Source organism: Oncorhynchus kisutch, linkage group LG14, assembly GCF_002021735.2.
Source record: "Oncorhynchus kisutch isolate 150728-3 linkage group LG14, Okis_V2, whole genome shotgun sequence".
NCBI lineage: Eukaryota > Metazoa > Chordata > Actinopteri > Salmoniformes > Salmonidae > Oncorhynchus > Oncorhynchus kisutch.
The window spans coordinates 50,406,987-50,478,731 of record NC_034187.2 but is presented as its reverse complement, the minus strand read 5'-3'; the positions used below and the strand labels follow the sequence as shown (position 1 = coordinate 50,478,731).

At 41.9% G+C, this 71,745-nt stretch overlaps 4 protein-coding genes across 12 annotated transcripts in view; 2 read left to right on the top strand and 2 right to left on the bottom strand.

Annotated features, from left to right (window-relative positions):
* The window catches only part of LOC109903750 (heterogeneous nuclear ribonucleoprotein R), a 15,473-nt gene extending 6,862 nt beyond the window's left edge, over nt 1–8,611 (top strand). For 3 of the 6 annotated variants that reach the window (XM_020500653.2, XM_031788518.1, XM_031788517.1), the window contains exons 5-15: nt 1,137–1,250; nt 1,450–1,626; nt 2,501–2,636; nt 2,745–2,950; nt 3,064–3,213; nt 3,314–3,435; nt 3,532–4,073; nt 5,592–5,666; nt 6,686–6,777; nt 7,047–7,278; nt 7,405–8,611. In XM_020500653.2, coding sequence (XP_020356242.2) covers nt 1,137–1,250; nt 1,450–1,626; nt 2,501–2,636; nt 2,745–2,950; nt 3,064–3,213; nt 3,314–3,435; nt 3,532–4,073; nt 5,592–5,623 — 1,479 coding nt within the window. In that variant the 3' untranslated portion in view covers nt 5,624–5,666; nt 6,686–6,777; nt 7,047–7,278; nt 7,405–8,611. Of the gene's footprint in view, nt 1–1,136; nt 1,251–1,449; nt 1,627–2,500; nt 2,637–2,744; nt 2,951–3,063; nt 3,214–3,313; nt 3,436–3,531; nt 4,928–5,591; nt 5,667–6,685; nt 6,778–7,046; nt 7,279–7,404 lie in introns of those variants that run through there. The other 3 variants (XM_020500654.2, XM_020500652.2, XM_031788516.1) reach the window with 1 other exon arrangement.
* A 1,299-nt stretch (nt 8,612–9,910) lies between these two features.
* LOC109903751 (dnaJ homolog subfamily C member 8-like) lies at nt 9,911–25,207 on the top strand. The gene is made up of 9 exons (XM_020500656.2): nt 9,911–10,039; nt 11,000–11,101; nt 12,083–12,139; nt 19,222–19,288; nt 19,383–19,477; nt 19,754–19,825; nt 19,929–20,020; nt 23,007–23,082; nt 23,362–25,207. The coding sequence occupies exons 1-9, from the start codon at nt 9,947–9,949 to the stop codon at nt 23,485–23,487; spliced, it is 780 nt and encodes a 259-aa protein (XP_020356245.1). The 5' UTR covers nt 9,911–9,946; the 3' UTR covers nt 23,488–25,207.
* A 9,548-nt stretch (nt 25,208–34,755) lies between these two features.
* On the bottom strand, nt 34,756–55,241 carry LOC109903752 (dual specificity protein kinase CLK2-like). Of its 4 annotated transcripts, XM_031788514.1 has the most exons (16): nt 55,056–55,229; nt 53,794–53,981; nt 53,274–53,553; nt 52,356–52,446; nt 51,190–51,256; nt 49,824–49,940; nt 48,740–48,906; nt 45,503–45,597; nt 44,931–45,060; nt 42,012–42,094; nt 41,386–41,465; nt 40,985–41,075; nt 37,444–40,759; nt 36,778–37,174; nt 36,426–36,507; nt 34,756–36,173 (listed from the first exon to the last, which is right to left on the bottom strand). In XM_031788514.1, the coding sequence occupies exons 1-13, from the start codon at nt 55,071–55,073 to the stop codon at nt 40,571–40,573; spliced, it is 1,596 nt and encodes a 531-aa protein (XP_031644374.1). In that variant the 5' UTR covers nt 55,074–55,229; the 3' UTR covers nt 34,756–36,173; nt 36,426–36,507; nt 36,778–37,174; nt 37,444–40,570. The 4 variants fall into 4 exon arrangements, with proteins under 4 accessions (XP_031644374.1, XP_020356247.1, XP_020356246.1 ...); XM_020500658.2 differs by having other exon boundaries at nt 36,778–40,759; nt 55,109–55,241; XM_020500657.2 differs by having other exon boundaries at nt 36,778–40,759.
* A 6,573-nt stretch (nt 55,242–61,814) lies between these two features.
* Nucleotides 61,815–71,151, bottom strand: LOC109904476 (histone-lysine N-methyltransferase SETDB1-like). Its single transcript, XM_031789219.1, is given in 16 exon segments — nt 61,815–62,555; nt 62,886–63,169; nt 63,384–63,512; nt 63,751–63,876; nt 63,879–63,919; nt 64,169–64,285; nt 64,488–64,840; nt 65,251–65,461; nt 66,071–66,080; nt 66,151–66,159; nt 66,380–66,485; nt 66,657–66,698; nt 66,700–66,777; nt 66,779–66,850; nt 70,694–70,904; nt 70,997–71,151. Coding segments are annotated over 15 exon segments (1,767 nt in total). The 3' UTR covers nt 61,815–62,555; nt 62,886–63,062.
* Between the last annotated feature and the right edge of the window lie 594 nt (nt 71,152–71,745).

The window sequence follows — 71,745 nt, the reverse complement described above, 5'->3', positions numbered from 1 at the left end:
TGTGTATATCATTTTAAATTCAGAATGGACAGGTAAAAAATCACTGTTCAAACTATTACCCCGAACAGAATTGGATCAGGCAGGGCAATGCATGGTTGACATTCTGAGTAAATTACGTATAGGTTATAGCAAGTAGGAATATCTCATATGTATTTACACAAAGCAAGAGAACAATGTAGGTAGAGCTAAGAGTATTACCAAAGCAGTGCAAACTAGTTTTTTTCTCTCTTGAATGTTGGATATTCTGGGCCAATAGGTAAATTACATTTTATAGTGGCCACTCCATTGTCTTGTTGTAAAAGCTCAAATTGTGTATATTTCTTATCTCCATTTTGTATTGGGACGTGGCCTATTAACCCAGTTCCAGTTTAGCGCGGTAGGATAAATTTAGCATGCATTATCTTAAAGTTTTAAGTTGTTTTTGAGTGCGAGAAAACACAATAGCGAGATATACAATTCTAATGAGAAATTTGAACAAACCTTAGTTGACCATCCATTATAAGACAGAAATGATGCATGCTTGGCTGGGGGGAAGAATCCCTCCTTGCTGTTGTGAATCAAACGACCAAAAGCCTGATCCTAATATCTGAAATATCCATAAAAACATTAAGACAAATTTAAAGTTTTGAAGAGTATTTTCGAAAATGTTCTAATAGTGTCTAAAGTTGTAGCACAATAGCTATTGATGACTTCCCAAATGCTATACAGGCCTAAATAGTGTAATTTATGATATGTGACTTATATAAAGTATGCTTACATTTCCCCTGTTAAACCTACCCTTTTTTGAAATGGCTTCGATGGCAACAATTAATATATTTTGGTAAGAAATCTTTCTCACCCTAGCACATTGGTAGTAGTCGGTGACAAATATCAAAGCTAAGCATGGCTGTGCTCGGTTAACCCTGGATGGGAGACCAGATGGGATAGCTGTAGATGGACTAATTATCCCATAGGAGGTGCTGTCAACCCAATTTTTTTTCCTGATTTAGGATATAACGGTGAAGATTTGATAAGGTTTGTCTTATGTTGAAAATTGGAAACCATGATGACAATCCTGTGGTTGAAAGTTCGCCCTCAAACTTTGTTTTCCCGCTCATGTTGTGTATTGGTTATGCTGACGTCTACATGTTCCCCAGGCTCTGTTGGAGCGGACAGGATACACCTTGGACGTCACCACGGGACAGAGGAAATATGGAGGGCCCCCACCAGAGGAAGTGTTCCAGGGAGCACAGCCTGGGATTGGAACGGAGGTAAAGATGTACCATTTATAACATTGTGGCAAAGCCTTTCTTTGACTGATAAGAGATGCGTTTGTAAGACTTTGGCCTCAAGAATGGCAACAGACTTTTATAGCAGCATTACAGCAGACTTCCCCTGCTGAAGTATCATGAGCTGATCTGATTACATTGTGGAACCCTCACTGATCTAGGCTCTGTTTTCTGCCTTCAGGTGTTTGTGGGAAAGATCCCCAGAGATCTGTATGAAGACGAGCTGGTGCCACTGTTTGAGAAGGCGGGAACAATCTGGGACCTGAGGTTAATGATGGACCCTCTTTCAGGTCAGAACCGGGGATACGCCTTCATCACCTTCTGCGGCAAAGATGCAGCAGCTGAGGCGGTGAAACTTGTAAGTCCCTGCAGTCAGTCAAGTCTTACTTCACCTTCTAAGAACCAAGCGGCTTGTTTCCCAAACACAGATGAAGCCTAGTCCTTGACTAAAAATCACTTTCAATAGAGAATCTCCATTGAGTGTGCTTTTTTTTAGTCTAGGGCAGTGGTACCAACCTTTTCTGAGTCCAGATCACTTTCTGAGTCAAAATGCAATCTGAGATCTACCGTTCAGATTATTATTTTATTTTTCATTAAACAGTTCTTCCGCGATGATATTTATGCAGTAGGCTATAGGCCCAATACATTATCACTGCATATTGACTAAGCTTGAATTGCGCTGCCAATGTTCTTCTCAGACCATTTTATAATTATATTAGAAAAAATGACATATGATCACACTGCTAATAGATCATTTGTTGTGTAACTTTTTTTTTTTACTATACTGATGGCCTGCCCTAGTCTGGGGGGGGCGAGCAGCGGTGAGGTTGCCTCTCACCTGACTGCTCTCCCTCCCTCTGCTGAGAAAAGGGGACAGTCTTTCAAGTCACACTGCACTATTTCTGTCTAATGCACCAATTCATGTTATTATTCTGATGACCAGAGTGTAATATTCCTCTAAAAACGACATGCTGCTAATTAATAACAACGGAACACTTTGCTATACTCATTAATTGCAGCTGCAGAGCTGGTTGCAGCTTAAGTGGAAGTAGGGAGAATGCACATTTTATGGCTTATAAATGTTGACGGCTTTAAAAGCTGTCATTTCTATTGTGAGGAACTGCAGTTCCTCAAGGACAAAACGAGAAAAAAGAAGAAGAAAAAAGAGAACTGCAGTTCCTCGCAATAAAATGACAGCTCTTAAGCCATCTTTCCTCGATTCTTGTTTTCAGTGTGATAACTATGAAATCCGGTCTGGGAAATACCTTGGAGTGTGCATATCTGTCGCAAACAACCGCCTGTTTGTTGGATCAATCCCAAAGAACAAGACCAGAGAGAGCATATTGGAGGACTTTGGCAAAGTCACAGGTCAGTGAAAGTGCAGACACGCCAATTTGGTTTACATTTGTTTTATGTTCTGTGGGTTGTCATTGGTCAGATATCAGTCATGTGACGCCAGTCTCCCTCTTCCTCCAGAGGGGCTTCAGGAAGTGATCCTCTACCACCAGCCGGACGACAAGAAGAAGAACCGTGGCTTCTGTTTCCTGGAGTACGAGGACCACAAGTCTGCAGCCCAGGCCCGCCGCCGCCTGATGAGTGGAAAGGTGAAGGTGTGGGGGAACCCGGTCACTGTGGAGTGGGCTGACCCGGTCGCTGAGCCCGACCCAGATGTAATGGCGAAGGTAAGTCATGTCTTGTTCACTCGCTCTCCCACACTCACTCTCTCATTTTACAATGACCTCTCTGCATAAACTGAGATTAATATGGAGTTGAACTGTAATGTTTGTGTCATCAGGTGAAAGTCCTGTTTGTCAGGAAGTTAGCCACCCCGGTCACAGAGGAGCTACTGGAGAAGACCTTCTCTGCGTTTGGAAAGCTGGAGCGGGTGAAGAAGCTCAAAGACTATGCCTTTGTTCACTTTGAGGACAGGGACGCAGCTGTGAAGGTGGGTTACCCTTAGTAAAAACAGTCCTTATTTTGTCATTTAAAAAAATAAAACTGTTTTAACCTTCGTATGTGTGATACAAATGTTCTGCTTTCCTCAGGCAATGGCAGAAATGAATGGGAAGGAGCTGGGGGGAGAGGAGATTGAGATAGTCCTGGCCAAGCCCCCTGACAAGAAAAGGAAAGAGAGGCAGGCTCAGCGCCAGACCACCAGAAACCCAGGGTGAGGTCACAGAGAGACTGTGCCTGACTAATATCTGAGTAGATCTCCTGTCATGGGATTACGTTGAACCTTATGTGTTATTCTTGTATTCTGCAGGTATGATGACTATTACTACTACCCACCGCCACGCATGCCTCCACCAGGTAGGGGCAGGGGCCGTGGTGGCAGAGGGGGCGGTGGCTACGCCGCCTACCCCCCAGACTACTACAGCTACGAGGACTACTACGATGACTACTACAGCTATGACTATCATGACTACCGCGGCGGTTACGAGGACCCGTACTACGGTTACGACGATGTGTACAGCATGAGGGGCCGTGGCAGCCGCCCCAGCAGGGGAGGCCCACCCAGGACCCGCGGAGCACAACCCACACGGGGCCGAGGGGGCTATACCCAGAGGGGGCCACCCATCGGCGGGCCCAGGGGTGGCAGAGGAGGGGGCCGTGGGGGACCATTCCAACCACAGAGGGGCCGAGGTACCCGAGGAGCCAGGGGGAACCGCGGGGGCAATGTGGGCGGGAAGAGGAAGGCGGATGTCTTCAACCAGCCTGACTCCAAGCGCCGGCAGATCAACCAGCAGAACTGGGGGTCCCAGCCCATCGCCCAGCAGCCCCTGCAGCAAGGGGCCGACTATTCCGGTAACTATGGTTACAGTAATGACACCCTGGAGTTTTCACAGGATTCTTATGGGCAGCAGTGGAAGTAGACGCATCAAAAAAGGTATTTGGCAAAATAAAAACAAAAGTACAGGGGGAGAAAACAAGGAGATTGGCGCAATTTTTTTGATTGACTTTTTATTCTTCATCCCTCGCGGAAAAAAAATTCACTGAGAGAAAAAAATGGACAGACACCCCCAGAATTGGCACATGATTGGCTGGAATTGCATTTTGGCCTGAAGATGTGAATGTAACCGTTTTGCTGAATCATTTCTTACTCTTACGGTTACATGGGACAAATGTCTTAAAACACACATCACTTTTACCTTCCAACATTTTGTTTGTTTATTTTAAAGCCAACAATGAGCATTTTAAATGTGGACAATTCATTTTCAAAAGTCTGAGGACATTAAAATCATGATCTTGCCTTGCAGGAAAGTTTGTGTCCAAGCCCCTCCCTCCCCTACCTGTATTCCCCTTATTTCTGGATTCTAATAGTGGCATAGTGACTTGCTTGTAAATAATTGCTTATGGCTAGAGCTTCATATTCATTTTTTGCCGTGATGGAGAAAAGAATCCACAGGAAGTAGAAAAATTGAACATTTTGTAATGTTAAGTGTATGTCAAGCATTTCTAGAGGTAGATCAATTGTGTTTTTTAAAACTGATATTATTATTATAACTTCCTATGTTTTCTTTGAACTTGCCCGTTAGTTTGGTTTGGCTTACCTTAAAAGCCATTGCAGTTTGTTCTGATGTTTGTATTTATAACTTTTACGTTTGTTCCGTTTCAATAAAACTCAGTTGAGCATTATTCAATTGTCAGATACCTTCAAATTCAATGGTGTCATTCAGTATTTGAGTCTACTCCTAAACCTACCTCAAATTTCACATTTGGAACGAGATTTTGTCAGCTTTTTGCTCAAAGAATAAATAAAGATTCCAAATGAAATGGTCAAATAGCGAAAGACTGGATGACGGAGCACAAATGATGTTTGAATGACTGAATAAAAAAGGATTATAAACCCTTTATTTTCCAGGATATGCCACCCTCTTATGATCTGGTAAAGGTTCCAAAGGTATACAAATAAATTAAAATAACACAATAGTTGTACATTTTGTACAACGATGCAGAAATTTTTACCTCGCAATCATTTACATTGGACTCTACAGGAAGACCAGAACAACTGAGAATTCAAATACATTCCCCTTCCCTGAAGGCACTGGATCAGTTGCAACTCACCTCCACTCAAACACCATGAGGCCCAATTATTCAGTAATTTCTTATTACAGACTGGGAACCGCCAAAGGATAAAAATGATTCACAAATTATGAAAGTAATGTCTGTGCTGCTGCTGTACGTTTTGTCTTTTGCTGCTGTAGCAATGACCCTTCAAGCCCTGCTGTTGTTCCATAGAGAAATGCTAAGAGCAAATGCCTTTGGTTTCATTTATATTATTATTTGTGTTTATCTTTTGTCCTTTTATTCCAACTTACCCAGGTGGTGAAGCGAGAGCGGCATCGCTTGAGTGAGGAAAGAACTCACCCTGAACGGTGTTCCTTACAAAAGGCCCGGGTGAGCTAGTTGAGTACTGTCTCTCCTCACCTACAACTGCTGCTAAAATCAAAGGGGGGGGGCTTCCAGCCACAGTCATGCCATGCTCCTTGTTATTGTTGTTACTAATATACTACCGTGAGTGATGTAGGCCTACATTTCAATTGATTATTTTTGTCAGTGTCAACCACATCAATCCTTGCATCCTCAAACTAGGGTAATGAAGCTTCTAAATAATTGCATTGTTGTAAAGTCTAGATAGAAGACAAATGATTTGAAGTTATTAGCCCCCTTACTTAGGATGTAGCCTAGTCATCCTGATTGACCAAGAAGTGGTAAGTCACAGTATTAAAGCCAATTGGCCACATTAACAAACTAATCTACTTTGAGTAAATGTACGGAATGAAATGGACAAAAGTAGGCTTTTCTATAAAGGAGATCGGCCTAAGCCCCCAACACCTGTCACTTGGACAATTCCCTATATGGTGCGTTACTTTCAAACCGCCGCTAGGGCCCAAACGCAGTGCGCTACATGAGGAATAGGGTGTCATTTGGGACACACTTAGCTACACCCTGTTGTGATAATCGCTTCAGCTGTCACTGTCACATTCTTTAATCTCTAGAGGCAGCTTTCTTAACGAAAGCAAGGGGGACTAGAATTCCTTTTATTTTCTCTTAACAAAGCATATTTTTATTGGGCAATTCTAAACTGACATTGGCTTTCTGTATGATGAATACCTTTTACTACTGTGGTAATTGATAACTACACTGATCCCAATGCCTTTGAAGATTACAATTTAGTCAACTGCTGGGCAAGCGACAACAAAAGACAGTGCCTGGAAATTGGTCTTTACACATTAAATCCACAGGAGGGCAGTGTCTATTTGTTTTACTGATGTGCCTTATATTGCACCAGTGATATTTTATTCCTGTTGTACACAATAAATTGTGTACAACAGGAATAAAATATCACTGGTGCAATTTTAAAGGATTATATTTAATAAGAGTAGTTGTGTTTTATATGTTGCTTCTGTCACCAGACTGTAGGGGAGCTTCCCTCAAGCTAGCCCTCACCCTGCCCTTCCTGTGGACCAGTTAGGTTGGGCTCATTTGAGATGGAGTGGACTTATGGGTAAGGTCTTGTACTTTTTCTATCATTGGAAATTGGAGCCCTTCATTTATATTACAGTGTAAGAGGTACATCCATTGAAGATGTTCTGAGATGTGATGTCATAATTGTTATTCACTGACATTTGCATAGAATATTCCAATAGGATTCCATTGATAACCTAGTATTCTGATTTGTTTTCAAGACTCTATTGAGTTGTTGCCAAACCTATGCTATGTTTCACAGGAATGTCTGATATTTGATATGGCTTTCTCTATGTGGCCCTTTTCCAGCCCTCCTAAGGAGACCTCGGTTATTTTCTCCAAACTCCCAGCCTGGGCAACAGTGGGCATTGACATCTCCCCTGACGAACTCCTGGCATATTTCCGAGCCCAGGCTGATGAAAAAACTCCAAGGCTACTCTACTACATCGATCTCCTGTCCCCATACCTCTCACCTCTGCTGCTAGTCTTTGTCATAGCTGCTGCTGGCTACCATGCTTACAGAAAAATGCGTAAATGGAAGGTAAAAATTACATTTTCTAAAATATAGAATCTTACATTTGTATAAATATTTATTTGTATTGACACTAATTAATCTGTGGATTTCTTCTGGTCATTAATGTTTTGATGTGTCGACATCCCTATCCAGGAGTGGTCGGAGGCAGATGCCCTGTCTAAGCAGCTATATCAAGGCTTGGAACTTAAGGAGAGCCTGGCAGCAAGGGTGAGGGAGGCCAGTCAGCGCCTGGAGGCCCTGGAGGAGGCCAAGCGAGCTGTCCGTGGCAGAAGGGGCAGGCAGTGTCACCGCTGTGGCTCCTCCACCAGATAACATGAAGACAGTCTGCTGGACACCAGCCAGAGACAATAAAATATGAGGGGAAAGTTGGGCTGTGTGTCCGTCCCCCCCCCCCCCCCCCCATTTTTCATTAAATGAAATAAAAGATCCCATTTTCCATATGCTCAAAAAGCCTATTTCTCACACGTTGTGCACAAATGTGTTTACATCCCTGTTAGTGATTTCTCCTTTGCCAAGATAATCCATCTGACCGGTGTGGCATATCAAGAAGTTGATTCAATTGGATGATTATTAAACAGCAGCACCTTGTGCTGGGTTGTATAATTGGTATGCTGACTGCAGGAATGTCCACCAGAGCTGTTGCCAGAGAATGTAATGTTCATTTCGCTACCATAGGTCACCTTCAATGTTGTCTCAAGAGAATTTGTCAGTACGTCCATCTGGCCTCACAACCGCAGACCATGTGTAACCATGCTAGCCCAGGACCTCCACATCTGGCTTCTTCGCCTGCGTAATTGTCTGAGATCAGCCACCCGGACAAGTGATGAAACTTGAATTCTGCAGTGATACGCCATCCCATCTGGTTTGCGCTTAGTGGGACTATCATTTGTTTTTCAACAGAACAATGACCCAAAAACACACCTCCAGGCTGTGTAAGGGCTATTTGACCAAGAAGGTGAGTGATGGAGTAATGCATCAGATGACCTGGCCTCCACAATCACCCGAACTCAACCCAATTGAGATTGTTTGTGATGAGTTTGACCTCAGAATGAAGGAAAAGCAACCAACAAGCTCAGCATATGTGGGAACTCCTTCAAGACTTTTGGAAAAGCATTCCAGGTGACTACCTCATGAAGCTGGTTGAGAGAATGCCCAGAGTGCAAAGCTCATCGAGGCAAAGGGTGGCTACTTTGAAGAATCTAAATATAAAATATATTTTGATTTGTTTAACACTGTTTTTGGTTACTACATGATTCCATGTGTGTTATTTCATAGTTTTGATGTCTTCACTATCATTCTACAATGTAGATGATAGTAAAAATAAAGAAAAACCCTTGAATTAGTAGATGTTCTTAAACTTTTGATATACATTTTTTTTATTGTTTATATACAGTTTCGTTCAAGTAAATTGACTTGTTATTCTTTGGGATTTCAAGACTGGTGTGATGTATGTGTAAGGTGATGATTTAGCTTGGCAAAAAGCAACAGTGCCTATTTCTATTGAACATGTAGTCTTTTATGACATATTTCACAGTTGTCTAGCACTATTACATCACAATAGGGGTTGAGGTTGTGGAATTTCAAATTCTCAAGTCTGCATAACCAATTTTGGTTTCTCATGAGCATGCGCCTCGTCAATTGACCGGAGAAGAAAAAGAGCTAGAACTATCAGAGATGGCGTGCATGAATCTCTGTGGGATCCCCTCGTGGTCACAAGTTGGAATGGAGTTCCCTCAAGTGGGCATTCGGGACACATCTGTCCATGGCGCTTGCAGTGATGCCATGTTCTGGGCACTTCATGAGTGGCCCAATGTCACCTTTGCTCTGGTTGTGGTCTTGCTGATCATCCTCTTCATCAGCCTTAGAATCATCAAGAGGAATCAAAACCAGGTGACTGAACAATACGTTTCATCATAGATGTGTCTGGGGTTTATAAGATATTTATCCATACAGTATCATTAGTAGACAGTACACGTGATCTTAATTCCTATTTTGGAGACAAATGTATATAACTTGCAACAATGATTGAGATTGGTTATTGGTATTGGTAATTTTAATTTCAACCGCTGCCGCCTCAGCTGCAGTACACTGCGGACATGCAGTCGATGTTTCATCAAGGATTCAGGCTACAGGAGGTAATCGAGCAGAAGTTGACAGCTCTGGACACACGCCTGACCACCCTAGAAGACTTTCTCTATGGACTCTGGAGACCGTCGCGTGGAGGACGCTTCACCGACTCGGAATCTGATGGAGAGATCCCTTCCCAGGAACACGCACAGATACTCTGAATTGTCCGACTGAAAACAGCTTTTTCTGTTCATCGGCCGTGAAGGATCATTGGTGGAATTGTTGTGGTATATTTTTGAACACCCGAATAATTTTTTGAGCAAAATAATAAATATTTTAACCTGTTTTCAAATTTTTTATCAACATTTTATTAACATTTTTATAGTGTAAGCTTTTGCATCAGCTAGCTATGTTGAACGCAATTTATTGAATTGTTTGGAAAATGTTTCAAAGGACAATCTGAAACAATACATCTTTGCAATATGTTTTATATCTTTCATTGACATTTATTGAAGGTCCCTATTTTTTTATTTGTATAAATGTATTTGAGCGCAAAAACTCCAAAACTGCATTGACAGTCATGTGATAGTGGATATTATGACGTCAGATGAATGAAGTCTTAGCCAAGATGGCGGCTGCTGGAGGAGAGCCCTCTACCCAGAGTGGTCCGGATGATTTGTTCAATCATTTCTACACAGAGGTAAGATACATTTAGGAAATACATCTTACTCAGTGTGTTGATATGTAACCTAACATTATGAATTTGACAAATACCGATAATTCGTCCCCTGGACATGCATTTATGAGGCCTACAAACATCTGCTAGCTAAAAAGCTAGAGGGGCTAAAGTTAGCTAACGTTAACTGGGCTAGCTAGCTCGCATAACACTGTGTGTGTACGTGCTAGCTAGCTAAGCTAAGCTAAGCTACCAAGTGCTAACGCTAACCGAGTAGTGTTGTTGATTCGCCAGTACACTTCTCTGTGATCATGACACGCATATAGTTTGTTACGCGGCTATTCTATCAGTGTAGAGGAATTTTGTTTCCCATTTAAACGGTGGTGAAATGGTTGAGTATTTGATCTGTTTTGTGCTCTTGCTAGCCAGCACAGCAGATTTGACCCTCTTTTACAGCTAGCTGCACTAGGCTGGACAGGCTTCCTGTGTAGATTAAGATATATGACTAGGAAAATATACCCCAATCCAGGGATAAGAAATACGTTGTATAGTACTCCGAATTGTCCCATTATGCCAACTGTTACACCAAGAAGATTGAAAGACTACTCGTTTTTAGAAATCATTCAATCTTCACGGTGTAACGGTTAGGGTAATGGGACAATTTTAGGAGTAAAACACATTTCTCATCCCTCATTTTCTGAGCCATATCTCGCACCAGCTCTGGGGTGTTTTAATCTAGACAGGAAGCCTGTCTGACCCTAGTGCAGCTGTAAGCAAGCGGGTTGGATCTCTGGCATGAATGTAAACATACTCAGTTCCATCTATCCAACCTTCCCCAAGTGGACTCATGAGTCATGACAGATAATGCTATGCCAGCTGGCCAGTGAAAGGGACCAAGATGATGTAAATATCCATTTGCTTGCTAATATGACCATGACTGAACTTCTGTGACCCTAACTAATATGGCATATCTCTGTTCAACAGGTAAAGCAGATAGAGAAAAGAGACTCTGTGCTAACCTCGAAGCAGCAAATAGACAGGCTGCTCAGACCTGGGTCATCCTACTTCAATTTAAACCCGTTTGAGGTAAGTGGCTAGTTCCTGTCACATGCAGCTGTAGTTGATCTATTATTATTGTGACAAGGTTGTTGTGTATAACTGCATTAAAGTGTCCTTAGTACAACACCAGCAACCTCATTGAGGTTCAAGCCTCTTGCCATAATGGCTTAGGTGTTGTGCTGACAGGTGCATCGTAGCAGGTTTCAACCCATTTGAGATACTTGTTGAAGGTGCTGCATTAGTGTCAGAAGTTAAATTATAAGTTTGTGTGACTTGTATTTGGGCGAGATGGTAAAGTGCAAGAGTGTGTTTCTCAAAGGAAAAGGGGTAGTGTACCATTTTTATTTAACTAGGCAAGTCAATTAAAAACGTCTTAATTTACAATGATGGCCTACCAAAAGGTCTCCTGTGGGGACAGGAGCTGGGATAAAATATATATATATATATATATATATATATATGACAATAGACACACAACACTACATGAAGAGAGACTTAAAACAACAACAGAGCATGGCAGCAACACATGACAACACAGCATAGTAGCAACACCACACCTTATTTATAATTTTTTTGCCTAACACTTCTTTTTCTTAACTGCGTTGTTGGTCCAGGTCATAACACAGTTGAACAGCTAACCCTAGCTTTCCACCTAAGTAAGCATTTCACTGTAAGGTCTACACCTGTTGTATTCGGCGCATGTGACAAATAAAATTTGAATTGATGTGTGTGCTTTGGGGACCTTTTAACAGAATGTGACTGGCAGAATGGGTGTTAAATGTGGAGGATGAGGGCTGCGGTAGGTAATCACAGATAGGGGGGAGTGAGGCCTAGGGGATTTATTTTATTTTTTTTTAAGGATCAATCAGTGGGTCTTGCAACATCCTTTGTACAACACCGGCAACTTTGTCTAGCTGTTTGAATCGCTTGAGGTAAATACAGATCTGTGTTGCTTAAGCTATGCAGTGTGAACTTTGCTTCCAGTGAAATGCCTAATTTGATTTTTAGGTGTTACAAATTGATCCAGAGGCAACAGATGAGGAGTTGAAGAAGAGGTTCAGAGCGGTAGGTATACTACATATCTGACAGTAGGTACCGGAGGGTCCGGTCTTAGACCTACCGGTTCCAACACAGCTTCCAGGTCATAACACAGTTGAACAGCTAACCCTAGCTTTCCACCTGCACATACTGTACCTGCTAGTCACCCACACCCTATTAAAATACTATTTGCACTGACTCTTGACACACCCATTCACACTTTCATACATACACACTTTCACTCACTACCATCATTGCTGTTATTTAATTGTACTGCTCACTTTATCTACAGTAAATAACTGTCACCTTGAAAGTACATTCCATAGTAAATTACTGTACATTCTATAGTTTTATATTTCCCACCATATCTTTATAGCTGATATTCTTAATGGTGAAACAGCCACATCCATTTGCAATATTACAACAACAAAGTTACTGCAAACAATGAACTCTGTTTTTTTTTACCCTCTGACATCATTGCATGCATGAAGAAAGTAGAGCTCGACTGATATAGGTTTTTGAAATCCGATACCAATTTTAGGGAGGCAAAGGTCACCGATTATTTATATGTATAGTTGAAGTCGTACGTTTACATACACTTGGAGTCATTCAAACTCGTTTTTCAACCACTCCACACATTTCTTGTTAACAAAAACTATAGTCGGTTAGGACGTCTAATTTTTTTAATCAATTGTTTACAGGCAGATTATTTCACTTATAATTCACTGTATCACAATTCCAGTTGGTCATAAGTTTACAAACACTAAGTTGACTGTGCCTTTAAACAGCTTGGGAAATTCCAGAAAATTATGGCATGGCTTTAGAAGCTTCTGATAGGCTAATTGACATCATTTGAGTCAATTGGAGGTGTACCTGTGGATGTATTTCAAGGCCTACCTTCAAACTCAGCGCCTCTTTGCTTGACATCATGGGAAAATCAAAAGAAATCAGCCAAGACCAGTCTGGTTAATCCTTGGGAGCAATTTCCAAATGCCTGAAGGTACCACGTTCATCTGTACAAACAATAGTATGCAAGTATAAACACCACGCAGCCGTCATACCGCTCAGGAAGGAGACGCGTTCTGTCTCCAAGAGATGAACGTACTGTGGTGCGAACAGTGCAAATCAATCCCAGAACAACAGCAAAGGACCTTGTGAAGATGCTGGAGGAAACGGGTACAAAAGTATCTATATCCACAGTAAAATTAGTCCTATATCGACGTAACCTGAATGGCTGCTCAGCAAGGAAGAAGCCACTGCTTCAAAACCGCCATAAAAAAGCCAGACTACGGTTTGCAACTGCACATGGGGGCAAAGATTCTACTTTTTGGAGAAATTTCCTCTGGTCTGATGAAACAAAAATAGAACTGTTTGGCCACAATGACCATTGTTTGGAGGAAAAGGGATGCTTGCAAGGCGAAGAACACCATCCCAACCGTGAAGCACGGAGGTGGCAGCATCATGTTGTGAGGGTGCTTTGCTGCAGGAGGGACTGGTGCACTTCACAAAATAGATGTTCATTTTTGATCCTCATGATGCCATCTCAAGACATCATTCAGGAAGTTAAAGCTTGGTCGCAAATGGGTCTTCCAAATGGACAATGACCCCAAGCAAAGTTGTGGCAAAATGGCTTACGGACAATAAAGTCGAGGTATTGGAGTGGCCATCACAAAGCCCTGATTTCAAACCTATAGAAAATCTGTGGACAGAACTGAAAATGCGTGTGCGAGCAAGGAGGCCTTTACAACCCTGATTCAGTTACACCAGCTCTGTCAGGAGGAATTGGCCAAAATTCACCCAACTTATTGTGGGAAGCTTGTGGAAGGCTACCTGAAACTTTGACCCAAGTTAAACAATTTCAAGGCAATGCTACCAAATACTAATTGAGTGTGTGTAAACTTCTGACCCACTGGGAATGCTTAAATAAATCATTCTCCCTACTATTATTCTGACATTTCACATTCTTAAAATAAAGCGGTGACCCTAACTGACCTAAGACAGGGAATTTTTACTAAGATTAAATGTCAGGAATTGTGAGTAACTGAGTAAGTGTATTTGGCTACCGTGTGTGTATTTGGTGTATGTAAACTTGAAAAACATACCTTTTTATAACACAATTGACGCTCCAGAAGATTAACAGATACTCTAAATGTTGATTTCTTAACTAAGTATTTAAATTAACATTATTTAAGAACATTCTATTTGTGGTTTACATGATAACCATCAAAAAGCAACTATCTTCTATAAGTATGAAAGTAAATACAAAAGTTGTTCTGTTTCCCTTCTTAGACATATCTTTAAGTTGTACCTATCTACTGCAGTGGGTAAGAATCTGTAAGTGTTTGTGCTGAAGCACCACAAGCACATGAATAAACAATAAGGGCTGAATGAATGGGGCGGCAGGGTAGCCTAGTGGTTAGAGCGTTGGACTAGTAACCGGAAGGTTGCAAGTTCAAATCCCCGAGCTGACAAGGTACAAATCTGTCGTTCTGCCCCTGAACAGACAGTTAACCCACTAGGCCGTCATTGAAAATAAGAATTTGTTCTTAACTGACTTGCCTTGTTAAATAAAGGTAAACAAATATATAATAAAAAATTTAACTCTGTCTCAAAGTAAATCTGAAACTGCAACGTTCATAACCTATACAGAAACTTGCAGTTCGTAATGTCACCACTAGATTTAATCTGTATTGAGTAGATTCACTACAGTGCTTTACAAAGGTCATGTAAAGAAACACTTAAATAAAAAAAATTAACTACGGTAGGTAATCAGTTAAGAACAAATTAATATTTACAATGACGGCCAAACCCTAACCCGGACGACGCTGGGCTAATTGTGCGCCACCCTATGTTACTCCCAATCATGGCTGGTTGTGATACAGCCTGGAATCGAACCAGGGTCTGTAGTGACACCTCTAGCACTGAGATGCATGCCTTTATGGCAACCTTGCAATGAGAGGGCTGTCACAAATAGGCAGGGGGTTATGACTTTGGCTGTGGTTACCACAGCCACAAAGTCATAACCCCTGCCTATCTCTACAATTTCTCTTAACCTCACTGCTAAACTTATGGCTAACCCTAACCTTAAATTAAGACCAAAAAGCAACATTTTGTTTTCCTAATTTTTTTTTGACATTGTGGAAGTGGAAACCCATTAAGAGCTTGTTATGAAAAGCACAAGCTAGCTCTTTATTAGGACAATGTTTTCTTACTGAAACCATAATGTAAATTACTGTTATTCAATACAAAATTCATTGGCTGTATATTTCAACTGCAAATGGCATCCGCTGATGACTGAACATTCATGCAGTAAAATAGTTACTGCATTGGTTTTAGTAACACGTTCTAATTTAGCTAACAACAATCTTCTCATCATGCATGCAAGCACATCGCCTGAATGATTGATCTGCGCCAATTGTCTTGCTTTTTGCAGAAAACGAACTAAATAAGCCCACTGACATAGAGCCCAGATAGTAATGTATCAAGGAGGAGTGTCTGTACAGATTGCTAGCTAGCTAAGCTAACTACCTTCCTGCAGGGCTGCCAACATTTGAAGAAAGCTTGGAGTGATATTTACTATGTGAATTTCATTGCGCCCTGGCACAACCCCTAGATGGAAAATTGTACTGTTTTAAATGCAATTCTATGTATTTTGGCATGGCTTAGGTGTATGACCATGGTGGAAAATGTAAAAAATAAGGTGTATTCAGGATGCTTTGAACGTTAACACTCGTCATTCGCTGAGTTTGTTACTTAGACATTTTTGGGGGATTAAATTTAAAGTATATTTAAAAATATATATATTAATTGGCAGTGGGTAACCAAATCATAGATTGCAGTCTCCTTGTCCATAGACTGCTTTCAAGGTAAGGACACAAAGATTTTGTAATTTGGGTGAACGCTCTCTTTAAAATAGGGCTAGAAGAAATTCCTGCTTGCTGGGTTGGCTTCATCTGAAGTGCTGGGTGTTTGAGAAATGAATTGTTATAACAAGAACATTTTCAATCACCCAACCTTCAAGTGAATATCAATATTCAGTTGGTTTATTCCAACGAGTTGAAGCTCCTTGACATCATCTTGCTCTACATGGACAACAGGATCGGTTGTGAGTCCCCATACCATCTCTGCCTAGCATATGCACAATACTAAAGTGTCCAATTGTATTAGATACCTGGAGCATTTAATAGCTAATGTCTATTTATGACTTATTTGAAACTGTCCACAAAGTACAGCAAAAATACATAGCCTGATATAATTCATTTTCAAAGACACAAGTAGGCATATGTGATTACACTGGCAAAATTGTGAAGAAGAGGAATAATACAATAGGTGTGGGGAATAACAGTACTGTTCTTACTGACAAGCACAGGTTAATACCCTATATTTTAGCCTATTGTTAAGAATAAGAATTGTTCCACTGATCAGACTAAAAGTAAATCAATAATAAGATATCCTGAAGACAGGATGGCATAAATCTTGCTCTACACCCTAACCCAATTATTTTTCTATTTATTGACGCCCCTCTAGAATAAGACGTACACTTTTTGTTTCTCGATCTGTTTGACAAAATTATTTTCATAGTTACAAATCAGGTCACCCTACCAAACTTCCCTGCTAAAACATACCGTATGTCTGCCTGCTGGCTTTCCGTTGTCACGGCCCGAAAACACCAATCACTGAAGAGGGGACTAGTGTGAATTTTTAAATCGACTTTAGTACAAGTGGGCCAAAAAAAGTATTTAGTCAGCCACCAATTGTGCAAGTTCTCCCACTTCAAAAGATGAGAGGCCTGTAATTTTCAGACAAAATGAGGGGGAAAAATCCAGAGAATCACATTGTAGGATTTTTTATGAATTTATTTGCAAATTATGGTGGGAAATAAACTTTTGTTATTGACCAAATACTTATTTTCCACCATAATTTGCAAATAAATTCATAAAAAATCCTACAATGTGATTTTCTGTTTAAAAATAATAATAATTGTCTGTCATAGTTGAAGTGTACCTATGATAAATTACAGGCCTCATCTTTTTACGTGGGAGAACTTGCACAATTGGTGGCTGACTAAATACTTTTTTGCCCCACCGTGTATGCTGTCAAAAAGGCTGAATTCTGCAATAGACTGGAGTAACAGCAACCTAATTTGGTTGACAACGAACAGCGCCACCGTGCTACTCTTTTTTTAAATCTTTTTTATAAGCAGATAACTTTCTCAGGAGGGATTTTGTCCCACTCCTCTGCAGATCGTCTCCAAGTCATTAAGGTTTTGAGGCTGACGTTTGGCAACTCGAACCTTCAGCTCCCTCCACAGATTTTCAATGGGATTAAAGTCTGGAGACTGGCTAGGCCTCACATCTCCCTCCTGAGATGTGTGCAAACCTTGTGGCCAACTACAAGAAACGTCTGACCTCTGTGATTTCCAACAAGGGTTTTGCCACCAAGTACTAAGTCAGGTTTTGCAGAGGGGGTCAAATACTTATTTCCCTTATTAAAATGCAAATCAATTTATAACATTTCTGACATGTGTTTTTCTGGATTTTTGTTGTTGTTATTCTGTCTCTCTCACTTCAAATAAACCTACCATTAAAATTGATAGACTGATCATTTCTTTGTCAGTGGGCAAACATACAAAATCAGCAGGGGATCAAATACTTTTTTCCCTCACTGGAAGTGATGAGGACAGGGCTGCTTGCTTGGTATAGAGCACTTTTGATGATTTACTTATTCAAAAAAGGCTAATAACCCACTGTTCCTAGGCCGTCACTGTAAATAATAATTTGTTCTTAACTGCCCAGTTAAATAAAAATCAATAAGGCCTATTCTTCTCACCTCGTGTTTTAGTGCAGAATTATGTTCAACGAGCAATACACAGAGCACCCCCTAGGGAAAAAACCGACTGCAAATTAGCAGACGTATTTGTTATTTCAATGTATATAATACCGCCGCTTTATCTGTGGAATAAAGACCAATGCAACTATTTTTGTGAAGGGCTATCGGCCAATAAAATTGATTTATCGGTCAGACTCTACATAGAAGAGCACTACGTATTGCAATTTTCTTTACTATTCTGCTCACACTCCTCAGCTCTGCAACATAACAACAATAACAAAAACATAACAAAAACATCTTTAATGTTCTACTGCCTTATTTGTATTGCACCACTTATTGCCTTATGTTATTATTTTGAGTTCATGTTTCACTGCACTGTTGAGAGAGAGCTTGCAAATAAAGCATTTCATTGCACCGTTTACCAGTAGTGTAAAGTACTTTAGTTAAAATACTTTAAAGTACTACTTCACTATTTATATTTTTGACAACTTTTACTTGGGGCGAGCATTGGGCCAGTAACCGAAAGGTTGCTGGATCGAATCCACGAGTTGACAATGTAAAAATCTGTCCTTCTGCTCCTGAACAAGGTAGTTAACCCACTGTTCCCTGGTAGGCTGTCATTGTAAATAAGAATTTGTTCTTAACTGACTTGGTTAGTTAAATAAAGGTTCAATTAAATGTATTTTAAAAATATATATACTTTTACTTCACTACATTCCTAAAGAAAATATTGTGCCTTTTACTCTATACATTTTCCCTGTCACCAAAAAGTACTCGTTACATTTTGAATGCATAGCAGATCAGGAAAATTGTGAAATTCACTCGCGTATCAAGAGAACACCTGGTCATCCCTACTGCCTATGTTCTGGCGGACTCACTAAACACAAGTGCATCTTTTGTAACTAATCTCTGAGTGTTGGAATGTGACCCTGGCTATACATACATTTTAAAAACAAGAGAATTCTGCTTTCGGGTTTGCATAATATAAGAATTTGAAATGATTTATACTTAGTATATTTGATCAAATAAATGTACTTTTGGTACTTAAGGTATATTTCAAAGCCAATGCTTTTAGACTTTTACTCAAGTAGTATTTTACTGGGTGACTTTTACTCAAGTAACTTTCTATCTATACTTTTACTCAAGTATGACAATTGGGTACTTTTCCCACCACTGCCATTTACACCCCAATGTTTCCTGTGTATTTAACAAATACACTGATTTGATATGGTTGATTCTCACACTAATGAAAGGCCAACTAATTTCTCCTTCCATTTCAGTTGTCCATCTTGGTCCATCCAGACAAGAACCAGGATGATCCAGACAGAGCACAACTAGCCTTTGAAGGTAGAAATATAATTGCCGTCAACCGTATGTCTACATCAGTTAGATGAATACATTCAAAGAGTTCTTAACAACCCCAATCCCACTGTATTTCTAGCTGTGGACAAGGCATACAAAAACCTGCTGGACCCAGAACAGAAGAAGAGGGCAGTTGATGTGATCCAAGCAGGAAGGGAATATGTTGAGCATAATGTGAGTAACTAACCACCTGTCCCTCTGTTCACACGTCTCATAGGTACAGTAGCTTCCCAAATGGAACCCTATTCCCTATATTGTCCACTACTTTTGACCATGACCTATAGGGTTCTGGTCAAAAGTAATGCACTATAAAGGGAATAGGGTGCCATTTGGGACATAGATTCACTGTACAATTGTATTAATACTAGTGATGCCACGATTACAGTTGAGTTCATGTATTGCCACAGCATATGACACTTCAACTGCATCTTTTTTTTAAAATTGCAACAGATGAAAGAGAAGAAGAAACAGCTGAAGAAGGATGGGAAGCCTCAATTCTTGGAGGAGGATGACCCAGAAATGGTATCGACAAGTGGTTAAATATAACTTGTAACAGATGTAAGGCTGTTTTTGAGACTGGGCTTATTGTTATTTTACTAAGGAAACCACTTTTCTTGATCGTCAGTTCAGACAGGCGGTGTACAAGCAGACTATGAAGCTGTTTGCAGAGCTTGAAATCAAGAGGAAGGAGCGGGAAGCCAAGGACATGCATGAAAGGTAATGGTGCCATTTCAGTCAACTTGCCATAGATTTTCAGGCCGGTTTTAAATCCAAACTTTAGCTAGGCCACTTGGTAACATTCAGCGTCGACTTGATAAGCGGCTCCAGTGTATATCTGGCCTTGTGTTTTATGTTATTGTCCTGCTGAAAGGTGAATTTGTCTCCTAGTGTCTGTTGGAAAGGATTTTGCTTTTCTCTATTCTGGTTATTTTTATCCTAAAAAAACTCCCTAGTCCTTGCCAATGACAAGCATACATGCAGCCGCCACCATGCTTCAAAATGTGAAGTGGTACTCAGTGGTTTTGGAGTTGCAATTATCCCTATTTGGTGTAGTCATTTACATTTTATGTTAAACACTTATTGCACACAGTGAGTCCATGCAATTTATGTGACTTGTTAAGCACATGTTTACTCCTGAACTTATTTTGGCTTGCCATAACAAAGGGGTTGAATACTTATTGACTCAACACATTTCAGCTTTACCATTTTTTATTAATTAAAAAATCGATTGTGTGTGTAGGCCAGTGACACAAAAACGTAATCTAATTCATTTTAAATTCAAGTTGTATAACAATAAAATGTGGAGAAATTCAAGGAGTGTGAATACTTTCTGAAGGCTGTATATTGTCCATGAAATACAGAACACAGCACAGAAGACTCACAGCGTGTGCAGTTACCTGCACACAATAATGTGATTGTTGTGGATAGTCAGATTTAATATAATAGCTCATTTAAAAAATGTTACATGCTTTACAAGAATAACGATTTCCTTTTATAATCCTATTTACGTGGACCCATCTGAAACCAGGCTACCTGGTGGCACTCTAACTGCAGAAAATCGTTGGTGAAAATGAACAATCTATCGCAGTGAACACATTTTTGGGACGCATATTTGATTCTGAGTTTGGACATGCTGTATGAAGTTTGAACTACTTCTAAGACACATCCATTGTTGTTCCAAACACACTTCACTGGCACTGAAGAGGGAGGCTCGCTCAGCTGGCGCTAGCACATGCGCAGATCAAGTACACCGCTGGAAGACCGTTTTAAGGTGTTTAAATGTCCTAATTGCATAATCTGCCCACTGCCATAATCAATTCAATATTGAATTATTAGTGTGCATGTAAACCTATTCAATGTTGGGCCTCCCGAGTGGCTAAGGCATCTAAGGCATCACTGCAGATCCGGGTTCGATCCCGAGTGGGGCAGCGGTTTAAGGCGTCACTATAGACCTAGGTTCCATCCCAGGTTCTATCACAACCGGCCGTGCGTCGTCCAGGTTAAGGGAGGGTTTGGCCGGGGGGGCAGGGCTTTTCTTGGCTCATCGTGCTCTAGCGACTCCTTGTGACGGGCCGGGCTTCTGCAGGCTGACCATGATCGTCAGTTGAACAATGTTTCCTCCAACACATTGGTGTGGCTGGATTCTGGGTTAAGCAGCCGGGTGTTTTATAAGTGAGGTTTGGCAGGTCATGTTTAGGGGGCTTGACCTTCGCCTCCCGATCCCATTGGGGAGTTGCAGCGATGACATGATTTAAATTGGGGAGGAAAACAATAATGCATAATGACAAAGATAAAATAGTTGGTTTTAGAAATGTTTGCAGATGTATTTAAAAAAATAAACAAATGCCATGAAATTGAGCTCAGGTGCATCCTGTTTCCTTGATGTTTCTACAACTTGATTTGGAGTCCACCTGTGGTAAGTTCAATTGATTGAACATGATTTGGAAAGGCGCACACCTGTCTATATAAGGTCCCACAGTTGACATTGAGAGCAAAAACCAAGCCATGAGGTCGAAGGAATTGTCCGTAGAGCTCCGAGACAGGATTGTGTTGAGGCACAGATCTGGGGGGGGGGGGGGGAAACGTTCTGCAGCATTGAAGGTCCCCAAGAAAACAGGCCTCCATCATTCTTAAATGGAATAATTTTGGAACCACCAAGACTCTTCCTGAAGCTGGCCACCGGCCAAACTGAGCAATCGGGGGGAGAAAGGCCTTGGTCAGGGAGGTCACCAGGAGCCCACAATGGTCACTCTGACAGCACTCCAGAGTTCCTCTGTAGAGATGGGAGACTCTTCCAGAAGGACAACCATCTCTGCAGCACTCCACCAATCAGGCCTTTATACAACCCGCTTGGAGTTTGCCAAAAGGCACCTAAGGACTCTCGGACCAGGAGAAACGGGATTCTCTGGTCTGATGAAACCAAGATTGAACTCTGGCCTGAATGGCATCTGAAGGAAACCTGGTACCATCCCTACGGTGAAGCGTGGTGGCAGAATCATGCTGTGGGGATGTTTTTCAGCAGCAGGGACTGGGAGACTAGTCAAGATTGAGGGAAAGATGAACAGAGCAAAGTAAAGAGGTCCTTGATGAAAACCTGCTCCAGAGCTCTTAGGAATCGACTGGGATGAAGGTTCACCAACAGCCAAGACAACACAGGAGTGGCTTTGGGACAAGTCTCTGAAAGTTCATCCTTGAGTTGGCCGGCCAGAGCCCAGACTTCAACCTGATCGAACATCTCTGGAGAGACCTGAAAATAGCTGTGCAGCGACGCTCCCCATCCAACCTGACAGAGCTTGAGAGGATCTGCAGAGAAAAATGTGTGAAACTCCCCAAATACAGGTGTGCCCAGATTGTAGCGTCATACCCAAGAAGACTTGAGGCTGTATTCCCTGCCAAATGTGCTTCAACAAAGTACTGAGTAAAGGGTCTGAATACTTATGTAAATGTAATATTTCTGTTTTTTTATGTTAAATATATTTGCAAACATTTCTAAAAACCTGTTTTTGCTTTGTTATGGGGTATTGTGTGTGAATATAGATAAAAAATAAATGAATAAGGCTGTAACGTAACAAAGTGGAAAGTCAAGGGGTCTGAATACTTTCCGAATGCACTGTACATGGCCCTTAATGTCTTTGTGCTTGTCTTTTTGTGTCCTTAAGGAGGGAATATAATGGAATTCAATGTTTCATGTTTTCCTTTTCAGGAAAAGGGCAAGAGAGGAAGAGATTGAGACGGCAGAGAAAGCTAAGCGAGAGAGGGAATGGCAGAAAAACTTTGAGGTATGTTGAAAAAAGGTTGTAAATACATTTCAGTCATTTTTTTGGGGGGTGGTAATGTTTTGGCAGAACTTTGATCATCACCCAAAATAACCTGGGATGAGGAGAGACAGAGTACCTACTGTTGAATAACTAGCTCTTCAGTTGTTTTAACTGATTCAGGGGTATGGCGTTGCCACGAGCAGCAAGGTGAACTGCAGATAGTTGTAGTTGTTTCAGAAGTCATCCCCGATATTGCTGTTTACTTAGTGCATCGCTGACTCTACCTTATATTTTCACAAGGAAACAAGGGATGGGCGAGTGGACAGTTGGAGGAGTTTCCAGGCAGGCAAGAGCAAGGCTAAAAAAGAGAAGAAACCCCGGTCCTTCCTGAAGCCTCCTAAAGTCAAGATGGAGCAGAGAGAGTGACGTCTGTTGAGATGTGAAGGTTAAGGATACTACCCAAAGGCTACATCCCGATTCTTCACCCTTTTCCAGAAGTGTATACTGACACACTCCACGTGATGTTTTAAAAGCATATGAGTGGTGTGTAAGAGTTGGCTGGAGGGAGTTTCCACCATTGTAAAAATTCCACCATAGCAAGCGTACACTTCGGGAGAAGGTTGGTGAAATTGAGACTCAGCCCAACATTCTTACTTACACTTGACAGTGCATCCAGCCTCCTGAGAAATGTAGTTTTGTGCTCGTTTATTTTTTATGTACATAATTGTGATCTGCAACCTCCATGGGACCATCACACTTACTGGCCTCAAAGTAGACAAGATGACAGGAAATCTTCCATTTCTGTATCCACCTTAGTTTGACTGGACTTTTTGTGCTGTGTGTTTTCTTTTTTTCTTTTTTACCTTTAAATAAAAGCTTGTTTGTAACAAGCCAATTTTGTGGTCTACCAAGTATTGACTCCGAAACGAGGCAATCTAGTTGAGGGTAGAATAATGAAATCCTTAGCTAACGACTATCTGCCTTGTATTTGTCAATAGGTACAAGATGCTATAACATGTTAATAAGGAATTTTCCCCTTACTGTGAAACACAAGGAGAACATCCAGCCACTCGTGGGGGACAATGGGAGTAGTTTACTCCTCTATTCAGGCGCAGTGGTTGTAAAGTGAGGAAGAGAGTATCCCCATATCTCGAAGTATCCTGCCATCCAGATGATTTTTTTCCCTTTATTTAACTAGGCAAATCAGTTAAGAACAAATTCTTATTTTTATTGACGGCTTAGGAACAGTGGGTTAACTGCCTTGTTCAGGGGCAGAACAACAGATTTTTACCTTGTCGGGGATTTGATCTTGCAACCTTTCGGTTACTAGTCCAACACTAACCACTGGGCTACCTGCTGCCCCGATGATTTGCTCATCACAATTTCAAACCCACAGTGAGTTGGGATTCCACTACACAGGAGCGTCCCAATTGGCACCCAATCCATATATAATGCACTACTTTTGACTAGAGCCATATGGGTCCCAGGGAAAATAAGTGCACTAAATAGCGAATGGGGTGTCATTTGGGACAGAGACAAAAAATCCACTCCTATTCCCATGATGATACCCCCTCTGACTTTGTTTTCTCCAATACATTAAAATATGTTACCCCAATTGAGCATTGGTCGTGATCATATACCTATCATCTAACCACTAGTAGTGTTCTTTAATTAGCAGTAGCATTGTGCATCCATATCAAATGTTTAATTGCAGCAGTGTTTCACTCAATCTACAGTACCATGGAAATTCGAAGCCTAGTCTGTGAGAGCTGTTTTTCTGTCCGTTTGAACTGTAATCGTTATACTATAACAATAAAAATGTCCAAGATATTCTTAGGATATAGTCAGGTTGTCTGTGAGTGTGATCAAAGCAAAGGCATTTGTCAGTTTGTTCTTGCCTATAAGTGAAGCATGATGAGCCCAAGGTTTTTAGTCTTGTTCAACATTTTGTCTTTTAATAATCATTAATTGAAAATACATTGAATTACTCATTTGTCAAAGACAACTAGACTAAATTGTGACAGAGCAAAACATTATACAAATGTATATTTACTAAAAGTGTGTAAGTTGTAAATCAATTCAATGACAACTTTCAAGTGTGCACATGTAGGATACAACATGTGGATATTAAACTCATGGCAATACATATAGAAATGACTACCAAAGTGTTCTCTTCGGCTACAGAGGCATGAAGATAAAGCATTGAAATGCATCTTCACATTCGAGATTCTCTGGACACCCGCAATGTCGGAGTCCCCACACCCCTAAAATATAATGTATACTGTGTTAGCCAGCCAGCCAGCCACTCACAAAGTATAGACTACCGGTTGTTGTCCGTGGTGCTTAAATTGCTACATGTCTATGCTTCTGCATGCCTATCGAGTCGATGTTAGGCTTTCTGTGGTCTAGAAGAAAAAGAAACGCACACCGATTAAGTCGAGGTGCTGGGTGCCAGGGCATGTAATAGCTTTGCTTTAGCTTATGGATAAATGTTTATTGGTAGGCCTATTTGGTCATAATGTTCTCATTTTAAACATTTCTCAGAAGCTATAGCTTTGTAGCAAAGCTGCCATTTTGTGACTGCTGGCTGGTTGTTCAGTAATTGAAAGATGGAAATTCAAACATTGCAGATTGTGAAACAAATGTTCGATGCAACAGCATACTCGTCAGCTACCAATGTTTTAGAATTTACAACTTTCCTGTATAGGCTAGGTGAACCTGCATCACGAGCCGTACTTGACCTGTAGTGCTGAGCGATTAACCAAAATTCCAGTTATTTTGATTTTTTAAACAACTAATTGACCAATGTCGGTTAAATAATTAGAATTCCATTTCGTTCAGTTTTTTTTCTTCTGTGAGCTCAATGCGCACATAGCTCAGTTTCTCTACAGACAAATCAGATCCAGCCTGAACTGTGTGATGTTTCCAACAGGCCAATATTCTACATAGTTTAGGGCTTAAAAACGTAGTAATTAACAACAATGATCATAATTCATTGCGCATCTACTTGTCGGATCTGTTTCTTTTACGCCTGCTACTGAAGAGAGAATGCCGATGGTGAGATCATATAGAGAGCAGCTGTTGCTTCACAAGGTATCTCTACCTGAAAATACATGATCTAAGTGGTTAATAGTTGGTATATTCAGCAGTCATAAAAGTATGCCTTATGTATTTGAAGAACTACAAAATTGTGATTTTGTCAGACAGCATAGGCAGCAGCTCTTTAGCGATGAGATGACTTGGAAGGAAATTAAGTCATCAAATGTAATCTACACAGTTGAAATATTGTTAATAAATTATCATGTGATAAGCAGTAATGGGCACTATCATCATTGGACTTTTAATAATTGTTTTATTCTGTGTTGTTACAACATTAAACCCACATAATGCATGGTGCATTTAATGTTTTTAAACACTTATCGAAAATGAAATTGAAAACCATGATTTAAATAAATAACTTTCCAGCTTTGCTCAAACCCCACAATCAAACCCCAAACCCAAGCACTCCTCAGCACTCCTCAGGTCTCTTGGCCAGCTCCCACTCAGCCCAATCCAAGCTTTTCTCTGGCACCCCAATATTAGAACCAGCTGGCCCATCTTCCGAAAACAGCTGAATCCCCCCCCCCAAAAAAATAAATAAAACAACCAGCACGTGCACTTTTTGTGGCCTGTAGGTCCAGGTTGCGGGCCTGACTGTTTTCTATAACGAGTATTTTCTATCCAGACAGTATTTCCTGAGACATTGTGCATTAGGCCCAATGCCAATATTTCAATTGCGCTGCACACAATTTAAAAGTAGTCCTGATGAATGCATGCCAATACAAACCATAGATAAGGGTCTGTTGATATTGCAACTCCACAACTCTAACACCGGTTTTACCAGTAGGAACGAAATATCGAACCCTTTTTTTTGTTCAAACCCTCAAGAAATGTTGTCCGTTAAAGATGATTGAATCGGCCAGAATCCAGGCGACGTGCTCTATCCATTGTTCTATCTGTGGTAGTATTAGTGCCCCAGCTGCCGTTGGTGGCTCATCATCACCAGTAGCCTAAAACTGGCGAGCACTAGCAGCAGCACAGCTGGATTCAGAGTCTGATTCATCCCAGCCCTTGCTCTCCCAGAGTCACAAAGATATCAGCATGTGGACCTGCTGCGTGAGTGTGTAAGTGATGATGCTGCATTGTGGCATGAGGGGCTGTCTAACTGAGGTGTGATCTTGTCAAAAAGGGCCCAAAACAGATCAGAGATATTGTATTCCCTCAAAGTGGGGACACAGTCCCTCAAATTTAGTAGCGACAACTACGAAAAATGACACGGACAATACTTGTGTATTCAAGTAGAGCTGGTGCTGCTTTTTGTTTTTGTTGTTGTAATTGTGTAGATTTTTTTTGAGCAGTGAGGGTTTTCGTTACTGGAATAAAATAAAAAAATCGGCACCAATTTAAAACTACATGAGCGTTGTAGGGCCAACAGAGCATTTGCAAAATATGGAGAGTTGGCGCCACCTTGCGGAAAGATTCAAAACAGGCACAACCATTGACGTAAATCAACCACACTGGTGGCGAGGTGGATCGCATTCTGACAAAGCCCCTGCAAAGAAGTTCTGGCCTGGTTCAAAGGCATTTGGGCTGGGGTTCAAGGCCTCATTTCATCTCCTGAATTTGTTTTTAAGCTTCATCTATTGGCTCTTACACGTACGCACTTGCGTGTATATATAGATCAATAACTCAGTTCAGTCAAAGTGGAGGGATGGGGGACTTTCAGCTAGATGGGGAGGCACTCACTAGCATTTCCATGATGATCCAGAACCATTAGCCAGGGAAATTGTTACTCAATTCAGACCTGGGCCGCACAGTTAATTTGCTCTCACAATCTGGTATAAAAAGTTGAAAATACTTCTTACTGTTCATTAAAAAAAATCTAATTGATCTGATCTCTCCCCTTCTCCATTTTCTCCCTGCAGGATGATGTCAGGATGTTTGTGGTCCTCCCTGATGAGGTCACTGCCAACATGACCCTGGTGGATGAGAGCCTGATGGCCGAGTTTGTCCAGGACCGTTCAGTTTCTGCATGTGGCCGACACACTGCCTTCCAAGAGTTCAGCTACTCCACTGACCTGCTGCCTCCGCTTACTGACCAGGGTGAGTACTCATTCATCCTACCTCATCCCCGTCTTTGAATTGTCTCCCTCATTTCTTCTCAACCCTTAGGACCAACAAAACTCAAAACTTTAGGAGTAAAGTAAAATAACTATTAATTTGTTTTAATTGTGTAAGGATGTGTAAGTTCTTGTGGACTATGTTGTGTCTTCTACAGTCTTTGATGGCAGGAGTGCACCTATCTCTGTATTTTACATTTGAGTGATTTAACAGACCCTCTTATCCAGAGCCACTAACAGGAGCAATTAGGGTTAAGTGCCCTACTCAAGGGCAAAACCTTTTTCTTTTAACACGTCACCTAGTCAGTTCAGGGATTCAAACCAGCAACCTTTTGGTTACTGGCCCAACACTCTTAACTGCTAGGCTACTTCCCACCCTCTCTCTGGATCTCTCTCTGTCTTAACTTTAGAGTAAAGTAACAATAATAAAAAAACACATGAGGGAAGATGTGTGAGGTGAATATCAGAAGTGGATGGAATAATCTCAGTTTCTAACCTGTCAAGTACCTTCTGCCCTCCCTCTCTCCAGGTCTATATTTTAATAGGTTGCAGGACACAGACCTGTGTCCTGCAAAGCTCAGCAGCCTCAATCACAAGTTGGCACACACACACACACACACACACACACACACACACACACACACACACACACACACACACACACACACACACACACACACACACACACACACACACACACACACACACACACACACACACACAGCACTTAAGAGGATCCTAAGAGGAGACCTTTAAATAAAATATCATATGTAGGAATATTCATCTAATAAATCAAAGGAATTTAAAAAATAATAATAGCAATAGTCTGTCTCTTATCTATTTTCCTTCCTCCTTGTCTTCCATGTGGTGATGCAAATAGCTTTACTAGTGAAGGGAATTTCTAATATTTTTAGTCTGCCTTTTCAATATCCTTCTCTGGTTCAGACTGGTCTCTGCATGGGGCCTCCAAATCACTAAGTCCGCACCTGATGAGAGGCTCAACTAAAGAGGTTGCAGAACGGCTGTATTTGAAGCACTCACACCGTTCTGCCCAGTTTCCCTGATGTTGCTACGGCAATCAAGCAGTTTTTTTTACCATCCATGTAACTGTTGCCTCTGCGGTAAGATCGTTTTTATAAACTAAAACTCATAAAGAACTACGTGAAAAGCGTTAGGCTCTCGGTCTGATATGCGCTTTTGAACACTTCTTCAGTAAGCTCCACTAATTGCACTGGTGCCGTCGTAGCATTGGGTTTGTCGTAGTGTAACAGTTGTTAAAGTACTATGTGAATTTCACCAGGTTCCTGTATTAATATGTCGTGTTGATTTGTTATTATGCATGCCTACAATCCTGGGAGAAGGGGAGCGTGTACTTACGTTTTGCCCTGCGTGCTCGTGCTCAAATAATTTTGATGCAGAGAGGTAGGCACGCTTTTTCTGTCTTCAGGAAAGTTTGATTATTTTAAGTACAAAGTCATACACAGTGTTTTGTTCATGAATAATTATGCATATTTAGAGGTTACTCATAAGTGGATGGTATTGTTAAGATGCACTTGTAATTTTTAGGATGATATCAACATTCTGAATTCAACATGTGGTTAATAGCTAAGGTATTAGCAAGCTATTGTATGTGTGAACGATGGCTAGCTCCTCGAATGATCCCAGTCCCTCCTATTGTGCATCTGTTGTAGAAAGAGGCGACGATTCTCAGAACATGTGCTCTACAAATGTTTTATTTCCCTTTGGATGCAGGTATGTGGTTTTATCTATGTAAAATATGTTATGTATAATAAGGAGAGACTGTATTAATTTTTGTATTCGAAAATCATTTTGATGCACTGAGAGAGAAAGGCGACGATTCTCAGAACATATGTGCTCTACAAATGTTTTATTTCCTTTTGGATGCAGATGCAGGATGCAGAGAGTGAGTTCTGCTTGATTAAAACTACCTGATATCCAAAGTCCACGTTTTTATAGTCTCAATCAACCACACACAACGCAGAGTTTACAGCGGTGCAGTTAGCACCGGTTACACGGCATTTGTTCACGATATCCCCATGTACTTTCAGTCAGTTGAATTTATAGAAGCTGATCATGTAATAGCTGCTCATAATGTAATAACTTTTGCATTTGATCATGTAATAACTGCCAATAATGTAATAGCTGCGTAATAACTTGCCAATCATGTAATAAATATGCTGAACGCATAACGTTTTTGCACATGAAGTTGAACTATATAATTATTACATTAGGCATCGACTTTTACATTTTATACCATGGCATTGTTGAGTACTGACTGGCTTTAAGGGCGTTCAAGACCGTGCACTACTTAAGCGATAATGCCCAAGAAGCCAGTGTTTGGAGGATATAGTGGCATGGGTGTTGTTTGAGACGAAGTCACTATTTTACAGTGGGTTACCAACGTTCAAATAATGATTGATGAATGTATTCATACTTCCACGGGATTTTGTCCCGACACAGATCTAAGGTTGCTTGCTTACCCAAGAATTCGTTCTATCGGTTCGGTTGCCAGAGACGCGACCCACTCAAGTCTTTTTGTTCTGCATCCATGGACGCCATCGCTCCAGTCATTCGTTCTAAAATGTTCCATTGCTATACTGGCTGGCAACGTTCCTAATCACTTGCTTACTAGCTAGCCAACCACAGCTAATTTACAGTCAGGTCAAACAGTCCCGGCAGAATAAAAGCAAAGTAGCTGCATTTGCGTTTGTTTGATCGGTTTTCCAGTGACATTTATATGGATAGATCCATAACAATGAGCTAATGAAGCGCAATTTTGCCTGGCATAGAACATGTGCTCTCTCGTCAGGACACTTGTTCAGAGGAGCTAGCCAACAACACAGCCAACACAATCACTCCAAACGGAAGCTGGAAAGACTGCAAACTAGCTGCATTTAGATTAGTTTGACCTGTTTTCTATTGACATTTCTTTGTGTGTGTATACAGTGCCATGCGAAAGTATTCGGACCCCTTGAACTTTGCGACCTTTTGCCACATTTCAGGCTTCAAACAAAGATAATGAACTGTATTTTTTTGTGAAGAATCAACAACAAGTGGGACACAATCATGAAGTGGAACGACATTTATTGGAAATTTCAAACTTTTTTAACAAATCAAAAACTGAAAAATTGGGCGTGCAAAATTATTCAGCCCCGTTAAGTTAATACTTTGTAGCACCACCTTTTGCTGCGATTACAACTGTAAGTCGCTTGGGGTATGTCTCTATCAGTTTTGCACATCGAGAGACTGACATTTTTTCCCATTCCTCCTTGCAAAACAGCTCGAGCTCAGTGAGGTTGGATGGAGAGCATTTGTGAACAGCAGTTTTCAGTTCTTTCCACAGATTCTCGATTGGATTCAGGTCTGGACTTTGACTTGGCCATTCTAACACCTGGATATGTTTATTTTTGAACCATTCCATTGTAGATTTTGCTTTATGTTTTGGATCATTGTCTTGTTGGAAGACAAATCTCCGTCCCAGTCTCAGGTCTTTTGCAGACTCCATCAGGTTTTCTTCCAGAATGGTCCTGTATTTGGCTCCATCCATCTTCCCATCAATTTTAACCATCTTCCCTGTCCCTGCTGAAGAAAAGCAGGCCCAAACCATGATGCTGCCACCACCATGTTTGACAGTGGGGATGTTGTGTTCAGGGTGATGAGCTGTGTTGCTTTTACGCCAAACATAACATTTTGCATTGTTGCCAAAAAGTTCAATTTTGGTTTCATCTGACCAGAGCACCTTCTTCCACATGTTTGGTGTGTCTCCCAGGTGGCTTGTGGCAAACTTTAAACAACACTTTTTATTGATATCTTTAAGAAATGGCTTTCTTCTTGCCACTCTTCCATAAAGGCCAGATTTGTGCAATATACGACTGATTGTTGTCCTATGGACAGAGTCTCCCACCTCAGCTGTAGATCTCTGCAGTTCATCCAGAGTGATCATGGGCCTCTTGGCTGCATCTCTGATCAGTCTTCTTGTATGAGCTGAAAGTTTAGAGGGACGGCCAGGTCTTGGTAGATTTGCAGTGGTCTGATACTCCTTCCATTTCAATATTATCGCTTGCACAGTGCTCCTTGGGATGTTTAAAGCTTGGGAAATCTTTTTGTATCCAAATCCGGCTTTAAACTTCTTCACAACAGTATCTCGGACCTGCCTGGTGTGTTCCTTGTTCTTCATGATGCTCTCTGCGCTTTTAACAGACCTCTGAGACAGTGCAGGTGCATTTATAAGGAGACTTGATTACACACAGGTGGATTGTATTTATCATCATTAGTCATTTAGGTCAACATTGGATCATTCAGAGATCCTCACTGAACTTCTGGAGAGAGTTTGCTGCACTGAAAGTAAACATTTTCAGTTTTTGATTTGTTAAAAAAGTTTGAAATATCCAATAAATGTCGTTCCACTTCATGATTGTGTCCCACTTGTTGTTGATTCTTCACAAACAAATAGTTTTATATCTTTATGTTTGAAGCCTGAAATGTGGCAAAAAGTCGCAAAGTTCAAGGGGGGCGAATACTTTCGCAAGGCACTGTGTGTATATATATATATATATATATCCATAAAAATGATGCCAGCTGATTCATGATTTCACTGGCTGAGAAAAGCTGTCTGTCTCATCCTGACATGTTCATTGCTATGGGACAGCTAGAGATCGAATTTCAATATTGAAACAATATTGCAAATGTTGGAGAGACAGACAGCTAGGTTTATACAAATCGCCGCTGTTGAAAACCAAATGCTAGTCGAAAAGAAAAATGGGAGTTAATGTCTACATGCTTTTTATAGTGGAGATCAAGTTTATAAATTGCCTGGCTGCGCTGATGAGACAGTGGATTGCAGAGATGGAACAGAGTAAATAGGCATTTCAACTTCATAGCTTTAGCTGGTGGTAACTTGTGGAAAAGACACCGGCTGGAATGTGGTTTTAACCAATCAGCATCCAGGATTAGACCCACTCATTGTATATTGCCATGGTAGTATTCAATGGCTATAGTTAATTTTGACATGTTTTGAATTGAAAACAGTATTGGTATTGTTGAACTCGATTTTCATAAAGGCAAACTAGCAAGTCTGTTTGTTTCCACAGCAACCAACTTGCTTACTACTTCAGTGGATGTTAGACACATCTCTATCAGCAAATTACAATTTCTAGTGGTTAAATTATAGCCATCGGTATAAAAGGGATAATCAACTCCGGGCTCCATGCGTTTTCTGGAAAATAGTGCTACACTGTGGAATGTCAGTTCCTCTCCGCTAGCGACACGTGTCGTGGAACACATCTTCCAAGGCATTCATTATTTCCATAGAACCCATTTGCCCTTCGAACAGCCTCAATTCGTCAGGGCATGGACTCTACAAGGTGTCAAAAGCGTTCCACAGGGATGCTGGCCCATGTTGACTCCAATGTTTGCCACAGTTGTATCAAGTTGACTGGATGTCCGTTCTTTGGGTGGAGGACCATTCTTGATACACACAGGAAACTGTTGAGCGTGAAAAACCCAGCACCGTAGCAGTTCTTGACACAAACCGGTGCACCTGGCACCTACTACAAACCCTGTTCAAAGGCACTTAAATGTCTTGCCCATTCACACTCTGAATGGCACACATACTGTACAAATCCATGTCTCAAATTGTTATTTCCAATGATGGCCTACCCGGCCTAACTCTAACCTAACCTGGATGACGCTGGGCCCATTGTGCGTCGCCCTATGGGACTCCCAATCATGGCCGGTTGTGATACAGCCTGGAAACAAACCAAGGTCTGTAGTGACCCCTCTAGCACTGAGATGCAGTGCCTTAGACCACTACGCCACTTGGGAGCCAAGAGCAGGTGTTAATGATTTCTATACTCATTGTATAGATAAAGTTATCCCCTGATATTGACCCTTTTCTCACATTGACACACTACACAGCTGCCTCCAGAACAATATTTAGTTACCAAGATGTCACTAACCTTTTTAGGACGTTCTCATGACTTTCATTAGGATGTTTGCATGATGGTCCCAAGGGAACGTCCCTGCTAACAAAAATGTGTCATTAGGATGTCCCCGGAACATCACAAAATGGTTGCCTAAAGTGGTCAGGACGTTATGTCATGGTCCCACGTTTTTGACTAGTACTTAGTTTGTTCCGGGGACATCACCTGACTCATTTCAGGGATATATATATATATATAAAAAACATTGCATATTAGTTGAGATTTTAGTAGTATCCCCCCCCCCAAAAAAAATTTGCGTGCACACACGCTCACTCACTCCCTCATTTACACAGACAGATTCACTGACTGACTGGGGCTGTGGGTGTGTATTGATATTACTGCTAAAGTCAGGTTTAGATCTAGGATTCAGAAATGTGGTTTGGTGTGTAGTATTAGAGTGAATAGAGTGAATATTACATTGGTTAAAGTTACACTATTCATAATGTAATTATTACATTGTGAATAGTGTAACTAACCAATGTAATATTCAATCTAATATGCACAAAAACCTTGTTATGCGTTCAGCATATTTATTACATTATCAGCTTTATTACATTATGAATGCAAAAGTTATTACATTAGCAGCTAGTACATTATTGGCAGTCATTACAGTTGCTACAAGGCCTGAGGCACTTTTTTCAGTCACATTTCTGAAGCCCAAAAAACAAACACTTAGCTTCTTAATACATATGGACATTGAAAAGGTTTGATTGACTTGAGGGTTACTGTAAAAATGATTTATTAAATAAAATAAAAATAGACATTGATGACAGGCGCATGCCCCCCCCCCCCCCAGAGCTTGTGTTGTCTGATATGCTAGGGCACTTACCCCCTTCATCTTTAATAAACCAACTGAAAAGGTAGACTCAGCAAAATGACGTTGCCACGAGCAACACCGCAGATATTGGGATATAGGGGGATGCAGATCAAATCAAATAACATTTTATTTGTCACATACACATGGTTAGCAGATGTTAATGCGAGTGTAGCGAAAAGCAGATGACGCTCTCACACAGTATTTGCACATGCGCACAGGTTTGCTTCAAGCTGTTAGAGGGTCGTAACTAGTTACCACAGCAACAAAGTCATAAACTCCACCTATTTGTACAATTTCTCTTCTTAAAAAGTGATTTAACCTAACTGCTAACCTTATGCCTAACCCTAAATTTATAAAAATTCACTTTTTTTTTCTTCATAGACAATTTTGATACTGTCAAATACCATATTAAAAAATAAAGAGGTTTTTATTTAACTAGGCAAGTCCTTTAAGAACAAATTGCTTATTTACAATGACGGCCAACCCCGGCCAAATCCTAATCCGGACAACGCTGGGCCAATTGTGCGCCACCCTTTGGGACTCCCAATCACGGCCGGTTGTGATACAGCCCGGAATCGAACCAGGGTATGTAGTGATGCCTCTAGCACTGAGATGCAGTGCCTTAGACTGCTGCGCCACTCAGGAGCCCAACGTGGTAGGTACGGGACTAAACAGCCTTGCACTTAGTTGTTGCGTAAATTGACCCACTATTATGTTTACTTTCTGCATCTACATCATATTGTTGAGTCTACCTTTAAAACTTTGGCTTCATTGTGATTTCTCATCAACACACAAGACCTGTTGTTTTCCCCGTAGTTCAGTCTGCTCAGAATGTCTCAAGGGAAAGTGTAGGTAACCTCGTCCCCAGTCTCAATTGTTATCCCATACACATGTCAACAGAGAGCCTGCTGGTGAACGAGATTAAAGTGTTAGGTGATATGTTGCCTCGGCCCTGGAAGCCTAGGCCAGGTTATATGAGTCAAGTCTTTTGCCTCACATTATTTTACACTGGTCCCCGCCTGAGGCCATCGAGCTCTGGGCACCTCCCGTCACGTTCAGACTGAGCCCCTGGAAGGCACCAAACAGCGAATCATCCTTCACAGATTTCTGGTTCCTCTTGGCATTTGTCTTACTCTACATGAAGATAGAAGAAAAGTTCAATTATGCCTTTTGTAAGTCTAAAATCCTGGCCAACAGTACACTTGTAATCCCTTCATATAAACGAGACATAGGTCAGTTCAATTAGAATAGGTCTCTTGTATTTCAAGTTTCACCCATTACTCCTTCAAAATTAAATTGATATACTCTCGGATCAGATGCCTACTGAGTGAGTGACCTTCTGTTATTATGACCAGTCACACATGACATGCACACAGACTCAATTACCTTTGGGAGGCAGTGCTGGCTCCTGAAATGCTGACTCCTCCTTCTGATGGACCTTTCTGCAATCTTCTTCTCTCTCAGTTTCCTACAGTAGCACAATATGTAAACAGAGATGCTTCAGTGGCATTTTGTTAGTCTCCCAAGCAGATATACCTAAAAGTTTGATACTTATCTATGTAAGCTCTACAGGTCGGTTTCCCAGACAGATTTAGCCTAGTCCTGGACTAAAAAGCATGCTCAATTAAGAATCTCCATTGAAAGTGCTCTTTAGTCCAGGATTAGGCTTAATTTCCTTCCAGGAAACTGGCCTTTAATGGTTTTATATCTACTAAAAACAATGGCCAACCATCCCTACCGTTCTCTCTGAATGTCAGCCTGGTATGCACTGAGCCAGGAGTCTGGTACGGCTCTCTGCTTGGTGCAAGTTTTGGCGCAAGGGACACTCTTCCTCCTGACTATGCTGTGCCTCCGGACTACAACTACGCTCTTCCGTCTGGCCCCTGTGCTCACGACTACGCTCTTCCGTCTGGCCCCTGTGCTCTTTTTGGTGCCTATTTTGTTGTCCGGTTTGGTCCCCGTCCCTGACACATAGTCGCTGAACTGCTTGATGGGATCACCCAGGGACTTAAGATCCACCATAAGATCCATCTAGTTTGTGTGTGTGTGTGTGTGCTGCTTTGAGCACTACAGTAGCGTTTCAGTATCTCAGCTGACTGACTGGAGGAACTTGACTGATGGGCTGTTCTTCAGACCTGTCAACAGCAAAGACAGGATAATGATTGAGTTGAGAGTTCAAAAGGAGGGAAACAACAACTAAATACATGCAGTGTCTCTGATTGCAAATTGACCTGAACAGTCTTAAAAAAGGGGGCATTATCAACGACAATAGAACCAATGTCAACTACATTATTTAGAATACAGCCAACACATACGGATAAATAATTACAAATACATTATCAAAACAAAAATCTATGCAAGGCAATTTCAAGTGTGACGTGCATCCTTTTCTAATTGCACATACCTGTAAATATTGTCTATTTGCAGTATCCAATAAAGTACTCCAAATAATTCCTCACAGTGACAGCATTGTTTGAGGTTGAGACTAGCCACTTTACCGGACAAATGCGCACTAGTTCCGCTTATGGGGATTTAACAGATGACCCTCCTAGCTTCTCAGGCAGATTAGCTGAAGACGTAAGCGCTACTTATTTAATTAGAACCTACAGGGTCGCAAAACAAACCAGTGTAGGAAAGAAACAAGCATGTCAATTTCAATGATGACTTGGAATGACCGGTTCCCATTTCTTAAATTTGGTTAGTTCAGTTTATTTTCAATATCAGAGTGGTGGGGGGGGACCATTTTCTTTAGAATAGCTGCCAATTGAAGTAAACCGATTCATTGATGCAATAACAGGTCAAGATCCTATGTGGAAACGTCTAACCATGATACATCAGCCTTCCACCATTTTGTACCTGATCATGTCTATACATTGACTGATGGAAATATAATGTTGGTAATACAAAAAAAAATATACAATCTCAATTATAAAAGTTGGTTGTTTGGGTTATTTTTTATTTATTTCTATAGCTAGACGTTTAAACGGTTACTAGTTTTGTTCATCCAGTGAACTTAACTCTCACCCTAATGTCTGCCTTGGTTGCTACATATACAGTGCATTCGGGAAGTATTCAGACCCCTTCCCTTTTTCCACATTGTTACATTACAGACTTATTCTAAAATGTATTACATTTTCCCCCTCAATCTACACACAATACTAAATAATGACCAAGCGAAAGAAGTTGAGAATTTTTAGCAAAGATAAATATATTTTTTTTAAACAAATGCCTTATGTAAATGAGTACTCAGTCCTGTTGCTATGAGACTCAGGCGCATCCTGTTTCCATTGATCATCCTTGAGCGGTTTCTATAACTTAGAGTCCACCTGTGGTAAATTCAATTGATTGGACATGATTTGGAAAAGGCACACACCTGTCTATAGATAAGGTCCCACAGTTGACAGTGAATGTCAAAGCAAAAACCAAGCCATGAGGTTGAAGGAATTGTCCGTAGAGCTCCGAGACAGGATTGTGTCGAGGCACAGATCTGGGGAAGGGTATCAACAAATTTCGGCATAATTGAAGGTCCCCAAGAACAGAGGCCTCCATCATTCTTAAATGGAAGAGGTTTGGAACCACCAAGACTCTTCCTAGAACTCAGCTGGCTGCCCAGCCAAACTGAGCAATCAGGGGAGAAGGGCCTTGGTCAGGGAGGTGACCAAGAACCCGATGGTCACTCTGTCAGAGTTCCTCTGTGGAGATGGGAGAACCTTCCAGGAGGACAACCACCAAATCAGGCTTTTTATTTTATACATTTGCAAAATGTCTTGCTTTGTCATTATGGGGTATTGTGTGTAGATTGATAAGGAAGGGGGCGGGGGGGTTACATTTTAGAATAAGGATGTAATGTAAAAAGGTCAAGGGGTCTGAATGAACATTGTCTGCCTTAGTTTACCAGCATATATCTACAGATTCTTGCTTTGCTAAGCTTTGCTCTAACTTTTATGGTAGCAGATGGGAGAAACAGATGGAGTGAGGGAAAGCAGGCCAGGGACAGTGAGGCAAAGAGACTAAGGTAGTAGAGAGATGACGAGTTAGTGACAGACGGAGGAGTACCCATGACTTTAAGTACACCTGCCAGGCGGCTGCCACAGCGGATCCCCTTGTCCTTGGCCCTTCCGGTGGGTGAGCCTGCTCTGTCAGATCTGGAAGGCAGACTTCAGAACAGATTCCAAGAGTGAACCTCAATCTTTCCTTGCATTCTACCTATTCCTTCTCAAAATACATTGGCGGAGAACATCTGAGTGGGAAGGGACCTTGGACCTCCTCTAATAGGGTTGAGGTGGGGAGAAGATCAAAATGAAGGAAAATGAAGATTGTAGCGCTAGACTAATTTGGTTAGTAGTAGTAGAGTTGGTAATAAAATACTATGAAATAGAGCAATAAGCCAGGGTTATTAAGGGGTTTCCTGACAGCCTGCTATATCTTATACCAACACTAGTTTTGCCAGACACACACAGAAGTCCTCCTAAGGGCTACAGTCACAAGATAAATCAGGGATTCAAAGACACAGTCAAGCATCGAAGACAAAAAGCCTTCGCATAACTGTGCCAGAGGACAAAGCTGACATTAACAGCACTATAAGCCCTGGCAAAGGAGGATTTAACTTTAATTCTAAACAATCATACATATATACAGTCTTACACATTTAAATCTCATACAAAAAGTACTGTACAGGGAGATGACCAGCAGCAGCGTCTCATAATAAATACTGTAAACTGTGCTGCTGTGTGCATGTGGCATTGGGATGCCACACATGACTACTATGACCCTGTGGGTACGTGCGCTCTCAGACCACAAGCCTGAGCCTATCACAAAGTATAAAAGGCAGTTTGCGTTGTGTGTGTGTGTGGGTCAGTTCCCCAGACAAGATGACCAGCTGCGAAAACACGTCTAGGCGTGAGTACTATTATTACATTAATATGGCAGCATAATCCCTCTCCTCGAAAGCATTATGTAACAGAAATAAATATAGCAATAGGAGAGGCCTATATAAACAATGTGGTGTGTCACTGACAAAAGATGTTATCCAGTTGGCTAATATTAGTCCAGATTGATGGTTTCCAAATAAATAGTGCTCTTTAAATGGAAGAACTAACCACGTTACAATGCCCCTCTTCGCCAATTGTCTGACATCAAATGAAAGGGTCACAATATTTGATTACGTAGCGAGGGTCCCTCTTGCTCTCACTAGTGTTCCACTTAAACGGACCTAGACCAGACCGGTCCTTTTCTTTACATGCGGAAGACTGGAGCTGGGTAGTTTAAGGTTGGGCAAAAAAAAAAAAAAAAAAAAAAAACTCTAATCTCGTCATGTCTTCTGTTGGGAGTAGAAGCCGAGAGGACTAAGAGGACTGTCCTTTTCTGAAGTTCTTCTAGCTGCCAGCATGAGCCCCTCTCCTGGCTGTGGAGGTGGGGCAGTATAGTAAGCAGGAGAGAACAGGTTCATGCTGTGATACACCACCTTAAGCGGTCATATCTGTCTGCTCCACCTTAAATCCCTCTATCCTTAAGAGTATGGAGGCCCTGGGTCACCGGCTGATGTCGCGGTTGCCCTCCCAGCTCTTCCCCCCCACTGCGTCGCCTGCTGTCCCTGATTCGAAGAACGGGTGTCTGAGGGAGTTGGCCAGAACCAGGCGCTTAGTGGGCTCATACTCCAGCATGCTCTCAATCAGGTCAAACAGCTGATGGTGCTCCTCAGCCTCCGACAACAGGTATCTCTGAGACAGAGAGAGACAGAAAGAGAGGGTATACAGATGTGATTAGAATAACAATGAAAATCAGGAACCGTTGATACTAGAGTCGGGGTTAGGGTTAATTTGTCTAAAGAGAGGATAATTTTAGAAATTCCTGGTTAATCCGATGAGGGTGAATGAAAGGTAGAGGTCAAGAAAGATAAAGTAGTGGGGTGCTACACAAGGAGGGAAAAGGAGCTGCTCTCTTACCCGTAAGGGTTTGCAGTTCTCCCTCACGTATCTCCCAGCTGACGAGCTCTCGTCCCAGTCCAGACGGCCGCGGTAAAAATATTTCTGCTTCCTAAGTTGAGAAATTGTCAAAGATTGAGGCGTGGCATACAGAAATAAAAATCCTCTGAAGAACAGTTTGTGTGTGCACGTGCATGCAGGGGCAGCACCCTGGAAAGATTTGCCACGGGGTTCGACGCAAGACATATTGACAAACATCGCTAACAAAAAGGCCCTTTAAAATGTGGCATGGACCAAACTTCACTTTGATGCTCTGCATCAACAACTAGATGCTATGGGGGTGTGCGCTGGATTGTTTTTTGACCTGCAACTAACTACACAGATGCACCTGGTCGTGTGTGTGTGTGTGTGTGAGGTCTGACCTTGTCTTGCGTATCATCCTGGAGGGCACTGGCCCCAGTATTCTCTCCATCATAGCCAGATGCTCCCTGTTATCATGAGTCTGAGGGAGGGATGAACAAACAAGATCGCCATGGTGAATCTTAATTTCATCCCCATTTCTCATTCAATGTATAAAATAGCCATAAAAGTAGATTGTGGATATCAGCGATGCAAACAGACCATTATCAGAGTGCTCACCTATCTTGAAACAATTTTAATAAACGCTGAGTAAAGTGTGGCTGAAGTTGAGAGCTTTGAATAGAATGTGTGAGCTAGCATCTATGGTGTTAGAAGCACAGCCAAGCAAAACTCAGAACACGGAGGACAACCTCAACCAAGGGTTGATCCTCAATAGGATTAGCAGCTGTCTCTCCCTGCTGCTCTCTCCGGCTCAACATGTGCGTGTTTTCATGCACGTGTGCAAATGTATTTGTGGGTACACATGTTGGTGTGATACTGGTCCGACTCCGGGCTGACCAATCCGAGTGACCAGGCAGCAAGCTATTCTGGGCATTGTTCAGTCCTTCCTGTCAACCTGAATCGACCAATCTAGGAAGGCAGCTGTCGCATAGACAGAAATGGGTTGGGAAGTGAAGTGGGGATTTACCTGGAACAGGGTGAAGCCTAGGTAGTACTCGAACAGGATGCAACCGATGCTCCACACGTCACATGGCTGGCTCCAGCCCAGCTCTGCAGGACAAAATACATAATGGGTGGAAAGTAACATTTCTCGGGGTGGTTCCCCGGAGACAGATTAAGCCTAATGCTGGATTAAAAAGTATTTAAATTGAGATTCTCCATTTAGCTCGTCTTTTAGTCTAGGACTAGGCTTAATCTGTGTCCAGGAAATGGCCCCTTATTATTCAACACATATTGAATTGGTGTAGGCTGGTGGAACCTAATAAAAACAGCAGGAAAAGCTCAATTTAAGACACTAGCCTCACTCTTGCGCCAGTGCTTTGATTTATCAAAAGCAACAACTCAAATTACAACACAGCAGCTTTCTGCCTAAACATTGTCCGTCACTTCACAACTAGCACTTCGGATCAAGAGGGTGAGTGTGCAGCTTTTGAGTTTCTTTAGATAGAACAAGGGAGGCCTTACCCAAGCCACATAACATGGCCAAGGGTAAGCGTACACCTTGAGCTTTTAAAATGACGTGAAAAGACAAATCAACCCTGCTCAAAGCACACTCAACTAATTCTCTCATGCACTACTGAGCGAGGTTAAGCCGATCAACTGCACTTAGTGTCTGACTGAGTTGTTCAGTGTCTACCTGACTGGAACAGAACTGGCAGGGTATGGCAGTTCAACGCGACTGCCAAGGAACACCCCCCCCCCCCTCTGTTTTAGAATAGCCCTCCTCACCCAACCAGACAGACTATAGTAGTTCATTGCTAACGTAGTGGCTACACCAGCCTTAGTTTAGAATAGTCCTCATTTGGGCTGTGGCGGTCATGAAATTGTCAAGCAAATAACTGCCAGTCACAGTAATTTGACCATTAATTAACAAAACACATTTGGCATCTCCTGGCTTCCAAACATTGCCTACAAGCCACTGATGCTGACCTTTAGAACATCTACATAAAACAGTCTAATAAATCCATGTAATATAGCCTACACCTTCCCAATAAATCAATTATTTATTTTAGACCGGTCTAAAGAAGCATGATATGAAGAAAATGTCTATTTCAGAAGAACAGAATAGCATACTCTTAGTCCATGTTAAGCCCGGATCTGGTTATGCCATATGGCTGTGGGCTACACTAGTTCATTTAGCAGACATGATTTGATTAAAATTCCATGGCATTATTTTATAATACGAAGAACACAATTGAACATAACGGAATTAAATATAATATTTTCTCCAAACAATTTGAGTGCACACATGCTATTCTATTTTAAGCGGTTAACAAAGAAATAGGTACTCCTATATGCTTAATTTAGAGTTATCCATGTAACTTTAGTTGTGACAAAATGTTGGGCTATATGTTTAGATTTTTAATACACTAAAGCTGCATGAGAATAATGATTTGGAAAAAAAGTCACTAGCTTGGCTTTGTTTATTGCGCAGGCTGTACACACTTCATCAGTCTCTCATTCACAATGTGACAAGCACTTGATAATACCTTTAAAACACTACAATACATTCACAGATTTCACAACACACTGTGTGCCCTCAGGCCGCTACACCACCACATATATTCAGTACTAAATCCATGTGTATTTATAGTGCGTATGCAATCGTGTGTGTATGCATGTGTCTGTGCCAATGTTTGCATTGCTTCACAGTCCCCGCTGTTCCATAAGGTGTTTTTTTATCTGTTTTTTAAATCTAATTTTACTGCATGTGGAATAGAGTTCCATGTAGTCATGGCTCTATGTAGTACTGTGCGCCTCCCATAGTCTGTTCTGGACTTGGGGACTGAAGAGACCTCGTGGCATGTCTGCGGGGCATGCAGGGTGTCCAAGCTGTGTGCCAGTAGTTTAGACAGACAGCTCAGTGCATTCGACATGTCAATACCTCTCATAAATACAAGTAGTGATGAAGTCAATCTCTCCTCCACTTTGAGCCAGGAGAGATTGACATACATATTATTAATATTAGCTCTGTGTGTACATCCAATGGCCAGCCGTACTGCCCTGTTCTGAGCCAACTGCAAATTTCTTAAGTCCTTTTTTGTGGCACCTGACCAAACGACTGAACAGTAGTCAAGGTGTGACAAAACTTGGGCCTGTAGGACCTGCCTTGTTGATAGTGTTATGGCAGAGCATCACATTACTATAGACAGACATCTCCCCATCTTAGCTACTACTGCATCAATATGTTTTGACCATGACATTTAATCATTATCATGTGATGGGTGAATATTAGCCTATTCTTAATTTAACATTGTCTTTACATACACTAAATAATATACAGTGCATTCAGAAAGTATTCAGAAGTGGCTGGAATACTTTCTGAATGCACTGTATGTGTGAAATTTGTTTTGATTTAGAATGACCCATTATCATGGATCGGTCTCGAAAAAATATGTAATCTATGCACTTAATTAGCGAATTGAGCACACTTTTCCCGTGGTTCATTTTCATGCCAGCCAGGTAGGCTATACTCCTGTTGCTTCTCTTTACGATGTGCTTAATATTAGGAAAGTTGAATAATAAATATAGTAAGCCTTGCCATAGCCTATAAAAATGTTGCACAACATGAGCTCATGGGCTCTCATGAAGTGTTTGATTACATTTTTGAAAACATTTGCATTGATGTCAGAGTGATTAGAGGGACAATAGAGTGCTGAGTACCAGGCAGTTAGCAAGTTTGGTAGGCTACTAATGACCATCGGCAGCATCAGAGCTTGGAGAAGCCTAATTATCGTGACTAAATGGTAATGTGGAATTTGACTGCCGTCGTGAATCGTGACCACCGGTGTGGCCGTAATGCGGTCACTGTAACAGCCCTAGTCCTCATCCAATTGATCAGCCAACTGGCCTGAAGGAATGGAGTCTGAAGTGTTAGGTCACTCACCTAGTATGACTTCTGGGGCACGGTAGTGCCGTGTGGAGACGATGGTGCTGTGGTGCTCGTGGTCAAACGTGGCACTGCCAAAGTCCACCACCCGTACATCCGTGCTCTTCACGGTCCGCTCTTCGCGCTTCTGTAGGGAGGAAGGTGAAAAGGACATGGTTTAAAAACAGAAAACATCCTATAAATAAATAAAAGTTTACACTATCACTGAACTAATTTCACACCTCATGAAACAAGTTAAAGGTACATTTTTAGAAAGGGCCAGTGAGTGATGCCTTGATTACTCCATTTCTGATATCTAGTAACCTTGACATTAACCATACCTGTATCCAAACAGAAAATGCTTCATTTGTTTTGCTCTGGTACATTCAGGCCAATTCATCATCTGCACTTGAGGCCTGCTATGACACTCAGGATGCATCCCAAATGGTACCCTTTAACCTATAAAGTAGACTACTTTTAAAAGTAGTGCACTATTAGGAAATAGGGTGCCATTTGGGATGCAGCCTTGGTGAACGCAAAACAGGCTCTGAAGAAAGCCCATTATCCTGAGGCATGACTTCTCGTCTCACCTTCTCTACGTTATAGGTCATGGTGAAGTCGGAATTGACAAACAGGATGTTTTCTGGCTTCAGGTCTGTGTGTGTCAGCTTGGTATCATGAAGAACTGTGAGGAGAAAATCCCAGTTAATATCCTAACAAACGAGACACATTCGATGGTGGTGAATGAAAAGAGCACTCCTCTTCTGACAGGTGTTTGAACCAACAATGCCCTCATGTGGCTAAAGGCTTCTTATTGTAAACAGTGGTGGCCTTTTATTCCAACCTCTCAGTCTCAAGGGGAGATCTATATAGAGGTTGTTGGAGTGAGACTTACAGTGCATTCGTAAAGTATACAGACCTCGTCCGTTTTCCACATTGTTACGTCACAGCCTTATTCTAAAATGTATTAAATAAAACATTTCAAAGTGAACACAGGTTACACATTTTAGCAAATGCATAAAAAATAAAAAAATACCTTCTCTACATACAGTACCAATCAAAAGTTGACACCTACTCATTCCATGGCTTTTCTTTAAATGTACTATTTTCGACATTGTAGAAAAATAGTGAAGACATCAAAACTATGAACACATTATGTCGTAACCAAAAAGAAGTGATCAAAATCGATTTTATATTTGAGATTCTTCAAAGTAGCCACCCTTTGCCCTGATGACAGCTTTGTACTCTTTGCATTCTCTCAACCAGCTTCACCTGGAATGCTTTTTCCAACTCTTGAAGGAGTTTCCACATATGCTGAGCACTTGTTGGCTGCTTTTCCTTCACTCTGCAGTCCAACTCATCTCAATTTGGTTGGGGTCAGGGAGGCCAGATCGGATGCAGCATGCCATCACTCTCCTTGGTCAAATAGCCCTTACACTAACTGGGAGGTGTGTTGGGTCATTGTCCTGTTGAAAAACACGATTGTCCCACTAAGCCCAAAACCTGATGGGATAGCGCATCACTGCAGAATGCTGTGGTAGCCATCCTGGTTAAGTGTGCCTTGAATTCTAAATAAAATCACAGACAGTGTCACCAGCAAAGCACCCCTACACCATCTCCATGCTTCACGGTGGGAACCACACATGCAGAGATCAGCCATTCACCTACTCTGCGTCTCCAAAAGACATGGTGATTGGAACCAAAAATCTCAAATTTGAACTAGTCAGACCAAGGGACAGATTTCCACCAGTATAATGGCCATTGCTTGCATTTCTTGGTCCAAGCATCTCTTCTTATTGATGTCCTTTAATTAGTGGTTTATTTGCAGCACTCCGACAATGAAGCCCGCCTCTTGCCATAATATGGACTTGGTGTTTTACCAAATAGAGCTACCTTCTGTGTACCACCCCTACCTTGTCACAACACAACTGATTAGCTCAAACGCATTGAGGAAAGAAATACCACAAATTAACAAGGCACACCTGTGAATTGAAATGCATTCCAGGTGACCAGCTCATGAAGCTGGTTGAGAGAATGCCAAGAGTGTGCAACGCTGTCATCAGGGCGGCTACTTTGAAGAATCTCAAATAAAACATTTTGATTTGTTTAACACTTTTTTGGTTACTACATGATTCCATGTGTCATTTCATAGCTGACATCACTATTATTCTACAATGTAGAAAAGTCCAAATAAAGAAAAATCCTTGAATGAGTATGTGTCCAAACTTTTGAGTGGTACTGTAACTATTCCGCGCCTTTGCTATGAGAGTAATTGAGCTCAAGTGCATCCTGTTTCCATTGATCATCCTTGAGACGTTTCTACAACTTGATTGGAGTCCACACACCTGTCTAGATAAGGTCCCACAGTTGACAGAGCAAAAACCAAGCCATGAGGTCGAAGGAATTGTCCACAGAGCTACGAGATAGGATTGTGTCGAGGCACAAATCTGAGGTTGCCAAAAAAAAAACTGGCAAAAAAATGTCTGCAGCATTGAAGGACACTAAGAACACAGTGGCCTCAATCATTCTTAAATGGAAGAAGTTTGGACCCACCAAGACTCTTCCTAGAACTCAGCTGGCTGCCCAGCCAGACAGAGGAATCGGGGGAGAAGGGCCTTGGTCAGGGAGGTGACCAAGAATCCAATGGTCACTGAAGGAGCTACAGCATTCCTCTGTGGAGATGTTCGAACCTTCCAGAAGGTCAACCATCTGTGCAGCACTCCACCAATCGGGCCTTTATGGTAAAGTGGCCAGACAGAAGCCACTCCTCAGTAAAAGGCACGAGAGCCAACAAGTTTCTCCCGGTTCTGATGAATCCAAGATTGAACTATTTGGCTTGAATGCCAAGCATCACGTCTGGATGAAACCTGGCACCATCCCTATGGTGAAGCATGGTGGGGCAGCATCATGTTGTAGGGATGTTTTTCAGTGGGAGAGAGTGGGAGACTAGTCAGGATCAAGGGAAAAATGAACAGAGTAAAGTACAGCGAGATCCTTGATGAAAACCTGCTCCAGAGCGCTCAGGACCTCAGACTGGGGCGAAGGTTCACCTTCCAACAGGACAACAGCCCTAAGCACACAGCCAAGACAATGCAGGCATGGCTTCGGGACAAGTCTCAATGTCCTTGAGTGGCCCAGCCAGAGCCCGGACTTGAACCCGATCAAACATCTCTGGTGCAACCTGAAAATAGCTGTGCAGTGATGCTCCCCACCCAACCTGACAGAGCTTGAGAGGATCTGCAGAGAAAAGTGGGAGAAGCTCCCCAAATACAGGTGTGTCAAGCTTGTAGCGTCATACCCAAGAAGACGAGCACCAAAGGTGCTTCAACAAAGTACTGAGTAAAAGGGTCTGAATACTTATGCAAATGTAATAGTTTACTAAAAAGTGTAATACATTTGCAAACATTTCTAAAAACCTGTTATGCTTTGTCATTATGTGGTATTGTGTGTAGATTGAGGGAGGGAAAAAACTTAAGAATAAGGCTGTAATGTAACAAAATGTGGAAAAGTAAATGGAGTCTGAATACTTTGCAAATCCACTGTATGACCAGTTGACGGTAGGTCATGTTGAAATTGTTGAAGTGAATGTGTTCTTGATAAGTCATTTGGTTAAATAAAAGGCCATACAAACAAGACAGTAGCGTAATATTGTAGTGCACGTACACTTGACAGCCAGGCTGTTTTAATAAGAATTATGACTAGATGACTGGTAGTATCATAGCATCTGAGTGTACTTATGTCAGGCCGGTAATGTGAAAGAACATGCCCTCAACGACTTAGCGGGTTAAATAAAAGGCCATTTAAAAAAATATATATTTATAACTTACACTTGACAGACAGGCATAGCTGGTAGGCCATGTGTCGGACCTGGGCGATGGAGTAAGGCAGGTAGTTGTTCTCCTTGAGGAAGTCAAAGGTGCTGAGGGCCAGCAACTCAAAGGAGATACACATGTGTCCGTGGTAGTCGAACCAGTCATACATCTGCACACACAGGCTGGGAGTAAAGAGGAGTTTCATATTAAATAACACTAAAAGCTAACATAATCGAACAACAACAAAATGATACAGGTTCGAGACAGGGCATTTTTTCTGATCCAAAAAGGGCTTAGATGGTGGGTGTGGAAATGGGCATGTTCAGCACTGCTTGATTTGAGAACATTTTAGAGGCCCCACCAATGTTTTACATTGGTAAGCCAATTTCCTGCAATTTTACAAACTTCTCCATGGAGCAGAGACAAGAAAATGTTGCCGTTTTAAAGCAAATTTCCTGCAATTCAAAGCATTTTGCCATGGCTAATGCTTTGATCTTTTGCTCATACCTGCTAAATTCATTGATTTGGGAATTTAATTCTCCCCAACTGGCTAGCTTTTATTTTGGTGATCAAAGATGACATTACTTAAAAATATATATAGGTCTGTTATCTTTGACATACTTTATATGTCAAAGAGGGCCCTATGGTGTTTAGGTATTTTTCTGAAAACAGCATTGTTGGTTAATTAAGGGCTTGAGCATGTTTGGGATGCTCTGGAACGATCGCATGTTCCAGTTCCTGACAATATCCAACAAGTTCACGTAGCCATTGAAGAGGAGTGGGACAACATTCCACAGGCCACAATCAACAGCCAAGATCAACTCTATGTGAAGGAGATATATCGCACTGCATGAGGCAAATGATGGTCACACCAGATACTGACTGGTCTTCTAATCCACACCTCTACTTTTTTCCCTTACCAGATGCATATCTGTTTTCCTAGTAATGTGAAATCGATAGTTTAGGGCCTAATGAAATGTACATTTACCCATTTCCTTATATGAACTGGTTCTCAGTCAAATCTTAAATTGTTGAATATATATTTCCCTTCACTGGTAACGAACAATACACCAGTGGTCAAAGTTGTAGGTATACTCACTGTTTGTTTTCCGGGTCTTTCTCATTGATTCTCTCCAGCACATTGATCTCCAGACGAGCTGCTTCCTTGTATTTCTCCACATTTTTTATGATCTTCAGAGCAACAGTGGCTCCTCCCCTGTAAAACACAATGAATGAGAAAGATAAACGGTTAAGGTAAGGCTACAGGTATGGACGTCCCAAGGATCCCTCATAGCACTAACCTTAGGTACAGTCAGACAAAGATTTTTGAATATTCTTCAGGCTTTTCCTCTGATATACACTCCACCACTGGTACCACCCTATATTAGAGCAAAGGTCTGAAGATATACCCTACCTCAGTGGATTTAGCTAGCGATTAGTAATAAAGGCTAGCCTAACAAATGTTTTAGGCACATTGACAGCTTGCAAAGACCCACTAACTAGCGTGTTGCACAGAGCAAGTTACACAAGCGAATAGAATATCAAAAACTTGCACTTATATTAAGAAACAAAGTGGAAAGCTAGGGTTTGGAAAAATCTGTTGACTGCATGCTGTTCTTTGGTCAATGCACGCAGAGTGAATCTCTAGCACTAGGAACTGCCTGCTTGAGTGACAGGGGACGGGACTACATGTGTGTGGGGGATTGAGAAGTGGCAAGAAGGAGAGAGAGAACACCGTCAACTGAGCAATAAATCAAAAGTATTGCGCATGTCAATGTCACAATTTAGGTGCAGTCCTAACACACAATACATTAGGGAATACCTTATGGCGCAAAGCTCTTATTGCCTGAAGTGTGTCTTGTTAGAGGTTAATCTACATTAACCAAGAGTGCTGTTGCTTGGAAACCTAGTGTCACAGTTTTGGTAGCTAAAATAAGACTGACGGATACACTTAAGATTGCTTTTGAAACCTGCTTTTTGAATCTCTAAACATGATAAATTTGTCCAATTCTATAACTATGAAAGAAATAACACCTTATTTCATAGAAGAAAACAATTGTGATGTGTAAATTCTTGCCTTTTCATGTTGATTATGCAACATCTTATGTTCCCATAATGACAATTTTTTATTAATTTATCACATTTAAGTTCAAACTCACACAATGCTCCAGGGAGCCCAGGCAGGGACATTAGCATGGCACACATTTGCATGGGGTATAATTGCCCAGCCAGCTAAACTCAGAGCCACACCACTCATCCATAATTACATGGGAGGGTGATATAGGCAGAGGCTGTGTCCCAAATGGTACCTAATTTCCTTTATAGTGCACTACTTTTGACAGGACCCACATGGCTATGATCAAAAGTAGTACACTAGATTAGCTAATAGGCTGCCATTTGGGACACAGTCAGAGTTTACACAGAGGTCTATATCTCTAGCAGTTATTTTTAATGCAGATACATACCGGCGATGGTCAATACATTGCATCACCCTCCCAAAGGTGCCTTCCCCCAGAGTGCTGACAATCTCATCTGGAAGACAGAGAGAGAGGGAGAAAGCGGGAAAGAAGGGAAGAGAATAATTAGACATGTGGACAGGAGCAGGGAAACCAAGGCAAAAAAGTTAGGCGTTTCAATGCTAGTGCCCATTCCCCTTTTCAGGTTGTGGACAAATGGGATGTCTATAAAAAAATAATGTACTTTTCCACAGTCCTAGATAACCTATGATAATTGGGGTCCACATTCTAACAGGGGGGGGAGATGAGGGAGTAAATTTGAGTGCCCCCCAGCAGCTTATAGGAAGGAAAACAAAAGTATATTCCCTACAGATGTGGTGGTGTGCCTATTTTAGGGCAAGGGAGTGTGAGGAATGCATTTGGTTTTACTGGTTAACCTATGTAATTAAAAAGACACACTCAAGCTAAACTTTTCCTGAAATAAGTGTGAATGCGTAGACTTATGGGGGGGGGGGATCCAAACGGGAATCGCTGAAGATAACATACAAGTTATGCAAGGGATATGAGCTAGAAAGTGGTAAAACTATGTTAATTGTGTGGGTGTATGAGATCATGATAACTGGTTTTTATCATGCTTTAAATTTACTATGAAGTGTAGCATTAAAAAGATGCAACTGTCAAAGGAAAAAATTGCAACACTGCAGACAATTTAAGTTGTAGATGCCCAATGAATGTTTACTAGATACACATGCTAGTTGAGGGAAAGGGCTAGATATGAGGGATTGGAAAAAATATTTAAAAACGTTCATAATTGCTTTGCCTAATTAAATGCACCCAAAAAATTAAAAAATTGTAGATCTGGACTTGAATTTAAACTAAAGCGCAAGAGATGATTAAGAAGTTGAGGAAATGCGGTGGTAGGAGAAGATATTTTTTTGTTTGTTGAATATCTCCGATATAAAAACATACCACAGCTAGATATCTTCAACACAACGAGCAATATTTATCTAAAACCGCTATCCTCAACATTGTGTGCAATCCACCCTGCTTTTTGAGCTAGAGCGAACAACATTCTACCATGGCATCATCATCAGGCACTCCCCTGTCAGTGAATGCTCTATGGTTTTAAATACTCATATGGAGAAGGGTTACGATAGAGTAGTGGCAGTGAGTACATCTCTCTTGCAGGACGTCCCCACTCCGACAGATCAGGTGCCCTTCCTCGTCGTCCCTCACACTCAGTGCCCGCGTCCGGCTGTCGCTCCGCTGTTTGCAGCCCCCACGGCATCAGCAGGTCACGACACGACCGACAGGGGGACAGGGGGTTTTCAGGGGCAGCCGTAGCCACGGCGATGGAAGGCGGCACAGGTAGAGGAGGGAGGAGGAGGGTGGTGTTGTAGTTGACGTAGTGTTGTGGTGGTCATTGGGCGATTCGTATGACACCACGTGAGGAAATATATAACGATAGGGATATAGTGCAAGGGAACAAGTCAAAGATCACATTTCGTCCTCTGCTTCTCTCCCCCTCTACCTTTTAACTCGTGCTGCTTACAAATAAGGAAGCAACCTGCATATCCATTCATGAATAAAAAGCCAATTCATAAAAGAGCAAAAATATGTACAAATTATAATATTGCTCACTTAAAATTAAGCAGAGTACTTCCCAGAAAACAAATAAACTGAGAATGATAAGGAAATGAAGCAGAAATAGTTTGAGATTAAAATCAGTGATACATCCCAACCTATGGTCACCTCTCATTCATGTCTACTTAATGCAGAAGGATAAAAATGTGGCTGATGCTTTATCCACAATGTCTCACTACACAACTCATTTTATGAAAAGACTGTAGAAAGCACATTTGGATTTAATTACTAAAACCAAAAAAAAACTAAAATCCTGCTGACAAAAACAAAACAAAAAAGATTGTACTACTTACCAAGTCCAGGAGCTGTGGACAAGAGAAGGTTAAAGAGAAGTAGAGAGAAAGACACAAGGGAGAGAAAGAAGAGAGAAAGACATGAGGGAGAGAGAGAAGAGAAAGATAGAAAGAGTAGGAGGGTTAAAGGACAAGCTCGGGCCGGGCTGTACTCACCGACGAGGATGGGCTATAGGACCTGGTTCTACGCCGCCTTCGTTTGTGCTTACGCCTGCTGCCCTTCCTTCGGTATGACTCCTCCTGTTCCCTCTCACGACCCCGCCGGTAGTCGCACATGCTCGGTGATAAGTCAGGTGCGTAGTAACTATCGACTGCTGCTCCTCCATGTTCCCTTTCCCTGTTTCCGCGATCTCGGTCGCGGCTCTGGTCCAGGCGCCGATAGCCCTCACAGTAGCGTCGGTCGTACGCCCTGCGGTCTGCCGAGCGATTATTGTAGCTGCAAAAGTGGGCCAACACAATGGGTTAGAGCAATGCTGTCTGACCATTTAAGAAGACACATTGCTTAAACTCCAGTTACACATTATTAAATGAATGCCATACAGGTAGATTAATCTACTGAGATTTCAAGACTATGAAAACATTTCTACCAGATAAAGTATCATACAGTACAAAAGCTATCATACCAAATCATTAAGTATGCAAGTGAACAAATATAATACAACCATAGAAAACACACCTCCTAGAGCGAGCATAGCTTCCCTCCTGTCTGTTTCCCCGCCCCCTTCGGTCTTTGTCCCTTTCCCGGTCACTGCTAGAGGAAAAAGAGGGCGATCTGCGGTGCCTCTGCTTGCGTCCTCTGTCTCGGTCTTGATAGCTGCTCCGGCTGGCCAGTTCTGAGGACGGGTACCGTCTTGAGTGTGGCATCTGTGACCAGACAAGAGTTGTTACTTGGTATTCTCATTGCAGTTGGTGAGGGGTTGGATTACACTCAGAAAGGAGGGTGGGATACATAAACAGCTGCATTGTGGGGAAAAGGAAGAAAAGTAGCCAACTCAAACCTGGTGAGGAACAGGTGGTGGGGTGGTATACAATTAAACAGGACTTGCATTTGTACATTTGAAGGCTTTGAAACAAACTATATTGTGGCAGCGGGTAGCGTTGGGCCAGTAACCGAAAGGCTTCTAGATCAAATCCCCAAGCTGACAAGGTATAAAATCTGTCGTTCTGCCCCTGAACAAGGCAGTTAACACACTGTTCCTAGACCGTCATTGTAAATAAGAATTTGTTCTTAACTGGCTTGCCTAGTTAAACAAATGTTAAATAAAAATACTGGTGGTTAGGCAGTATTCACGATCACAAGTGTTAAGCCAGGCAACTGTCAAGAGTCCAGTAACGTTAGCCTACTGCACTCAATAACAAAAACGTAGCTAGGTTGGGATGGCCTTACAATAACAACAGTAGCTAAGAAAAACGTTAGCTGACGTACCTGGTTGATGTTACCTGGCTAAATGCAAATGTTAGATAAGTAACTTAATGACGTAGTTTAATCACTGACAGTTTAACTAAATATGATAACTAAAAAAAGACATGGGATGACAAATGTGTAGTTTGACAACTAAGTCAGTTCGCTAGCCATCATGACAACAAATGGCAATGTGTTGACTCAGAACAAATAGAGCTAACTACGACGTCAGAATTCAGTCGAGTTAGCTGCATAACGAACGCTATGCTAAATTCGCTACTAAACGATGACCTGATATTTCGCAGAAATGCTCCCATTTCACACGAACTGCTTTCGCGAAGAATGGCATAAATTGTCATTTTTGTCGAAATAAATAACTGTTTGGCTATTTCTGAAAATATGCCGCTAACGTTAGCTAATAGCTACCTAGCTCCCTAATGCTGGCTAATTTTGACCGCCATCTTACTAGCTACTTGTTAGCTAGCTACTTGTTAGCTTTGATTCTAACTGACTGTACTTTGACTCGCATGGATTACCTTGTCATTGAAACCCATTGTAAATACACGTGTATTTACAATGTATTGTTTACCGTTTTAGCAGCCAGGCCTGTGTGTTTATCCCACAGGAAATCCGTGTTGGCAATTGCTCGTTTTGGCTTCCCTTCTCACTATTGGAATCCTATCTATATCTGTTGCTAGCGATGTAGCCTCATACGAACCATCACGGTCTCGCGAGCTTACGTCTATTTTCCGGCAACGTAAGCTCGCGAGATCATGATGGTTAGTAAAAACGCTACTAGCGCTCATCCTCTGCCTTGCAACTTTTAAAACATGTCGGGTAAAAATTAATGTTTCTTTACAGGACAATATTTTTTTCAGATCAGATCTACAGGACCGCAAATTGCGAAATTTGCCTCTATATGGGTAAGGGAAACATTTTAAATAAACAGTAACATACAAAACACAAAATACAGAACAGCCAGGCAGGTTACATATACATTACAAAGAGGATAATTAAATCAAAACATATCCACATTATATAAAATCAAATACAGACATTTATCGAATACATGAGACATTTTGTTTTTAATTAAGGCTTTTTCTTCATAAATTTAGATGTGTATGACATTTTTTCCCTAATAAAAAAAGATGAATGACATACTGACATTCAATTGTTCAGTCAGTGTAAAATAATATGTCAAACTTAGATATTTCAATGGTTGTATGCATTTTGCTTCCAAGATATAGCATCACGTCTGTCCAGAACAGCTCACAACACAAACAATTATGAAATAAGTGTTCAATAGATTGTTTCTAGTTCACAAAAACTGCATTCACTGTAACATCAGGAATATATTTAGAAATCAAGCTATAATAAGCGGATAGAATCTATGGATACTCTTAAAGGAGATCTCCTTTACTTTGTTGGTCACCGTACATTTCTGTGGAGTGAGACAAGCACGGCAGAAGGAATTGATTTACTGTAGTAAATATCCCTTTAGAAACGATTGTTAAATTTCTTATCTACACTGAACAACAATATAAACGCAACATTTGAGTTACTGAGTTACAGTTCATATAAGGAAATCAGTCAATTTAAATAAATGAATGAGGGCGTAATCTATGTATTTCACATGACTGGTTACAGATACCTTCAACAAAATGGTAGGGGCTTGGATCAGAAAAACCGGATGTGGAGGTCCTGGGTTGGCGTGGTTACATGTGGTCTGCAGTTGTGATGCCGGTTAGACATACTGCCAAATTCTCTAAAACTACGTGGGAGGTGGCTTATGGTAGAGAAATTAACATTAAATTATTTCGCAACAGCTCTGGTGGACATTCCTGCAGTCTGCATGCCAAATGCACGCTCCCTCAAAACTTGAGACATCTGTGGCATTGCGTTGTGTGACAAAACTGCACATTTTAGAGTGACCTTTTATTGTTCCCAGCACAAGGTGCACCTGTTTAATGATCATGCTGTTTTTGTTTTATCAGCTTCTTGATATGCGTATGGGACATTTCTGGGATTCACATTTAAACATTTACATTTAAATGTCGCAAGCAGTAGGCATTTACAATTAAATGTAGAGTTGAGCTTATAGTTTTAAAGTATTCGGCAATCATAATTTGTGGCAATAAAGAAAGTTTGCAAACTCCAAGTGGGCTGTCATGTGCCTTTTCATTCAGAGACTTGTCCCGAAGCCACCTGCGTTGTCTTGACTGTGTGCTTAGGGTCGTTGTCCTGTTGGAAGGTGAACCTTCAGTCTGAGGTTGTGAGCGATCCGGAGCAGGTTTACATCAAGGATCTCTCTGTACTTTGCTCCCTTCATCTTTCCCTCGATCCTGACTAGTCTCCCAGTCCCTGCTGCTGAAAAACATCCCCACAGCATGATGCTGCCACCACCATGCTTTATGTAGGGATGGTGCCAGATGTGATGCTTGGCATTCAGTCCAAAAAGTTCAGACTAAAGAATTTGGTTTTCGTGTTCTGAGAGTCCTTCAGGTGCCTTTAGGCAAAGGAGGAGTGGCTTCTGTCTGGTATGCACCATCAACTGTGGGATCTTTATATAGACAGGTGTTTGCCTTTCCAAATCATGTCCAATCAATTGAATAAACCACAGGTGTACTCCAAGTTGTAGAAAAATATGTTCTCATGGCACATATTGCAATTTTACTAAAATCATAATCGGTCGACCTCTAGTTTTAATGACTCCAACCTAAGTGTATGTAAACTTCCGACTTCAACTGTGTGTCCGTTAAGTTTATGGGGGGTCAATTAAGGAAGACATCCTCTTCTGCAAACCACTGGAAACAAGGACAACATGAGAGGATATTTTATAAGTACGGGACAGCTTTGTGACATCAAACAGACTTTGGTGGTCAAGATGTGTTGATATCTGTACTGATGGCGCAAAGCCATGACAGGCAGACATAGTGGAGTGGTAACTCACGTGCAAGCAGTTGCTCCCGACGCCACTTGGGTACACTGCAGCATCCACGAGAGGCTCTTGCTGCCAAGGGAATGCCTGACAGCTTGAAAGAGGTTTTGGACACTACAGTGAAAATGGTTAACTTTGTTAAAACAAGGCCCCTGAACTCTCGTGTATTTTCTGCATTATGCAATGATATGGGCAGCGACCATGTAACGCTTTTACAACATACAGAAGGCGCTGGTTATCAAAGGGCAAGGTATTGACACATTTTTGGGAATTGAGAGACGAGCTTAAAGTTCTCTTTTACTGTCCATAATTTTCACTTGTCTGACCGCTTGCATGATGACGAGTTTCTCACACGACTGGCCTATCTGGGTGATGTTTTTTCTTGCCTGAATGATCTGAATCGAGGATTGACTCTCCGCAACTATATTCAATGTGCAGGACAAAAATTAGGCTATGATTAAGAAGTTGGAGCTCTTTTCTGTCTGCATTAACAAGGAGAGCACACAGGTCTTTCCATCATTGTATGATTTTTTTGTGTGCAAATGAACTCAAGCTTACGGACAAATGTGATATAGCGAAGCACCTGGGTGACCTGGGTACGCAATTATGCAGGTTCTTTCCCAAAGCAGACGACACAAACAACTGGATTCGTTATCCCTTTCATGCCCTGCCTCCAGTCCACTTAATCAGAAGCCACTGCCAGATTTCTGGATAGGGCTGTGCCCAGAGTTTCTTGCCTTGGCAAATCGCGCTGTTAAGACACTGATGCCCTTTGCAACCACATACAGTGGGGCAAAAAAGTATTTAGTCAGCCACCAATTGTGCAAGTTCTCCCTCTTAAAAAGATGAGAGAGGCCTGTAATTTTCATTATAGGTACACTTCAACTATGACAGACAAAATGAGAAAAAAAATCCAGAAAATCCCATTGTAGGATTTTTAATGAATTTATTTGCAAATTATGGTGGAAAATAAGTATTTGGTCACCTACAAACAAGCAAGATTTCTGGCTCTCACAGACCTGTAACGTCTTCTTTAAGAGGCTCCTCTGTCCTCCACTCGTTACCTGTATTAATGGCACCTGTTTGAACTTGTTATCAGTATAAAAGACACCTGTCCACAACCTCAAACAGTCACACTCCAAACTCCACTATGGCCAAGACCAAAGAGCTGTCAAAGGACACCAGAAACAAAATTGTAGACCTGCATCAGGCTGGGAAGACTGAATCTGCAATAGGTAAGCAGCCTGGTTTGAAGAAATCAACTGTGGGAGCAAATATTAGGAAATGGAAGACATACAAGACCACTGATAATCTCCCTCGATCTGGGGCTCCACGCAAGATCTCACCCCGTGGGGTCAAAATGATCACAAGAACGGTGAGCAAAAATCCCAGAACCACACGGAGGGACCTAGTGAATGACCTGCAGAGAGCTGGGACCAAAGTAACAAAGCCTACCATCAGTAACACACTATGCCGCCAGGGACTCAAATCCTGCAGTGCCAGACGTGTCCCCATGCTTAAGCCAGTACATGTCCAGGCCCGTCTGAAGTTCGCTAGAGAGCATTTGAATCATCCAGAAGAAGATTGGGAGAATGTCATATGGTCAGATGAAACCAAAAATAGAACTTTTTGGTAAAAACTCAACTCGTCGTGTTTGGAGGACAAAGAATGCTGAGTTGCATCCAAAGAACACCATACCGACTGTGAAGCATGGGGGTGGAAACATCATGCTTTGGGGCTGTTTTTCTGCAAAGGAACCAGGACGACTGATCCGTGTAAAGGAAAGAATGAATGGGGCCATGTATCGTGAGATTTTGAGTGAAAACCTCCTTCCATCAGCAAGGGCATTGAAGATGAAACGTGGCTGGGTCTTTCAGCATGACAATGATCCCAAACACTTCGTAAGAAGCATTTCAAGGTCCTGGAGTGGCCTAGCCATTTTCCAGATCTCAACCCCATAGAAAATCTTTGGAGGGAGTTGAAAGTCCGTGTTGCCCAGCAACAGCCCCAAAACAGCACTGCTCTAGAGGAGATCTGCATGGAGGAATGGGCCAAAATACCAGCAACAGTGTGAAAACCTTGTGAAGACTTAAAGAAAACGTTTGACCTCTGTCATTGCCAACAAAGGGTATATAACAAAGTATTGAGATAAACTTTTGTTATTGACCAAATACTTATTTTTCTCATTTTGTCTGTCATAGTTGAAGTGTACCTATGATGGAAATTACAGGCCTCTCTCATCTTTTTAAGTGGGAGAACTTGCACAATTGGTGGCTGACTAAATACTTTTTTTGCCCCACTGTACCTATGTGAGAGCGGATTCTCAGCCCTCACTAGCATGACAACTAAATACAGGCACAGACTGTGTGTGGAAAATTATTTAAGACAGACTCTCTCCAATACAACCCAACATTGCAGAGTTATTGGCATCTTGCAAGCACACCTTTCTCATTAACCTGTGGTGAGTTATTAACCATTTTTGAAGAACAAATAAGGTTTAATATGTAAGATGGCTAAATAAAGAGCAACATTATTGATTATTATTATTTGTGCCCTGGTCCTATATGAGATCTTTGTCACTTCCCATAAGCCACTAGGCGGCAGGGTACAAATCTGTCGTTCTGCCCCTGAACAGGCAGTTAACCCACTGTTCCTAAGGCCGTCATTGAAAATAAGAATTTGTTCTTAACTGACTTGCCTAGTTAAATAGAGGTAAAAAAAAAAAAAAAAGTTGTGACAAAAGCTCACACTTCTGTTTAATAAATGTATCGTATAGTGTGTGTGGCAAGCTTACAATAATGTCAAAAAACAACATTTGAGAGTGTGTTGATCCTGGTGCTAGATGGGGTACGCAGGTGGAGGTTGAATGTTTGAAGAGGTACAGGGACTATAAAGTTTGGGAACCACTGCTGTAAAGCATTCAATTTAGCCTTCTCATTAAGATCAAGATGCTCAATCTCCGTGATATCAGAGAGCTCAGTTACCTCACACCTTAAAAGGAAGCTGCTCCCCATAAGTAATACAGGCTGTACAGATTTAAAATGTCAGTTCCCAATATTTCCCATATTCTCTGTTAGAGATAGCTAAATTCCAATAAACAGAATTTATATTCTTTAAACATTTTAAATCATGCAATAACAATTAATTATTCAATTTCTAATAACCATCAGTGGGAACTTCTCATCACTGCACATTTTTACAGTCAGCCCTATTACTTTATGATCCGTCTGGACTGCAGTATTTTTACCACTACCGTGTTGGAAACGCGTCCTACCAGGCAGTTGTCAAACCTATTTTCTATGCAAACTTTCTAAATGTCTTCAACAAAATAAATGGACAAGTTAATGGAAACATAGCTACTGAAACAACCCCACTCTTCCAGCCGCAGCCAGACCAAAGACTTACTGTACTGTGTCGTGGAAATTCATGTATACTGAGAGACACAGTCATTTCTTCAAACAATCATCTTTATTTAATATCTATTAATTATTGCAATAATGAAGCAGTCGACCGCACACAAAGGTGTGTTGCCGAGTGCTTAACCTTTACAGACAATGCAGAGTTCTTATATAGCTGACACTAAAATTCCTTAGTCATGGCTGGTCCTATCCCTCCCATGCTGATCGGGTGGGGGGCACCACAAACCACCTTGGGTTCATCTCCTGGTTATCTGCATGGGATGTTGTTTTACTCCCAACCCGGCTTAGTTTCCCAGATGCAAGGATGAAGATGAGACAATGAGGGATGGTTCTAAACACTTCCAGGCTATCTCCATCTTGGGTCACACACACCACATATTGTCTAGGTTATCACCAAGTCACTGTCAGCTCAAGCGATCTCTCGCAAAACCCATTTCTTGACAATATGCCCAGACTAACTGGAGGAAGCTAGAGTGGAAACCATCCCTTTACAGAAACACAGCATTAACAGAACAGAAATGTCTTACTATTTGTTAAGTATATAAATCGTTAACTATTAATATCAAACAAATCAGGTAAATACGTAATTTCTCTCTCACAACTGTCTTTGTTCAGACCTCCACAACTGCTTGATGGTTTAATACATTTACAAAACATTTTCTTTGGCAACATTTAAGGAAAATGTGAGAATATAGTTTAACAAAATATTATTTGGGGCAGAATAAATTAGGAATGCTGAAAAGGACATTTCAATATTTTTTTATTTAACTAGGAGACAATACTTCAGAATTCATTTATTTAAGCACAATTTAAGAATCGTAATATGAACAAAAACCTCTGCATGGTTTAAAATACAACAACTAGACCATCTCCTACAGTATATTCCTAAATTTACTTCAGGGGTGAAGCTGGAAGAAGATGTAAGGGCATTCATAAGTTTTCACTACACTCGATCACAGCGACAATTTAGGATTCTTGACGACCTTTTCACACCAAGCTCACATTTATAATCCCACGGCAGTTCTGTACCAGCTCTGATGCGCCTGAAAAACACAGAGACAATATTATGATCAATATACAGAAGTGCATATTAGAATGCACATGCTTTAGTCCCCCTGGGCACTTGTTATAGAGCCACAGACATGAGCAGAACCCATATTAATCCTGGCTTCGCCTCTCAAAAGACCAACCATTAGCACAAGCAATATATAATATCCCATGAGTCATAACAGAAGGTCACAATCTTGCTGGTGAAGAAGGCCACCCAGGGGAATCGAAGGTCATGTGTGTCCACAAAAACATTCTGCGCAAACAGGTTAGGGTGGCAGCTATGCTGTAGGGAGAGAGACACAGTGGATGTGAGCTTCATGACAATTTTTATCCCCATTCATGACGAGTAGGAGGATGAAATTGGAGTATGAAATTCGTTGTTTAGTCCTGCCCTTTATTGTAACCTGGGTAAGATGCTGAGTTGACGGATCTCTGAGAAGTATGGGTATAGGGCAAATCATACTATCCAACACGATACCCTCTGATTATTCCTCCTCATGACTCACATTGAGGTAGCGACCCACATTCCCCTCCAGATATGCGTTGATGATGTAGCATGACTCCTCGCCATCAAAGAAACGCCTTGTGGCGTTTGAGGCCTGCTTGTCATTTCCTTCTGCTGTACCATCCTGCAGGTCAGAAGACTTGGTGTCAGAGCCCGATTTCTTCGCTGGGTCTAGAGAGTCATTTTGTGAGTCATTTGATGAGTCTGGGAACCAAAGTCCTATAACTTCTTTTAAAAATTCAGAAATAAAAGTGGAGAGTTCATGAACACATTTCCGTCTATATTTGTGTCTGTGCTTTATTTTTCTACCTTCCGACAGTATTTTGAGAAACCAACATTTATCAAACCAAATAAGAATGAATACTCTACTAAACCTCAGGAACCTTTTTCGTTGCCCTCAATGTTTGTTTTTCACTCCGTATACTTCTCTGTATATACTGTAGTTTCCTCTTACCCTCCTGTAGTATTTTGGCATGCCTGCGTGTGACGTAGCTCCTCTCCATAGAGGAGACATTGTGCCAGAAGTCAGAGTCGCCATCATCTTCACTGACATCGTAGTCCTTGTCCTCATAATTTTCATCATCATCATCATCGGGTTCTTCTTCAGCTTCGTCATCAGAGTTCTTCATCATCATACGTCGCTGCTCTTTTCGGAGTTTCCCTCTTCCTCATCCTTGCCCTCGTCATCACAGTCATCATGCTCACTGTTGACGTCTTCTATGGACTCTTCTTCTGAACCTGATGGGGAACAGAGGCCGCAACATTAGAGATGCTCAGTTCTGTTGCTTCTCTTTGCACTCCCTGTGTGTCCACTGGGTATGTGCATTTACAACTTATGAATCGAAATGGAAACCCAATTTCTTTTTTTGCATTCAAAAAAAAGATGATACACAGATAACATAAAATCTATCCTATAGATGCCGGTGAGTCCAGGCTCTCTGCGTGTCTGTACCTGACTCATTGTCGGAGCAGCGCGTCTCACTCTCGTAACTCTCCTTGCTCTCAGCTCCCTCTATGTGGTTCAGGTTGACCACGTACATGTTGCCCTCTATCCCCAAACTCTTCTTGTTCATGATTATCCCTAAAGGGAGAGATGGCAAAGGGAAAAGTTGTGAGCATTGTGTGCAGTACAACCGGAAGAAAGACATTGCAATAGTAGAAGGAGAGAATGGAGAGAGTAACACTAGAAGAGGTCTTGGGCATTGAGCACTAAAAGGATGCCCAACAGACAAAAGACTAGTAGTGTATGTAATAAACAGAAGTCATACTTAACAGCAGTCTGTCTGTCGGGTTAGGTTGGGTTCCTATCTCCGGCTCACCAGTGTAAGTGCAGATGAAGGTGCCCTTGGCAACGTCATCCAGGTAGCGAATTCCCCAGCTCTTCCCCACGGTCATGAAGAGCTGTAGCCGCAGCTGAAGGCTGTGGTGCACCACCCGGTGGGTCACACCCGTGGGTCACAGCGGCACAGTGCATTACACTCATATATACTGCAGACAGAGGGAGGTGGAGAGGGTTGATATAATCTATCTACAAGAGCTTTTCAGACATTGCTCTCAAAGCATGTCACAGATGACACAAATGCATAGAAAGAGCTGAGAGCTAGAGGAGAACATTGAGGTGATGACCAGTAAAAGCCAAAGACTGACCAAAAAAATACCAAAGACCAACAGTCAAAGCGATGTTTCGACTGATGGATAATTGAAAGATGTTCATGAAGACACATTGACAAGCCTCACCCTGTGGAGTGCCGTTTCTCCAGCCTCTTGTGTTCGTAGCCAACGTTGATGTCCTCAGGGCCACCCGGTGACACGGCTGTGGCCTGGATGGTCAGCTGGTGACAGGAGCATGACGACCTACAGCAACACAATATACATGTCCATAAATACACGTCAATACAACCTCCACATACCATGTAAAAAAAGTCATGACCGTTTATGCTTTTAGGGAAAGAGGATCATTTGCTAAATGTATTAAACAGTACGTCCTTTAAATACATTTAAGGAAATACGTTGCAGTAACAGAACTTTAACCCCTGTGACACACACACACACACACACGTTCCTGCAGCCATCGGTGCAGTTGCAGCCCACCAGAAAGTCTGAGCTGGTGTTGAGGGAGACCCCACTGGCCGCCACGCGCTGCTTGTTGTAGATCACTGAGATTAGCCGGGTGTTGCCGAGTCCGTTGATGCAGGACAGCGGCTGGTTCTCCCTGCCAAGCGTCAGGTCTAGGATGTTGATCTTGTATGGCCGGGGTTGGTGGGTTGTGGTCACAGACACAAAGGGGTCCAGACAGAACATGTCCAGGAAGAGGAAGTCACAGCGGGTCTGTTGAAGGTAGTCCTGCACCGCAGTCATGTTGCTCAGGCGGAGGCCACACGGCGACTGGTAGTAGATGTGGAAATAAGTCTGAGAAAGACGGAGGGCCCGGAGGAAGGTGAGAAAACATAAAGAGAACATAACCACACCAGAGTTTTTAATAACTATAAGGAGTATGACTATAGGATGACAACAGAATAATACATAATTTTCCATCTGTTACATTGGAAATGTGTCATTTGCTCTGCTCCCAACTCTCCAGTTAAAAATAGCAGTGTCCAGCATGATGCAGCACCAGTAGCAGCAGCGTAATAGGTAATGAAGTATGAAGTATGACATTCCAAATAGACCAGTCATCTAGGTGCTCACCTAATTGACCTGGGGAGAAGTTTACCCCTAGGCACAGATCTTGGATCAGCAACCCCCATGCTAACCTTAACCGTTAGAGAGGAAAATGCTAAACTGACCTAAGATCAACATCTAGGGAAACTTCACCCCACCTTGTTATTGACCCGGCGGCGGCCCTTCATTTGGTGGAACTCGCAGAGCAGGGGGATGAGCAGCGGGTTGAGTCCACAGTGCTTGGCCTCAACCTTTGACCGGATGCATTCCAGGCAGGCTGAGCAGCAACGGTGGAGGTTGAAGGTGACTGAACCTTTAGCCGTGATAACAGACGACTCGTCGGTTGAACGGTTCTGGCCATAGGGCCTCCTGACGTGATCAGGGAGAAGATGACATGGGTTTGAGGGAGAATGAACGAACTAGGAAATCTTGCCCTTCCTGAACAAGGATGGACTAAAGGACTAAAGGTCAAATAGGGGGTGCTTATATTTGTCCTGTTTCACACATGTACAAGTGTGTAACCTATACAAGCGTGTGGTGTGAAATGGGAATTTGTATTTTGCATATCCCCCCCCCCCCCCCAAGAGCGGGATCAGCCATTATTGACGGTGACCCAGGAGCAGTTAAGTGCTTTCAATCAAATTTATTTATAAAGCCCTTCTTACATCAGCTGATGTCAAAAAGTGCTGTACAGAAACCCAGCCTAAAACCCCAAAACAGCAAGCAATGTGGGTGTAGAAGCACGGTGGTTTTGGAAAAACTCCCTAGAATCCCCGAATCCCCGAGCCTTCACATATTCAAACTAGCAACCTTTCGGCTACTGGCCCAATGCTCTAATTGCTAGGCCACCTGCCAGCCCTAATAAAACCTCATTATAAATGCATGCAGGAAATACATATTAATGAAATTTGTGCAAGACTCTCTTTTGAAAATAGTACAGCAACACAGTATAAACACAGAGACATACATTGTACTCACCCTAAGGGTGCTGAGGCGGTGACATGAGGTCTGCTGGCAGCGGCCGTGCTGGTCGTGTGGATAGTATTAGCAGTCGAAACTGGTCCCCCCTGGGCGGTGGACAAAGAGAAATAAACACGTTGTCCACTATACGAATCCAAATACAGGAATGATTCAAAGTACCGTGCACACCATGTAAGGAAACAGACGGCTGACTTCGATGCCCACTCCAGTCAGACAGACAAGGCTGTAGACGTGTTCATATTTATCCACAGGACACACTAACACAGAGACAGCGGGATAAAGAGAGACTGATAGACAGATATTTACCAGCGTTGGGCCGTGTCTCCTTTGACTCCTCAACACGTTTCTTCATGTTGGCCTTATGCTCCAGGCGCAAAGAGCCTCGATACAACCATTCCTTATGTTCGTCATCCTGAGAACACACACACACACACACAGGAAAAAAGGATTGGCATTATGTGCGTCAGTGAAGAACCAGACTTTAGTTAGGTAAGCATAACCAGAATACCAAGCACAATATACTGCAAGTCAATCACTATCACTTCACTAAATGGTTACAGCGTAAGCGGTTGCAGATTCTCACCTTGTAGACAACGCACAACAAGCTGCAGTCGATCTGCTCTACCTCGACCCTCCTCCGGACCCCCCTCAAACCCCACGTTGATGGGCTGGCCTGGTCTGTACCGGGCCATGGGCGGGTTGGGGGTACACCTTGATGTAATCCTTGATGAACTCCCTGTTGGCCTCATCCTCTATGTCCTCCCACAACCTCCGGCACTTAAGACGATAGAGAGAGACAATAGGCTTAGTTTGTGTGGGTATGTATGCGCGTTTCCCTGCAAGCGTCTCACCAACACCTACATATGCAGATTAAACTTGTTGTATGACAACAGCCACAGTACGAGTTTTGTTGCGCCATACAAGCCAACGAATTGAAAAATGTATATAACTCAAAAGAGTATTACATTGGAATATAAATGTATTGTCACACAGGTGGAGTTAACAACTAGAAGAGAACAGTTGGATCTGAATTAGACATCTTACATTTGGTAGGAGGATCAAACAGAATTGAGCCAAGAAGTATTGAGTATACGTTAAAGATAGAAAACAATTGTCAGAGGCTGTTCTTACGTGGTCTGCAAACAATGTGAAGATCCGGCAAGCCTACATAGGAAGGTGTGCCGTCATCAAAAAAGATCAGGAGCTTGAAACACAAGGGGAAGCGCAACAGAGCTTTACTAAGGCAATGATGAATCATATTTAGCATTATTCCATATATCATCATCCAACCACACCCACAATAGCTAAATCACACACAAACAAACACATGGCCGGTCCTTGCCATTCTGCCGGCCTAAGCGAGACCCCCAAAACATTACGTTAAAAAGACAACTAAAATACTTATTTTTCCAGACTTTGAAATCATTTTCGGGTTCTGAATGAAAGTTGAAAAGACGAGACGTCTTAGAGACGTCTATGTATGGTCCAAATCAAGGCTGTTCCAAACCGGACAAAATTAATTGTCCGTGAACATCAAAAAAAGACACCCAAAGGGCATCAGTGTCGGTCCATCCTTACTGAGGTATATCCTACAGTGTCACCTGAATTTGAATTTTAGGAATGTCCATCTATGTGGGAGGCCATTAAGGAGGGGAAACATGATTCATGGGGCCCTATCCTGGTAGGGGCCCCTAAATGTTTAGAAAATTATTTGTTTATCATTTAAAAAATGTTAGACAAAAAAATTAATTCAAATTGGATAAATTAAAACAAAAAACCATATATAACGTATAACGCACCTTGGAGGTGAGGAAGTTGTTTTGTAGCAGCAGCAGCATAACTAGCCAATTTTTTTTATTGTAAAGTTAGGCACATGATGACTTAGACACACTTAAATACGTATTCTATTTGATATGTATACTATAATGAAAACATTTTTACTTTCAGTAGTAGATTTTTTTTGTATGGTAACCTTTGTAGGAGCGAACATTAACCCTAATATTCCCTTTGTTTACTCACCTCCTAGTGCCCAGAGAGCCCCAGGTTGGCACAATCTCAGCAGAAAGCTGTCAGACAGACTGATGCAGAGGAGAGCAGGGAGGAGGAAGAGGAGTTAAAGAGTAAAGAGTAGCAGAAGGGCCAGTGAAGGAGTGACAAGAAGAGACTGAACAAGCAATAAGGGAAATGAAGAGTGTGGACAGATTTGAAGTGAGGAAGATGAGGTTTTAGATGGCCCAGCACTGTGGCCAGAGAAAGTACAAGACCATGAAAAAGAAGCTATTGTTCGCAGACTAGCCAACAGGTGTAGTGAGGAGACAGAACTGTATAAAATCATGCCCCCAGACACAGATGACAAGCCATTCCCCAACTATTTACAGTACAGTAAGTCCGCAAACGGAAGAGAAAAGGTGCAGAGAGACTGGCTTATTTATAGTAAGAGTGTAAAGGCATTATATTGCATTCCATGTGTTCATTTTTCTCATGAGCAAAGTAAACCATCACCCAGTTCTCTGAATAGTACGGATGGCTATAAGATATCATCAGTGAAATGGAGGAGACTGTATGACAAACTACCAGAGCATTTCTAAAATGATTGAGTGCAAGCACACATACCTCAAAAGAATTCACTGGCCACATACCTTGTGCCTACCATACTCCTAATCATGTGGGTGTACATGCAGCTCAGCCGTGCCCAGAAGTATCAACTTTTTGGGGGGCTGTGTGAAACATCTGTTCAGTGCCAGCCCAGAGCGATGGGCCATTCAAGGAAAAGACTGGCTGCTGTCTTAACCGCCTTTCAGACACGGATGGAGTGCACGTATTGCTGCGGTCCGACCAGCGGCAACTCATTTACCATCTGTCATCAAGGCCCTAGACATGCTTCTTGCTACCTGCAGCCTGACAAACGAAGCCAAATCAGAGGCAAAAGGTCTGAAAAAGCTACTTCATGTCTTTCAAGGCAATCGTCCTGCTCACTTTCTGGGTAAAAGTTTTGCAGTGTATTGAGAATAGAAGCCTAATTCTTCCGTCAGGAAATATTCCTCTGGACACTGAAGCAGCTCACTTTAAGGCACTACAGGAAGAAATACAGGCTCTGCTCTGCGTAATCAATGGTGACGCTCTTCTGGCAGAAGCCTCCACGGTGGCAAATTAAATGGGTGTAAATACTCAGTTTCACAGTAAACAGAGGAGCCGCCAGAAAATGTAAAAAAGAAAACATTTCCCCGATGAGACCGAAGATGACATAGCAAAGGAACAGAAGTCAGACAATGGATTTTGCAACACAGTGTTTTGTATAGCCCTGGATAGTATAATCAGTCATTTGGACAAGAGATTCCACACGATGGCAGCTATATGTGAGGAGTTTTAAGCAATGTGTACATTTAGGAAAATGACTGGAAACCAAATGTGTAGCTTGCCACAAATTGAGAAACAAGTACTCCAAAGATCTCAGATGGATTTGAAAATGAAGTGCGAGATCTAAAGACGATATATGCTGCCACTTTTTCCAGATGGTCTTCCTCCTGTAAGTTCCTATATGCCATCCACAAGATGCAGCTACAGGGTGTTTTTGGAGAGGTGCAAATATTGCACTGCAAATATTCTGTACAATGCCTGTAACAGTTGCTGGAGGTGAACGTGCCTTAAAGAACTAAGATCTTTTTTTTATTTGAACTTTATTTAACCAGGTAGGCTAGTTGAGAGCAAGTTCTCATTTACAACTGCAACCTGGCCAATTTCTACATTGTAGATCTAAGATCTACCATGTGCCGAGACAGGTTGAACAGACTTTCCAAACAGCCCCAAAATCCTGGCAATGACCCTGGGCCCACCGTTTGACAAAAACAGGCCGTTGTATTGGGTTTATTAGTCCTGAATCCCATGATGAATCCATTTGGCTATTTTAGCTCTGAATATCAGCAACCCAACTTGATCAGGAGTTATCCTGAGCCTATTTGCAATGTGTTTACACAGCGGGAAATGCAGAAGTATTTAATTTTTTGCTATGACCAGCTCATGGATACAAACTTGAAACCACTGATTATGACAATTTAGCCCATGGGATGAAACCTTATTGTCCATTTTACTTTCACATGTCCTGTTTTTAAGGATATGTTTGTTAACATGTCAGCACATGTTCTATTCGCTTTGGTGTCATTTTAGGTTAGGCTATTTGATCAGGGAAACATGCATGATGTAAAAAGTTTCCGTCTCATTATATTGGAGATCAAATGTGTGACAGCCCAGCCCGTAGGCTACAGAAAAAGGTCAAATACTCTTATCACATGCTATATATCACATGCTACATCGGATACACAATATGTTTTTTCACGGAATGTTGGTGGAGCACTGTAGCGATGCGTTTCTCCAAGAGCACCCTGGAGAGGCGCGCTGCGAACGGACAAGTTCAATATGGGCACTGCTCGTCAAAGGGCGGCATCAGCGCTCACCTAAAAAGCCAGAGAGAAATTGTTGTTGTTTTTGGACAGAATCATGTGTTGTTGCGAGGTGCGTCTTGGTCAGTTTAGCTCAGAAAATGCTGCCCTCGTCAATCTACCATAAATGGGCGGTCGCCTAATCCTGCCTAATGAGCAGGTGGCCCTGCACACACAGTCACACACGATCTTTACGCTCATACCTCATGCTGTTCTTTCGGTTGGGGAGTTCAGCCAGAATGCCAGAGCAGAACAAGGACTGGTGGACATCCTTGAACTTGGCCACCACTCGCACGCCCACGTACAGCTGCTCCAGTGGAGCGGTGTGGTCAAAGGCTATGTGGTGTCCCTGACAGCATGCTCCTCCCCTTCTCGCTAAAGTCCATCTCCATTTTCTGTGGGGCATCAATGGTTGAGATATAGAGAGCATGGGGAAAACTAAGAAATCTGTAAAGGACATCTAATGATATACAAGAACAGGACTAACCGGTGGTTGGGTGTGTTCTTACCTGTTGGTTTGATTTCTGTAATCCTGCCGTGGTGCCAGGTCTTGGTCCTCCTCCTGGCCAGGACCATCGTGTCAATCTTGATCTCCTCCTCTATGAGGACAAGGTGGTGGCTGAGTCGCAGGGTTGGGTGCATGGGTCAGAGCTTGCGACACGCTGGTCACCACAAACAGAGTGGCTGTTTCTAAATCAGGGAGCGAGAAGACCACCATGAGCACTAAAGATCGTCATTAACGATATCATTGACATTAGGTAGAAAGCAATTTAGAGAAGATCAATGTAAAACAAGGTCAGTCCATTAATGCAAAGCATAACTCACCTTTTCTGGCCTCTTGTGGTTTTGATGGGGCAGTGGAACCACTTTTGCTGGCCTCTTGTAGTTTGGGAGCAGATTTGTCACTCTTGCTGGGCCCTTGTGATTTTGGTGGGGAAGTTATGCCAGCTTTGCTCGAGTTCAGCTGTTTTGTTGATGCAGAGGAGTCACCTGTTCTGGGGTTTTGTGGTTTCATTGGCACAGAAGGATTTGTAGGGGCAGGAGACAAGTCTTCAATGTAGCACCCAAATTTGTGTTTGGCTCGGGGAGATTCTCTCCTCTTTTCACCTTTTCTCAGCCGTCCACATTTGCTGGCCTCGGGATGTTTTGTTGAAACCTTTTTGGATTTTGATGTAGGAGTATTATCGTCGCCGTCTTCTTGTGGACTTGGTGGTTCAGACTCTGACTATGCAAGGC

Coding starts and splice junctions, on each gene's coding strand:
- LOC109903751 (XM_020500656.2), top strand. CDS start 9,947: ATGAATGAAGTCTTAGCCAAGATGGCGGCTGCTGGAGGAGAGCCCTCT. Junction 19,289..19,382: donor AGCACAACTAGCCTTTGAAG/GTAGAAATATAA, acceptor CTGTATTTCTAG/CTGTGGACAAGGCATACAAA. Junction 19,478..19,753: donor GGGAATATGTTGAGCATAAT/GTGAGTAACTAA, acceptor AAATTGCAACAG/ATGAAAGAGAAGAAGAAACA.
- LOC109903752 (XM_020500657.2), bottom strand. Junction 49,941..51,189: donor CAATGTATTGACCATCGCCG/GTATGTATCTGC, acceptor TGTGTTTTACAG/GGGAGGAGCCACTGTTGCTC. Junction 40,760..40,984: donor AGAACTGCAAACCCTTACGG/GTAAGAGAGCAG, acceptor TCTCTGTCTCAG/AGATACCTGTTGTCGGAGGC.